Source organism: Ascidia mentula, chromosome 6 (genome assembly GCF_947561715.1).
Source record: "Ascidia mentula chromosome 6, kaAscMent1.1, whole genome shotgun sequence".
Classification (NCBI taxonomy): Eukaryota; Metazoa; Chordata; class Ascidiacea; order Phlebobranchia; family Ascidiidae; genus Ascidia; species Ascidia mentula.
Window position 1 is genome coordinate 4,507,546 of NC_138571.1, and position 61,262 is coordinate 4,568,807.

At 37.6% G+C, this 61,262-nt stretch overlaps 2 protein-coding genes and 2 pseudogenes across 2 annotated transcripts; all 4 read left to right on the top strand.

The window, feature by feature from the left end:
• The first annotated feature begins 2,944 nt into the window (after positions 1–2,944).
• Positions 2,945–7,817, top strand: LOC145906945 (atlastin-2-like). Its single transcript, XM_082994397.1, has 11 exons — positions 2,945–3,208; positions 3,574–3,711; positions 3,936–4,088; positions 4,203–4,259; positions 4,515–4,761; positions 4,819–4,997; positions 5,083–5,154; positions 5,493–5,687; positions 6,207–6,278; positions 7,555–7,617; positions 7,674–7,817. The coding sequence occupies exons 1-11, from the start codon at positions 2,945–2,947 to the stop codon at positions 7,815–7,817; spliced, it is 1,584 nt and encodes a 527-aa protein (XP_082850523.1).
• Positions 7,818–26,147: 18,330 nt separating this feature from the next.
• LOC145905751 (fibrinogen-like protein 1) lies at positions 26,148–29,373 on the top strand. Its single transcript, XM_082993033.1, has 10 exons — positions 26,148–26,278; positions 26,449–26,568; positions 27,053–27,208; positions 27,318–27,389; positions 27,488–27,604; positions 27,700–27,779; positions 27,837–27,933; positions 28,362–28,458; positions 28,525–28,704; positions 29,074–29,373. The coding sequence occupies exons 1-10, from the start codon at positions 26,170–26,172 to the stop codon at positions 29,240–29,242; spliced, it is 1,197 nt and encodes a 398-aa protein (XP_082849159.1). The 5' UTR covers positions 26,148–26,169; the 3' UTR covers positions 29,243–29,373.
• Positions 29,374–40,317: 10,944 nt separating this feature from the next.
• Positions 40,318–42,545, top strand: LOC145906947 (uncharacterized; annotated as a pseudogene).
• Positions 42,546–44,280: 1,735 nt separating this feature from the next.
• On the top strand, positions 44,281–60,068 carry LOC145906948 (protein NLRC5-like; annotated as a pseudogene).
• Positions 60,069–61,262: the final 1,194 nt, after the last annotated feature.

The window sequence follows — 61,262 nt, forward strand, 5'->3', positions numbered from 1 at the left end:
TTTGTGCTTGGGCAAAAAACCTAAACGTCTTGGTTAGATTAGATATTCATTTACGACAGTTGGAGAACAGATCCTTGTAATACTTTAAGAAGCGGGTTTTGAATTTAAATCAGCCGTGACGAGTGACATATCATGAAATGTATTTGCTACATATATACCAAAATTGGCGCAAGTTAGGTGTTGTGTCAGTTTGTACACCTTTCCAGTTATGGTTTCCAAAATTGAGGTTTAATTTACCATGGACTTGTGGTCACCATAACTGAAAAGGTGTACAAACCGACACAACACCTAACTTGCGCCAATTTTGGTATATATGTAGCAACGTGCCGCACATGCAAAGAACAAAATGTCGAATAGAAAAAAAAATATTTCCACCCGTTGGACGCAACACCGGTCCGACTAGAACAGGGCAACAAGCGATATTGAAAAAAATTACAAAACGGCCCTTCTTCACCATCACACTTCCAGACACGGTATACCAGCTCGGCGCCCACCTATCGAAACTTGTTTCCCAGTGACTTTTCTTCAACAAACGACGGCCAAGTCTTTAGATATTTGTGAGACACAATGGCTTCATGTCACACAAGCAACTATAAACACCCAGAAAATGATTTCACCGAGAATTAGATAATTTTTATTGCATTTCCATTTTGCCTTTTACTAATTACTTCCATTTTTAATCGCATTCATTGCTACTGGTTCACTCGTACACTCACACTCAAATTTTAAAGGTTTCGATAACAATTTCCTTTCTTGCACTTTTTATTTGTGATATTGTTTTGTGTAACCAGTAATTAGCAGCAAAATGAACACACCATTTTACATTTAAACCCCTAAAACGTAACGAAATACGAAAAAAGTTATTTACAATACGATACAATTGATTGAACTTCGAAAAGACTCGTGGATGGGTGGCTTCATGCATCATTTATATCAGTCATTCAACCGAGAAAGCGTATTCAAGTGCACAGTTTAAAGACGAAAATCACAATTAACAAACGCTTTTCAAAGATAGTGGAACAGATGAGTAATGCCCTCACTAAGATGTGGTTGGATGTGCCAAGACCTTGACAACAAAAGGCGATAACTCTCGTTGATAATAAATTTCACGTCACGAAAACAAATCCGAATAACGGTAGTACAGTGCAACTAGAAAATTTTAATTAATCATCAATTACAAAAAAATACGATATTAGTTATATTTCGCACACAAAAGTTGTGGGAAACCCTTTATTGTCAAATATTAGCTGTGTGAGGTCGATGATCAAGTTACGTTTGCTTTCATACAGGCTTCGTAAATTACAGAGAACGCTTCTTTGTGTTTGTGGGTTGCTTATGATTATCGTTGAGCATCTTCTTAAGATTTTAGAATTCAACATACAACACATTGAATATTAAAGAGTAACCTAAGGATCGTTACAAATTTTTGTTAAAACAAACGAAACTGTCATCCCTAATTAGTATTTGAATGTATACATCTGAATGTGACAACAAACATATGTCTTTGCTGTATTGTTGTAAGTTGCACTTCGTTAATGCGCTTTCAATTTAATGAAATTACGTGATAAACTGTTCTGGTTTGGCACTGTTTAAAACGACTGATTTTATATTTTCTGAAAACACAAGGTTTCGCGAGTACCTCTTGTAAATAAAGACTTGGTCATAATTTAGTAGGATGCATAACGCTGCATAGTGCAATGTAACTTTATATGTAGTGGAACGACAACATGTCTAACCAAGACATTCGTTCGCATGAAATTATCCGAGTTGCGCTAGCAAAACTTGCAAAACCCCGTTCATAGGATGACTACTTCGCGTCTATGCGCTTGCCGCTTGCCGGAAAGCTTGTCTAACCTTCAGCTGAGCGACAAAAAGGGTACGAAAAGATAGTTTACGCTTAACGAACTGCGACTTACCACGGATCCGCCAAGAAAAATCTGACCTATGTGAAGCGCTTTTCGCCAGTTGTGCTAAACATCAAAATGAGAGACCACTCGTGTACAGTATCACCGACCCACGATATTTACTGCGATTTCGCGACCATCGCCACACGGTCGAACCTATAAAGACATGTGACTGATTTTAGAAATTTCTCAAGCGCCTGATTTTAGAAAAGCATAAAATTAATTTAGCTTTCACAACACATTCATTGAAAGTAAAAAGCTTCACCGGGAAAACAATCCGCGCTTTTCAGTGAATTAATGAAAGTGGACGCATGCAGTAGTGTCGACTGAGTAATTTGCATTGGAATGGATGATAAATCCGTCGCGTTACATCAGCACACAAACCAAAGTTTGTTGTTAGTGTTGAAATGATGAAAATTTTATTCAGTGGGATAATTGGACGCCAATTGTGATTTTGTTTAGTTCCTAAGTGATTTTTCAGACTAACTTGTCACTGCTATTTTGAAACCTTACGTCGCGTGGAAAATATCTCAAGTTCATTCAACCATAACAGACACGAAACGGCAAACACGATGTGGCCAATTGAGGGAAGGTATTCTAAGACAATACAGCGTGCTGGGCATCAGGCAGTTACTTTTCAGATTTTCGGATGGCGGTAACTAACTAATTGTGGAAGTGGGGTTAGAACTTATTCAGTTGTGTTTGTACAATTTTGTGTAATGTGCACTTGTGCGTTAGTTGTGTAGACCAGCATTTTCTGAGTTAAAGGTTTACGTTTTAATTACGGGCACACTTAGCAGGTAAGATTCTGTAAAATACAACTTTTGATGTGAATAGAGCCATAATGTTCGTTGAGAGCTGCAGGCAGGTTTGCAACCTGTTCCTACCGTATGGTACACTGATAATTCCTCATCGGCCGCAACTTATATCTACCGGTTTTGATCATCAACGTCGTTTTGTTACATATATTTTTAACTCCAAGTTGCCTGTTTCATTTTGTTGAAGTTCCAGAAGTTGAATCTAAAGTTGTTGCAGAAAAAATGTCACTAAAAAAGTTGTTACAACTTATTGTCATATACTGTCTGTTGTTGTTTTCCGTCTGTTTGGCAACGGATCAATTTTGCAACAAAGATGATGATAATTGTAAAACGGAACAGGACTTAAACTTGACAAGTATCATCAACTTTCTTGAATATGATGATGTTGCAGACAAACCAGTATCAATAATATCAATAGCTGGTGCTCTCAAGGGAGGGAAATGTACTTTCCTGAGTTTGCTTGCAATGTATCTTGATGCCAAACAGGTTAGTGAACCAATCGATTTTAAAAAACATTTGGTACTTCGTTTGTGGAATTTAGATCTGGAACACATTAGTCCCCACACTGTAAATATAACTGTACCATATGTTTTGGCACTCTTTTTAATAAGCCAGTGAAATTTCAACATTTAGGGCTCATATTGTGATTTCAGCATGAAAAAAAACTGGATCAATTTAAACCAAAGGCCCCATGGCAGACTGTCGATCGCGCACCGCATCGCTTATATGTTAAACTTAAATTTAGTTTACAAATAACCTTGACTTCAGGACGACAGATTTAATTCTTGGATTATGGCAATTTATTTTTAAGTTTTGCTAAATTATATCAGCCTAAAATTTTTGACGCATAGTCTGCTTCCTGGTGTAACGACGGGGAAAAGAAAATAGTTCAAAGTTTTCCGATCGGACATGGATCACCTGACAGAATGACAACTGGTATTGATATTTATCAACGTCCAATGTTTGTCACAGATAAACAAAAACGAAAGGTAGATTTGCCTTTATTTATATTATTTATTTAGGAGGATATTAAAATGCATATCTATAAAGCATAATAATTAATAAGTTTACATAGGGAATGGATTTACTCTATAGCTATTGTGGATGTTTTGTGATTGTTCTCTTTACAACATTGTAAATCTATTCCTTTAACTAAAATGTGATTTTCTTAAAAACCGTCCTGTAGAAGGCCTATACACTATTTTTTGTGAAGGTAGCAGTAATGCTGTTGGACACACAAGGATCGTTTGACAAAGATGGAATTGTAAAATTTGCAGACATTTTTGCAATCAGTACTCTTATAAGTTCCATTCAAATATACAACATCAAGGGTGGAATAAATGAAAATCATCTAAACCCACTTCAGGTGCTTGAATAACGTCATGCAAACATTTGATAAACGTCACACAATGCATTTATAAACAACACACGAATATTTGAAATATGAATTTGGTTATTATTTGGTACAAACCATTTGCAGGTTTTCGTATCCTACTCAGCAAATTTCAAGATGACGAAAACCGAAAAACATTTCCAGGTAATTTTGTTTTCGATTTTTAAATTCATCACGTTCACGCTTTTCAATATAGTGTATGTGCATACATGTAAAAAGCATGTTGAATCAGGTCGATGCTTTAACGTTGCTGTGTGTTTGTTTTAAACTGTTTTAATTAATATAAGAATAAGTTTTTTGTTTTATAAAATAACGTAATTTGTGGATGGAAAGTGGTCACATTTCATCTATTTATACAGTGCCTTTACGTAAAACAAAATATAAAAATTTTCTTTGCAGAAGCTTTTGTTTTTCTCAAAAAGAATGCCAAGCTATAAAGCGTACCCGCATGGCCTGGCAGGTGGTAAGAAGTATTGCAATGAAAAAGTACTTGATTACAGACAGAACGACGTCGATGAAGTTAAAGCTGTCCGTGACGGGTTGAAAAAGAGTTTTGATTCAATTGAATGTGTTCTGTTTCCTACACCTGGTTATGTGGTAGCTGGTGATGAACCACTTGGAGAAGGAGAAGATTTAAAACTCAAACGTAAGGTCATCTTTACTGCAAACACAATTACGTTATGCTGTTTTTAACATTTTTCAGATTTTTTGGAATCTTACAAAAAAGTCATCACCGAAGTTTTTCGAATGTTATTGGATCCAGTAATTACCAAAACAGAAATGGGAACAGAGCAAACTGGTAAAACTTTGGCACAATTGGTTAAAGAATATTCCAAAACCATTCGGGAAGGCAATTTTAATAAGCCAGAAACTTTAATGAAGGTAAGCATTTGTTCTGCATGCATCCGGGGAAAATAATTTGATGTCTTGGCGAATTCGAATAACTGGACTTCACTTTATGTTTCAGGCAAACTATCAAGGAAATGCTCACAATCTTGTCCAAGCACTTGTTGTTGAGTACAAAAAAGCACTTGAAGAGGTAAGTTTATGTCGCATAACATTCTACTTCTGCAACTCGGGTCATTTCAATTATTTTTAACATTTTTATTTTACCACAGCCTGACCTCATTAATGCGTTTAAACATTCTTAGTTTTTTGTTTTTACTTAATGTCGGATAAGTGCGCTAACCCGAATATCGAAAGCGAAAAATTAATGATAAGCCCAATTCCACACAATGTGATTGACAGCAGTGGTTATACGAAATACTGCAATAGAACTTGTGCACGAACAATCATCGAACACATTCCTGGTTACAAACCATTCCATCCAAAATACCGTCATCACAAGTAATATATTTCCTCATATTAAATGTACAGGTTTCATACACTGCGGAAAGTGAAACAGTCCTGCGGAATAAAAACGATCAATTACAGGAAGAAATTATGAAGAAATACAGTGACAGACTGAATGAAACCAGTTTTCCAACATCTTTTCTGGAGTACAAAAAAATCCTGATAACTCAAATGCGTCAATCGTTTGAAAATACTTTAAAAGGCTTTATTATGCAGAAGGTGAATTATATATAACTGTTTTCAGTTTTTGTTAAAAATGCTATGAACATAACAAGACTTATAGCACACAAAATACAGAACTTTATACAATAGTGAAAAAAATATCTAACAAGTAATGTCAGTGGAGAAAAAGCATCATTGTGTTACACAACCTCACACCACACACAAGTCATTCTAGAATGGAATCTTATGTAAGTAGGCAACGAATGTAATCCACCTCATGCGCAGTTCGGAGTGCATAACGTTCGATAAAGTCTTATACATGGACCTATATATCAAATTAATAAGAATCGTTCTTCTGGCACTTACATTATGAAAGTGTTTATTGTAACCAACGTTACATCCACCATCCTGCGAAACTCCCTCAGGGTTATGTCGCAACGATGATGCATCAAGCGCATAAAACACCAAAAACACAAACAAGAAACGTAAAACTGTAATGAAGGTCTACATGCAACCGGGAAATATAATTTTTTGTTTTGGCGAATTTGAATAACTTGACCTTGCTTTATGTTTTAGGCAAACTATGAAGAAAAAGCTCACAATATTGTCGAAGCACTTGTTGTTGATTACAAAAATGCACTTGAAGAGGTGCGTAACATTCTTCTTTTGCATCGGGTCAATACAATTTTTTTTTTATTTTAATTTTACCACAGCAAACATTCTTTGTTTCTGTTGCTCAATGTCGGCTCATTGCGCTAACCCGAATACCGAACGCAAAAATTAATGATAAGCCCAATTCTACACAATGTGATCAACAGCAGTGGTAATACGAAATACTGCAATAGAACTTGTGCACGAACAATTATCGAACACACTCCTGGTTACAAACCATTCCATCCAAAACATCGTCATCACATGTAATGCATTTTCTCATATTAAATGTACAGGTTTCATACACTGCGGAAAGTGAAACAGTCCTTCGGAAAGAAAACGATCAATTAAAGGAAGAAATTATGAATAAATATAGTGACAAGTGGAACTTTATACAATAGTGAAAAAAATTAGTAATGTCAGTGGAGAAAAAGCCTCATTGTGTTACACAACCTCACACCACACACAAGTCATTCTAGAATTGAGTCTTATGTAAGTAGGAAACGAAGGCAATCCACTTCATGTGCAGTTCGGAGTGCATAATGTTCTATAAAGCCTTATATGGACCTATATATCAAATTAATAGGAATTGTTTTTCTGGTACTTAAATTATGAAAGTGTTTACTGTAACCAACGTTCCGTCCACCATTCTGCGAGACTTCCTCAGGGTTATGTCACAACGATAAAGCATCAAGCGCATAAAACACGAAAACCGCAAGAAAAGCGTAAGAAAAACACTAGAAAAAGGGAATCGAAAACATTGGCACCGCTTGTATCGTCACGTGATCAGGTGTGTAACGGGGCATAACACTTACAACAAGTTGTTGTAAATATCTGGAAAATTAATGCATTTCTCCTTGTCATTCACGCAATGGTCGTTGTTGTGAATGTGGAATGTTTCCAGGAATAGACGTTTTGTGTGGTCCTCCTCCATCTCTAGGACTCGGACCTCGTCAAAGTTAACACGGTGGCGAGTATGGCAGCGAGTTTCGCCAGTGCTGTCCTCAAACCATTCTTTGCTCAGTCGCCACCTATCTCACCTTAATAATACAAGCGTGTGCGTGTTGTAAATTTGCGTGTTGTGAATATTTTACCTGAATAGCAAGGACTTTTATTCTCATTCTTTCCCATCGTTGTGACCCCAGGTTATTGCTATGCTATGATTGCATTTATAAACTTTGGCCTGTTTTTCATATTTATGTTGGGTTTACCTTGTTGTGGATTTGTTGGTAACAGCTCAGTGAAATGTAGCAAAATTTTGTTTTGTTTTCAGGAGAAAACTGAAAGAATAATTCTTGATAAAATCGAAATGAGATACAATCAGCAGGTCGAAATGGTAAGTCTTGGTCGAACGTCTGAAAATAAAATAAAAATTAACCACATTTTTCACAGGTATATTCTAAAATTTCTTTTAAATATATGGAAAACCTACATAAAAATGCCGTAAAAGTTGAAATTGATTACAATCCTGGAGTACCCGACAGTAAAATCAAAAATGTGATGGATGAAGTGTTTCAACGGCATCTTATGAATTGAGCAGCAAACGAGGGCATTTTTGAAACTGTTGGAAAATTTGTGGAATCAACCTTTAGTTCAATTCGACAATATTTATCTAAACGGAAGTAATAAAGATATTTTTAACAACAATCAATAAGTTACAGCAATTTTGTGTAGCTTATGATTAGATGATACATATGTATACTTGATATAGAAATGTAATCCCGAAAACAATTGAAAGTAATTTTTTATCGCCAAAATAAAACTAATGCAAACTTATCATTGTGACTTTAAAAGTAATGAGATCCTTTCCTTTTGTCTGGAGTCAACGCCAATCTAATGTTGTGAACATATGCAAGCAAATTGATAAATCATGAAGCTCAATCCAAACCGAAAATTATGGATTATGTAATGAGTAACGGAGTAGGATTAACCTAACCCCCCAGTTCTAAGGTCCATGTTTCTCAAAATATTTCCAGTAGAAGGAACTTTTTGCACTTGTTGCAAAAGTTTACACTACATAACTTTGCTGCGGTTCAGCCTGGAAATAAATTACCTGTTTTTCCTTCAAAGGCCTAATTGTAACGAATACATTTTTGTTACAATATTTTTGTTGAAACGATTTTATTATTGTGTTTACTATAACTAAGGAACTGAAGATGCTCACTGGACGAAATATATTCCAAACAACAGTCAGACTGATTCTGTTGTCGAAAGCTAGTGCTTTGTGTGCATATTCATTTGAAGCAATAACGTTTTATTTACTGTCCAAGAAGGTGAATTAACATTGCGTTACATTCATTGATTAATTAGTTTATAACCGACGTGGAAGATTGCGTCGTCATAGTAAACAGTATATATACGCCATCATATGTTTATCTTGTTTTGTAATCATGCACAACTTTGCATCACACCAAGCGCCACACTGTAACTTCTCGCTCATACGATCGGAATGTAAAACTGCTCCTACTTTCTAAATCTACGGAGATAAAATACCGGAATATAACCTTTTGGTAATTAATTGCTCAGGAAAGTACAGACTAAGTCAGAAAGCGGCTTTAACCAACATTACAGACCCGTTTGTCCTCAAAAAACAACAAAATCTATATTATGGAGGCAAGAGAAACCGTTCGTGTAACATCTGGGATAAAACTTTTTCCATGTCAACGTACCTAAGAAACGCATCTTGGTACGCACAATGGAGAGAAACCTTACAAGTGTACATTTTGCTTGAAAAGATTTAGCAGAAAAACAATTCAAATGCGCATGTTCGATTTCACTCTGCTGGGGAGAAACATTTTTGTTACGAGATTTGCAAAAAAAAATGCTTTATAATGTCTGCAGTAACCTGTTAAGTTAAGTTTAAGTAATCGAACATGCGCATTTAAATTGTTTCTTAAGTAAAATGTATCAGAAACCTGCTAAGTTAAGTTTGGAAACATCGGATTAATATTGATGCTCAGTGAAGAACCACATCTATAGGCCTACACTGAAACGTAAAGAAAGCAACATGAAAGCACGAATACGGAAAAACGTGGAACAGAAAACTTTCAAGTGCTCAGTTTGTTTGAAATCATTTACTGGAAATAGCAGCTTGAGGACACACATTCGGACTCATACTGGAGAAAAACCTTTCAAGTGCATAATTTGTTTGAAATCATTCAACGTAAAGAGCAACTTAAAAACACACATTAGGACTCATACTGGAGAGAAACCTTTCAAGTGCGCATTTGGTTTTAAAAGGTTTAATCAGAGTGGTAATCTAAAAGCACACCCTCAAACTCGTACTGGATAGAAACCCTGTGCACATTTCGTTCAATAGGGTTCAAACGCAAAGGCAATATTTACAAACATACTCTTATTTATATTGGAGAAAAACACTCGCAGCGATATTGGGGAGAAATAATTTAGAACTACGTCGAAAGCCAAAATTCACAGACGAATTCATACTGGGAAGGAACCCAGCAAGCGCAATCTTACTTCCAACAGGTTTGAGTATGGAAGGAGTCGACCCCAAATTTTTCTAAATAAAAAAACATGAAATGAAATGCATATGCTTAGCACCAAGAGTTTTCAGTATTTTCGCATTTAACCCAAACATTTTTGGAAGTGTTTTATTTAGTGTTTGCATAATACACCTAGGTAAATGGAAGCGGGTGCAGCAGTATCTACAAGGGGTGCAGGGACGTTGCTGAACAAGTGCTGAACGCAAACACCACGTGGATTCTAACTCCAAAAGTGCCAAACAATTTACAAACTAACTTTGCGACCTTTCAATTACAACACAAAATGACAAATAAAATAACATTATAGTATTAGTTACAAAAAGATAGCGACGGAGAAACTTTGTGCGACGACTATTTCTTTTTTCACCTCTCCCCATCTATCTCTGGCCAATATGTCTTCACTTAAAGAACGATATTTTTAGCAAAAAATATGTGATATGCACTGGATTATTGAATTGGTTGATTCGATTATTAATCCCAAAGCCGATTTGCCCATATGTCATTGAAAAGCGAAACAATTAACCCTAATAAAACATATTTCAGTGCACACGGCATGATTATAATTTGTTACAAAATGTCATAACGGTAAATGCACAATATGAATTTGATGCAGGGGGAGCAATATGTGTAAAATAAGCAGTATATATAGCAACCTGACTATGACGTCAAATAAATTTCCAACAGTGCATTAAATGCAATCGAAAAAAACGACCAAATGGAGGGCTCCACAGTGGTTCGTCTCTGTTGTTTGGTACTCAGTATAGGGTACCCAACGAATCGAAGTTGACCGAAAGGTACCACAAGGTAGAAATTAGTGTGGCCGCTAGTGTAAAAGCTAGGACAGGGCCACAGTCAACAGCTGCACTGATGAAACCTTACAGGTCGAAGAGTGTACACCCTGTCTGCAGTTCTTCGGAGGGTGCTGTGATACTATTTTCTGGGGTTAATTTAGAATTCCTAACATTCCTCTGAATGTAAGGTTGGAACACAAGCCCAAAATCAACATGTTAGTTTTTCCAAAACTACGAAGCGAACGGGCTATCGTCCTACCAGTTCCAATATTACCAACAAAGTCTATCATTTATACGTGTCGTTTCGTGTGGAGGCAAAGACGGATTCGTTGTTGCAAGAACTTTTTGGTGCCGTTTCGCCAGCACCAATGATTTAGTTCATGTATATTGTGCAGTGCTTTTGGTGAATTGCATGATACTGGTAATTGTTAACATTTTACAAACTTTCTACAGAATTTGATGTCTTATCTAAACCTGTGCTTGGGGGCGTGTTAAAATGTAAGGACCGAAGGAACTGGGTTTATTTAAAACAGGGACGAATTAATCGAATGGAAATTCTCTAGCCAGCAATAAAGCTTTATTACAGATTGTGCGAGCATTACTCCCGCCAGACAAAACTTTCTGAGCATATTCTTATCCAGATACGCACAAAGTGGTTCCATCACTTCTGCTAAACAAAAAGCAAACACACAACAAATTAAAAACAAGTAGGTAATCTTACAATTGGCGTCCATCAGTAACCTCGAAATCCCTGGATTTCAAGTAGATTTTACTGTTTTCAAAGTTACGACAGAAAGAATTCAATTATATCCTGTGATTCGTTTGCCTTTGAGTTTGTTGCACAATCTGTACTTGATAATTGGGTGGATCTTTTCATGAACATAGCGGCGCTTGGTCATAGGTTTTCCCTGGATCAATAGCATAAAGCGTGAAGTGGTTGGCACTAACTATGTTAATGTTCAGAACGCATTTGTTTATTCATATGGGTAAAATATGCAAGTATTTTTTGAAAATTTCTGCAATAATAACTTTCATATTGCTACTGGACTGATCGATAAGCGTCTTATAATTTGATGCATCATAACCCACTAGTGGTGTGGCCATTACTTTCCCCCTATGAGAGGTGCTTCGTCTTGTTTGCGAAACATGGTTGCAACCCCCACTTTTTATCGCTAGATCTTTGTTGACACTTTTCTGTCGGGAAGGATAGTAGAACTTTTCTCGGTTGTAAACTTTATAGGTTGCTGACGTCAGTGCAGTAAAAGTTGTTGATTTCCTTCTCGTTGTGCTGCACATATGTGGATATGTATATAAGTAAGCATCTCTGCAAAACTGTTTCCAGTCACGTATACTTAAGAAGTAGATCGACACTGCGTTTATTAAAACAGGAACGGTTTAAACGAATGGAAATTATCTAGCCAGCAATAAAGTTTTATTACAGATTATGCGAGCATTATTTTCGCCAGACAAAACTTTCTGAGCATATCCTTGTCCAAGGTGCGCACAAAGTGGTTCCATCGCTTCTGCTAAACAAAACGCAAAAACACAACAAATTGAAAACCAGCATGTAATCTAAAAATTGACGTCCATCAGTATCCTCGAAATCCCTGGATTTCAAGTAGAATTTAATGTTTTCAAGGTTACGACAGAAAGAATTCAACTATATCCTGTGATTCATTTGCCGTTGAGTTTGATGCACAATCTGTACTTGATTATTGGGTGGATCTATTCCTGGACATATTGGCGTTTGGTCTTAGTTTTTTCTCTGGATAAATAACATAATGCGTGACGTTTTTATCGATTGTGCACATTTATCAAATCAACCTAATTGTTTTTTACCATGCTATGACATTTCTGTTTTATATGATGTGAATTTGTTGGTGTGTAGCGTAAAACTGTCAGTAAATATGGGAATGATGTTTCATCTGTAAACAAATTCTATTTGATGTTACGTGTCTGTAAAACAAGCACACCTGTCAAATGAATTTGTGCTATTCCGTGGAAGAGAAGTTCTGTTCATTTGATATGAAACGTGTGCTTAGCGGTTGCGCAGAAATGTCATCAGAAGAAGCCATGCTGTGTCGTTTGAACTAAACAGAAGTGGGAAAAAGAGTTTGGCGAACAATAAAAGGCATTGGGCAGAGCGTTATAAACTTTTACTGCTTACGTTACTCGCTCCACGAGTTTGGATTGTTTTCCTAAAGTAGTAAAAGATAGTAGTTTCACCGTGTTGAGTTTTTTCTGTAATTAAGAGTAGATGGTTGGCACTTGATACGTTAATGTTCAGAACGCATTTGTTTATTCATATGGGTAAAATATGCAAGTATTTTTTGAAAATTTCCACATTGATAACTTTCATATTGCCACTGTGACTGATCGATAAGCGTCTTCTAATTTGATGCATCATAACCCACTAGTAGTGTGGCCATCACTTACACCCTATGAGAAGTGCTTCGTCTTGTTTGCGAAACATGGTTGCAACCCCCACTTTTTATCGCTAGATCTTTGTTGACACTTTTCTGTCGGGAAGGATAGTAGAACTTTTCTCGGTTGTAAACGTTATTGGTTGCTGACGTCAGTGCAGTAAAAGTTGTTGATTTCCTTCTCGTTGTGCTGCACATATGTGGATATGTATATAAGTAAGCATCTCTGCAAAACTGTTTCCAGTCACGTATACTTAAGAAGTAGATCGACACTGCGTTTATTAAAACAGGAACGGTTTAAACGAATGGAAATTATCTAGCCAGCAATAAAGTTTTATTACAGATTATGCGAGCATTATTTTCGCCTGACAAAACTTTCTCAGCATATTCTTGTCCAAAGTACGCACAAAGTGGTTCCATCGCTTCTGCTAAACAAAACGCAAAAACACAACAAATTAAAAACCAGCATGTAATCAAAAAATTGACGTCCATCAGTATCCTCGAAATCTCTGGATTTCAAGTAGAATTTAATGTTTTCAAGGTTACGACAGAAAGAATTCAACTATATCCTGTGATTCATTTGCCCTTGAGTTTGATGCACAATCTGTACTTGATGGTTGGGTGGATCTATTCCTGAACATATTGGCGTTTGCTCTTATTTCTTCTCTGGATCAATAACATAATGCGTGACGATTTTATCGATTGTGCACATTTATCAAATCAACCTAATTGTTTTTTACCATGCTATGATATTTCTGTTATATTTGACGTGAATTTGTTGGTGTGTAGTGTAAAATTATCAGTAAATATGGGAATGCTGTTTCATCTGTGAACAAATACCATTTGATGTTACGTTTCTGTACAACAAGCACACTTGTCAAATGAATTTGTGCTATTCCGTGGAAAAGAAGTTCTGTTCATTCGATGTGAAACCTGTGCTTCGCGGCCACGCAGAAATGTCATCAGAAGAAGCCATGCTGTGTCGTTTCAACTGAACAGAAGTGGGGAAAAGAGTTTGGCGAACAATAAAAGGCATTTGGCTGAGCGTTATAAAATTTTACTGCTTACGTTACTCGCTCCACGAGTTTACATTGTTTTCTCAAAGTAATAAAAGATAGTAGTTTCTCCATATTGAGCGACCCTTGCTGAAACTGAATTCATTGCGTTGTCTCTTGCGTACTTTTTTTAAAGTTTAATGGTTGGCACTTGATATGTTAATGTTCACAACGCATTACTTTATTGATCTTTTCTGGGTAAAATACGCAAGTAATTTTTTGAAAATTTCTACTTTAATAACTTTCATATTTCCACTGTGACTGATCGATAAGCGTCTTATAATTTGATGCATCATAACCCACTAGTGGTGTGGCCATCACTTACCCCCTATGAGAAGTGCTTCGTCTTGTTTGCGAAACATGGTTGCAACCCCCACTTTTTATCGCTCGATCTTTGTTGACACTTTTCTGTCGGGAAGGATAGTAAAACTTTCCTCGGTTGTAAACTTTATTGGTTGCTGACGTCAGTGCAGTAAAAGTTGTTGATTTCCTTTTCTTTGTGCTACACCTATGTGGATATGTATAAATGAGCGTCCTGCAAATCTGTTTCCAGTCACGTATACTTAAGAAGTAGATTGGCTTCAATTTGGTGCATAGAAGTGTCATTCACAATGTTTGATGTGTGTCTGCCTGGTCTACTAAGAAAATATTCCGCGTCTTTCTTTCAGGATATTTTCGTCACATTCATTTAAATCAAATTGGCAGACAAACATCAGGTTACATGGCATCCAACAGCAAGAGCATGGATAGTGTTGATCAGATTGAAAGTGAGAAACCATCGAGTTCTGAAGGTAAACCATTGGACAGGAGTTTATGTTTAAAGCAAGAAATTTCACTGGTTCTGGATCTTACTAAGGTTAGGAAAAACATCACAGACAGATGATTTCAACCTAACTTTTTCAGGACCATCTGTAAAGGTCGTTTTAATTGAAGCAAATATTGTAAACAGCAATGTTGGTGTAATGGGCAATATCCAACAATTTTTTGGGGATCAAGGTGAGAATATTGTGTGCGAATGAAAATTTTCACTGGCCAACTATTGTGTGTAAAATAGGTTCTAAAACGAGAAATTTATATATCATTAAAAAACCATTGTTTAAAGATTTGTGTGTGCGGCATCTTACTGAGAACTAATATGCAAATCACATTTTAGTTGGGTGCAAAGTATCTGGAGTTAAATGGTCTAAATAAAAAAGCTAGAATGCTGTTCATCATAATGCTGGTAAACGTTTCGAACTCATACAGTGTTCATCATTTTAGTACAGTTAAACATTAGGTAAAGGAAATATAATGTGAAAACAGAGTTTACGTTCAGCCTATAATCAACGTCTCGAACAGTTAATTCAGATTTGCGAAAGATAACGTTCCAGAACATTGTGGAGGCTCTTGAGCAATTATGCACAGTTGATTGACAATGTATATTATTTGACGTTAGTCACTACGTAACAGTGACAAAGTTCGCAGTGTGTGAAGTGCCAAGGATTTCTACTTTGTATAAAACCTTGACTTGTTTTTTGCAAAGCACATTATAATAATTACTGTTTGTCAACAGTAACGAAATATGTGCGCTGTGCAAGTGTGGATGATCCACAAGTAAGTCACGACATCTCGATATCCATGAAAGTTACATTTAAAAACAAAATGATGTGTATTTTGCGCAAAAAAACAACTGCGCAAATAAACAATACACAAAAGAAATAAAATTAAATGGGCACCGATAAAACAATAAAGATTCAGGCACCCATGTTGCACCTGCTTGCAGATAGCGATGCTTTCATTGGTAGTGGCGCAAGTGTATGGCTGACGGTGTGACACAATTTATTTTTCGTTACCGTCGTCCACGCTGCTTTGATCATGCAACTCACAGTATAGGCTAAAAGCAATATCGCCACAAATGTTTTGTAACAACTGAGATTATCCAACACCCAACAAGCACAGTTGGACAATATGCTAAGTGCAACCAACGTCTATATAGAACAACTTAAATCATTGCCGCGCAACAGGATTAGTAAACACTATTGTACCTCCCGTTGTAAGCAGATCTAAGATGCACGACAAATTTTAATTTTTTGATCTCTCTACTTAACAAATTAAAAACCTAACACTTTACATCAATTGGCAAAACATAACACTTACGATTTACATTGTTGCGCGCTCGCCACAATAACACAGATCACTCGGCAGAAAAGAACGTTTCGAATTAAATGACACTCCTACGCAAATATACCCAACCCTGTAAAGAAAACATTCCTGGCTTTATTTTTATGCGATGTATAATGCTATTATGTGTACATTTTGTACTAGCCCTTGCTTTAACTAGAACCACTTTTAGTGTTATGAGTTCTAAGAGTTATAGTTATATTGAAAGTGGTACATAGAAATGTCGCACTTGTTAAAAAAAATATATATTTCGTGCGTATTTTTCCAGGTGAATCGAGAAAAGAATGTCTTGATGCAGGTAATATTCTTTCATATACTTTTTGCACAAAGACTTTTGTGATGAAGTTATAATAAGCCATACTTTACATTGTTGCTGAGTGTCCTGTTTTCAGATTGTATCAAGAAAAAGTTACGACAAAGGGCAAACCAATTTGCTGGAACCATGGACCACATAATCGAATTAAACAATAGAGTTGAATTTGGACTTCCACTATTGACAACAAAATCGCACACAAAGGAAAATGTTCAAATCGCAAACCTATTTAAAGAAGCAAACAAACTTTCGACATCCAAAGCTCCCATAAAAACCTCTAATGATGAGGCAAACCAAATATACAGAGAAAACCATGGAAACGTAGTTGGTGTTATAGGTCAGCCTGGTATCGGAAAAACAACTTTTACAAAAATATTTCTTAAAGAAGTTCTGAACAAAACGATTCTACCAGAAACCACATTTATATTTTACATTCCCATTAGATTTATTGACTTAAAAGAAAAGTGTGATCTAATCACACTTTTATTTCGGTACTACCCAAATATCAACATCACAAAACCACAAAAAGCAAACATTGTACAAAAAATTAATGAAGATTGCAATACATTGATAATTTTGGATGGTGTTAATAACATTAATTCAATTTTATACAAACAACATCCATTAATAGATTTGTGTCAAAAAGCGCAACCAATTTCTATAATTATAAATTTATTAAATGGCAACCTACTTTCTAATGCCAAAAAAATAGTTACTTCTACACAAGAGGATTTATTTCAAATACAACACTTCACACACAATCATTTAATTGTCGAAATTTGTGGATTTAGTAAAGAAACTCAAGAGGAAATTGGCAAACAGGTTTGCGGAGACAAATATGCAGAAGTTCAAAACAAAATTCAGCAAAGTGCAGAAATTGGTCGTTTTTGTTACATGCCCCTTTTTTGCATTTTAAGTCACAATTATTTTCTGCAAAATTTAAATGCTGGGTCTGTTTCTGTGACTGATATCTTGTCACATTACTTATATCGCCCAGAAAACAGTGAAACAAAAGCAATAGCTACATTGGCATGGAATGGAATTACCACACGAAAACATCTATTTACTCAAGAGGATCTAGAAAAAGCAGGGGTTGCCATGTTATCACAAGATATTAGTGTACAAGTCTTACATTGTCAAACGCTTTGCTACTTTTGTCACTTTATGTGGCAAGATTATTTTGCAGCTCTTCATTTGGTCTTTTTTCAGTCAACTAAGGAATTTAGAGAATCTGTTTCCAAATTGATGAAACACTTTTCACAAAACCAAATGATGTTTACGTTTTTTTTGGGCCTGTGCAAAAGAAGCGATGAAAATAATATAAGGAATCGTGGAATAGTGGAAAAGAAAGAAATTTTGTTTTCTCACATTCCAAGTATATTTGTTGCGTGCAGATGGGCAAGTCAAGCCCAAACGGAAGAAGAAATTAAGATCATATTTATGAAGTTTCCCAAATACATAAATGTACAAAGTGCCACTGTATATCCTCATGATGTTACCAACTTCTTCTATCACATTAAAAAAAACGAAATGGTTATTGACAGAGTGTCAGGATATTTTGTTGGAAACGCTTTGAAATTGTTCATAGATAAAGTAAAAGAAAATAAATTGGAGGTAGATATTGGTCAGAACCTTTTGAAAATGATCACAAATGTTTACTTGGCCATTCATGATTGTAATATAATGCATTGTGTCAGGACATAAGTAACCTAAATGAGGAAAACAATCATCAATTATATCGAATCTTTGTCGCTATTAGATTTGTAAGCATCGTATGATTTTTGTAGATTGTAAGTATTGAACTCCCACAAGACAGGTCCATTTTTGAATTTTGGAGTACAAGGAAAATTGAGGAGGCTGGGTTGCCACGCTACAATTTGCCGTCAAAGGAGTTAAATTCTTTTCCTAAAATTTTCATGGAAGCTAAACAAATTACACAAAGGGTAAACACATTTTCTGGTCATTCTTGTTTCTTCATCGTTTCAACACCATACACTGCAACGGCAATGTTTATTTATGTGTTTGCACTAATCACCTAGTTGCAGGTTTAAAAGCATTTAATTCAAATCTGGCGAAAAGAACCCTACTGGGTGATCAAATATAAACCTGTCAATATGAATTGTTTACAGGCCGAAGCACGTCTACCGATGGAAAGCATGACCAACGCTATTGATGCCATTCGATACACATGGTCTACTATGGAGTCGTATTATCCAATAAAAGTTTACAATTTGACAGATGTTGATGTTGTTTTAAAAGCTGTCAAGAACGCCACAGAACGCCACAAACTTTGGGTGTGTAATAAAGTATATATTATTTAGAATTTTTGTGCTTTTCAAAAGCTTAACATAATTATTTTACCTGTAAGAACACAAATGGAAGTACAGATCAATCATTGAAAATGTGCATATCTTAACGCAACAAACAATCAAGAAGTAGTTTTTTTCGAACAAGCTACAGAGTTTTGCAAAATGCTTTCGGTTATTGTACATTTGTCAGACATAAAAAACACATGTTTTGTAATTTTATAGGCGCTTGTTGTTTTATGTTAATATGAACACAAAAGTTAACATAAAGTTTTAATTTTTTGCAAGTAAAGCAGACGATTCGCTAAAATGTGGTCAGATTGTGGACTCATTACTATAGTTTGTAATATAGTTTGGTTTGCTCAAAACTTTGTTAATGGTTTATAAATGTTGCGTTTCGAAAAAATGTGAACGCCATTACAAGTCCCTTGTGGGTATATATCCACATTTTTCAAATCACCAGGGTAAAGTTTTGGTTGCGTAGATTCCTCTCATTGTCTCTAATTGCAAAATTGGTAACCATGGACTCAAGCAAATTGCTAACTCCTCTGTAACAATCAAAGAATTGGAAATGGTTGATTGTGGAATTACAAAAATATGCGATGACGTGGTGGATGCTGTGAAACGGTGGAAACCATGGGTAAGGGCATAACATTTGGATTTTTTTTGACTGAGAGCTGTTTTATTCTAGTAAAACTGATATCAAAAAAATCATTGACATATAAGCCAGCTACACTTCTCCGAAGCAACAAAATCAAGCGATAAAAAACAATTAAATCTCTGTTATTTTAAACTGTTTTTATTTAGTTGCTATTGTTTTTTACAGCTGATTGATTTAAGCTACAATATGATCGGTGACGATGGTGCACGACAAATTAAAAAAATGATGCGAGGTGATCTTGTCATTAAATACGATCACTGTGGAATATCTGATGAATGGATTAAAAAATTAAAAGCTCAACAAAAGAAACAAAAGTAAGTGACTTAGAGTTGTCACTAAATACTAAAAATATTCAGGAACATTACAATTCTGTTGCAGTAATTGCTGTGTGATGTAAGTTTTCAAGAGCAAGTTAGACATCAACATCCAAACATCATCAATCGAACATTATTTTTTAGTGCTACGTTGTACAAAAAAATATTTTATTTTTTCTTGATAGTCACTACGCTAACAGTTATTGTATGCTTTTTGTACCGATTTTCTTGTGTTGTTGTGAATTCTTCTGTTTTTAATTGTACGCATTTCTAGGCGTTTAGTGGGTAAATCAAACCACAAGCTTATGTACAAACATAAAGAAATACATACTCTGTAATCAGCCAACACTCATCAAAATCAATCGTTTTCCGCTGTGGTTCCGCACAGTTTTGTTGACATTACGCTCCTAGGTCTCACATCTCAAAGATCGCGCTGGAGGTGCGCTAGATGCCAGAGGTGTGATATACCGCATCTCCTGTGGAGAATGCGAGAAGGTGTATATTGGCGAGACGGGTCGCGCCCTACAAACACGGTTATAGGAATATCAACGATATGTCGTCAAGCTCAAGAAGATTACAGGGACGACACTGTCGCAACACGTGGCAGAAACAGGAAGTAGAGTTAATTTTGAAGATACAATAATTTTTGGACGGGGAAGATGGCAGGTATAAGAGAATGTTTATGACACCGTTCTGTGGTCCCTGGTAACTCGTTCCTTGTTGGAGCATTAATTTTTTGTGTTCACCTCCCCGATTTTTTAGCTTTTTCGCCCTTTATTCGCTCTTTTTTCGCCCTTTTCCCGCGTGACTATTTATCGCCGTGTTAGTGTTTCAATTCATTTGTTCTGATGAAGGTCTGTTGAATAACGACCGAAACGTCATACATACAAGTTTTTTTGCCAGACGAGCTTTAAATTATTGAACAAGAAAGTCTTTCAGTGAAGACTTGTTCCGTTCCTTCCACACGCGTAAACAACCGTCGTTGACTTCTTGAGAAATGCCTTTAGCTTGCTGAAAAACGCCTCTTTCGGTGGTAAACAACGCAAGTTTAACTTGGCGACTTTGTCGAGAAAATCTCACGGGAAACACTTTTGAATTCGAATGATTTCAAAAACTTGGCGTAGTTCACATTCGGCGCAGTTTAATTTCTCGCATCGAGAAGAATAAATCGCTTGGTTTAAACACGCAGGAAGTTGTTGGCTTTCTTTGCAACGAAAGTGATATTATATCTTCTTGTAACGATCGTATGAACCTTTTTCGCGACCTTGGAATATCGTAGCGAGCCGAATTGTATCCAATCACGAGAATGTTTTGCAGATAATATAGAAAATCGTTTCGCAACCATTAATATGGATGTTCGCCCAACCAATGCAAACGCATATCAGTATTCGACCCAGGTAATCATTAAACCTGTCTACCAACTTTGTTCGTTTCAAAGCCTTCAAATAACTCGAGTAAATCAAACAAATCAAGCTCCTCGAGCAGCTGCGATGTTTTATTTGAGCGCGCCTCAGAATATGCGGTTGGCCGGCGTTGCACGGAATGCAGTACTGTGTGCAGCTCGCAAGCATATTTAGTAATGTAATCGGTGATTTTGGAGTGTTGCGACAAATGCAATGAAATCATTCAAATGTAGTAATTATGGGAAACGCGTACTACCTGAAGTCGCTCAGTGTAACGTTTCCGCGGACACGGGTTTGCTTTTTTGATGATAAGGCTTTGGACAGCCAAGAATGTTTAAAGCGTCATTGTATTGCCCATATATGCGGAAAACATATTGTCATATTACAATGTCGACATAATCTGAAATAAAGCGACAAAATATTGCAGCTGCAGAGAAAACGCGCGCCGATGGGTTTACAGAACACATTGCCTCAATAAGCTTGTGCATCAAACGTCGGAAATACCACAGTATTCTGGTAAAAAAAATGTCAAAATCTTTGACTTGAGGGACGACGCGGAGCGGGGCATAATTAACGCCCATCTGCGATTGCGTATTACGAGTGAAAGGATAATCAAGCGTGGTACTTAGTGAAACATACATTTAGCACGAGGAAAAAAAAGACTCGCAGAAACCATCTGCACAGCTCTCGACAAAACATCATGACGCATTTATTTTGAGCCATCGTGATGTCATTAAAATCATGACGCGATTTAGACTTCGTCTGAATCATGCAGGAAGCAATTTCACTGCCATTAAAAAAGAATTGGGTTTGCAATAGCCGAGATCAAACAAGCGCAGGTACGCCGAGAGAAAAAAAAACAATAGGACAAGGGCCAGGCCAGGGAAATGGCTAAAAATAGTGTCTCACTCTTTCTCCGCTCTCTTTCCGGTTGAGTGAGAACTGTATCGTACACGCAATCAAGACCGGAAAACAGAGAGTATCTGTGGGTTTCTCCCTAAGACATTTCGCCAAATTAACTCAACGGTAGGTCCACTTTCGGGTCTGCCACGACAAAAAAAGCGAAGCGATTAAAACGAAAAAAACTATAAAATCTGTGCTCTGCGACACGCCGCTGTGGCAGCAAGAGAAGCGACGAGTGACTGCACTAATGGTGTTAGTGGCCAAAACGCAAAAGGTGGAGGGAGCAAGGGCAGTGACGTAGAACTGCGTAAAGGCGACAACGCACACAGAATACAGAAACAGTGACGGAAAAAAGAGAACAAAAAGGGTTAAAAACCCCAAAAATGGTCATTTTAAGCGGGGCAAAATCATAGGCTGAATGTTTATTGACGCCTTGAGGTCGTTAAGCCATTTATTTTCACAAATATTAAAAAAGGACCATGGAAGGTTCTTGGAGGAAAATTACCGCAAAACAATGTGCAATGTCTGGTTTCTTTTTAAATATGATGGGGTGTTTATTCTGATAGTGTTTTGCTGATAGTGTTTTGCAAAGGCTGATTCCTGCAGTTAAATTTCTGCCTTTTTTCTATTTAAGATGCATACATAGGGAAGGAAAGAGTACACCGTCCTGTCTCATAATCCGAATGAGAATCTCAGACATACAGAAAGAAAGTCTCTGAGATTCTCTCATCTGTCACCGTTATACTACTGAGGTTGTAATACAATAGTGCTTGGCTATTTATGGTAAGTCAAGATCGTTGCAAGTCAAACCAAACCTGCATTAGAGAGACCTATGTCGAAAACCTGTCTGCATTTTACTCTGAAATGACTTCCATTTTTGTTTATTAAGCATTTTGTAATTAGTACAGCAACCACTGCTAACTTGTACCAATATATTTCCTCTAAACTTGTCGGTAAATTCCTGCTTAATCTTTACTACAATCACGTGGTTTATGAACTGCTAGTGACGTACACGCACGCGATAAGAGGTAAAGAATATATTTTGCTGTTGTACTTCTGTGGTATTAAAGTTTTGCTGTTGTTGTTTCAGGTTTCTAGACTGCAGGTAATCATGCATCTTATAATTGCAAACAATGTGCAAATACTATTTGAAAAGTCCTCGTTATTAAAAGTGATGAAATTTGTTACAATTCACCCAATTTAATAATATATAATGGTATATTCGACCTTACGGGAGTTTTGTAAATTAAGCTCCTGTTTGAATTGTCTATTTCGTCTTACCTTAACTTGCATATACGTATTCTGCAATAATGGCTTTATAATTACGACAGAAAGAATTATGAAAGATAATAAGGAAACAAAGGAGGAAGGAGTAATTACTATGACGAAATTGCAACGGTTGGGTTGCGAAATTTCTGTTGGCGTTTAAACCTGACAAACAAAGAAGTTGAGTAAATCTTAACCACCTGAATGATTGTTTTGAAATTTGTGAGTGATTATACTTAAACTATGTAGAACTGCAGATGTTTTGTTCTAACACCTACGCAACGTTAAGCTCTCAGTACCAGGTGAAGTTGATTTTCAATGCATTCAGATTTAGGACAATCAGATACGACACCCAACAAAGTTTTTGAGATAAGGGTTTGTTGAAAAATGTGAATTGACATGCAAAAGATGTTACCTTATCAAAACTTCGAGATTTGTTTGTAAAAATTACTTTCATTGATGTGGACATCAGTCACAATAATCTGTCTCGTCCTACAAGTACTCATCAGTGTGGTAGTGAACAGTCGCCCTGATGAGACTTTATAGGTCAAACAGTGAGTACACCTGCCCGTATCTCTCAATGATGTTCATAGTTTGTACATGTTTAAAAACCGCCGTAACAACACGTTTAGTCTGTGTATTTCGCGTGTCATAAACCGTGGTATCAGATTGCTTATTACCGCGTACCTTGCGTTGCGTGTTTCAATTTCTGCGGAAAGTATAAAGAAGGCTTGCCGCATGGTAGGCTTAACGTCAAATATTAATGACTTTTTAATGGCTTTAGAATTAGACACGCAACGCAAGGTACGCGGAAATGAGCAAGCTGATACCACGGTTTATGACACGCGAAATACACATATCATTGAGAGCTAAGGGCAGGTGCACTCACTGTTTGACCTATAAAGTCTCATCAGGGCGACTGTTCACTACCGCGCTGATGAGTACTTGTAGGACGAAACAGATTATTATGACTGATGTGCACCTGAATGAAAGTAATTTTTACAAACAAATCACAAAGGCTTTCAGAATAAGTTAGAGGAAGTTATGAAAGATAACAAACAAGCAATGGAGAGAGCAGCAATTGATCTGGTGAAATTACAACCGCTGAGTTGCATCAGGATTTGTTGTCGAAAGTTCTTAACCTTTTAACAGTTTGTTGCTGATGCTGCCAGGCATATTACTTGGTAATGTAAGGCTCTTCTGGCAAAAAAGAAAAACTAGTTCGGACGACGTTTCGGTCGTTATTCAACTGACCTTCATCAGGACAAATGAAGTACAGCGCATAACACGGCGATAAATAGTACAAAAAATAAGGGCGAAAGAAGCACGAAAAAGCGAAAAGAGCGCGAAAAATCGATACCGGGGTCTAACATATCCCTGAGGTCCTGACATGAGGTTTAATCAGGGGGCGTGTCGCGCAGACCGTTTATCAAATTACGATAAACAGGAGGAAAAATTTTTTCCTCTTATCATTCAGGGCAGATTCATGTGAATTTATATACAAAGACTCGATAAACATATCTTATATCTGTCATTCTCCCTGTCCAGAAATTTGGTATCTTTGAAATTAACTGCGTGTCCTGTTTCTGCCACATGTTGGGACAGTGCCGTCCCTGCAACCTTCTTGGGTTTTCTGACATCCCGTTGATGCTCCTTTAACCGTGTTCGTAAGGCGCGACCCGTCTCACCAATGTACACCATCTCATACTCTCCATATGGAATGCGGTATATTACCCCTCTAGCAACTAGCGTACCACCAGCGCGATCTTTGGGATGCGATACCAAAGAGCGTATAGTGTAACAGCTGGACGCTCGTCCAGCAGTCTCTTCAATGTCTCTGGAAGTCCTGGAAAATATGGCAAAACAACCACACCCACGGTGGGAATTTTGTTGCACTTAGGCAGGGATGCAGGATTTCGGCGCAGAAAGGAGCTTGGGTTTGATAAACGGTCTGCGCGACACGCCCCCTGATTAAACCTCATGTTAGTACCTCAGGTCGCTGTGCGTTAGACCTCGGTATCGTTCCCTGTTGATGCGCGTTGTCAAATTCTTTATGCCCGCATCCACGTTTTTTCGCGCTCTTTTAGCTTTTCGTGCTTCTTTCACCCTTTTTTGCTTTTTTACTCCTGACTATTTATCGTCGTGTTATGCGCTGTACATCATTTGTCCTGATGAAGGTCAGTTGAATAACGACCGAAACGTCTTTTGAACTCGTTTTTCTTTTTTGCCAGAAGAGCCTTACATTACCAAGTTCTTTACTTATTTCAACATTAAGATTTGTTCGTAAAACATTACGTTCATTCGTGTGCTAAGAGCTATAATAATCATTGATAGCTCCAGACAGGTGTACACACGGTTTCTATTAATAGATCTTACCAGTAAGGATGTTAACTGTGGGTCAATACGTTAGATTTCGCACTACCAGGGTCACAGATTTCCACTTGGTGGAACCCTTCGGTCAACTTCGATCCGTTGTGTGGCAAACAGGGCATCTAACAACAGAAACGAACGAAGTTAACACACAATTTTTTTCCAGGAAAACTTGTTGGAGAAATGCAGTTTTCACTTGTTTCAATTGCTGTCTTGTTTCTTTTCTTCATTCAAACCATATCTGTTAAAGGTGAGTGTAACATGGCAACGAAGACCCCAGAGGTCGTTTACAGTAAACGAAAATTGAAATTTGCGACAATCTGTGCAGTCATTCGCGCAGCATATTTATAACAAAAGAGTGACGTATTTTCAGTTACATGCGATACCAAGTTCTCAGATCTGAAACATTCAATAACTAGGATGATTTGTCCATCAAATTGTTTGGGGAAGGATCAGGAGTTGTGTGGAAGCAGGGTTTACTCCAAGGGGCCAATTTGTCTGGCTGCTATACAAGATCAACATATTGACAGTAAGTCAACTATTTAACTAAAAATATTAACACATTTTGGATTGGTTCTGGCCACTTTTCAATAAAACCTTAAATTAAATCAGTTGTTCTAATTAATTGTACGATGATTCTATTGCTTTCCGCAAAGAAACACGATCAAATGAAGTACGTCAAATAATGAATCTTTGCAGACTCCGGTGGTGTTGTTACCGTTTACAAAGCAAACGGAAAGAAGAAATACAACAGTGGTGAGAGAAATGGTGTGTCCAGTAACTCGTGTGGACCAAGCAATGTTTCTTATTCCTTTAAAAGTAAGTTATTACAGTAGTGATGACGAAACGAAAACCTATAGCGTTAAAAAAAGGATTTTGTGAATGTGCATCGCAATATGGGCCAGTTCATTTACGGAAAAACAGATAATTTAATAGCAAACAGTTTATTATTAATGAACAGTTCACTTAAATGATAAACAGTACATATATTGATTAACAGTTCATTTAATGATAAACAGTTCATTTAACAATAAACAGTTCATTTAACAATAAACAGTTCATTTGACATGATAAGCAAAGTTGAGCCAATAATATAAATTGCGTAAGCTGCAGGCAGATGGCCACTGTTTCGACCTAAAAAGTCTCATCATTGCAGTTGGTGTGACTAACAGACGACTTTTCTGACCAAACGGCCACTGATGAGAGATTTTAGGTCGAAATAGTGGCCATCTGTCTGCAGCTTGCACAGTACATTTTATAATAATAAAGATAAACTTGAACTTCTCCAACCGCGACATTTTAGTGACTTGCACAACTACTGGAAAGGCGGAAACGGAAGTGACGCAAGTTGCTTGCCCTCCTAAATGCAAAACGTCACCAGTTTATCCATACGGGAAGGATTTCTATCACAACAACTCATCTGTCTGTGGAGCTGCATTAAGAGTCGGAATTATCACAGGTAAGAAATTAAGCTATGTAGGCTATTATATTGTGATGTAATTAAATATTTGTTTTGAAAGAAAACTAAATAAAACCAGGTGAATAAACCTGGATTAATTTTGCTTCAGATGGAAATGTTGATGTAACATTTTACCAGAAATCTAATGATGAAAATCTGATACAAGCTTTTACTTCTCTCGGTGAGTTTTTCTTTAATGCTTAAGTTGGAAACGCATCAAAATGCAATCAACATTTGGAAGTAACTGGTGTGTATTTTCCCCAATTTTCAAATTTTTAGATGACATAAACGAATGTGAATTGGGACATCGATGTGAGAATAATGCAACGTGTGTTGATGGAATCATGCAATATTTCTGTGTTTGTTCCGACGGATACATGGGAAAATTCTGCCAAGGTAAAAAACACACTAATTTGTACAATCTGTACACTTAAGTGGACTATAAGAAATAAATTTAATGAGATGTATACAAAAATTATGCTGTCATTCAGAAAAAGTATATTGCTGGTCACAAAAACTTTCAGAAGGCCGTATCGTAGGAACAGATACAATTTGCGAGGACGGATGGCTGGTAAGTCTCATAATAGATGGAAAATGTCAGTTTGTTCATATGTCAGTGAAATACCAGGTTTTCCAGAGAAGAATTGATTCCACAGAAAGTTTTAATCGTACTTGGATCGAATACAAAAGCGGGTTCGGAAGTTTGTCGTCTAGTTTCTGGTGGGGTGAGTGCATATTAATTATGGGTGTTTATGAAATCATGTTAAAATAAACAGGTAAAAAGGTACTGGTTTTATTTTGTTTACCACATTTTTCCCCATCGAGGTCATGTTGGTAACTCTTATTTATTTATATGGCATTCAACATTGTTTCAAAATGTCCTTCCTTAGTGTTCAGCGCAAATCACGAGTATTTCGAATATTTTTATTTTTTGCGAGCGAAGGCTGTTGTGAGGCCTGTCGCGATGTGTAACGTATCAAATTCTGACAGGCTGACGAATCGTTTCAAACTAATCCACACCTCAAGCCAATCAATAAGATTGGTTGCACGCGTGTGATAATATTTCAATAGTTTTGTGCTTCGTGTTTAGGAAAGGGCATTGCGTGGGAAATATTGCAATTATTAATATATTAAACAACTCTGCATCTGATAGGTTTGGAAAATATTCACCAGGTGACTTACAACAACAATTGTTCACTTCGAGTAGATTTGTGGGATTTTAATGAAATTCATAAATTTGCTGAATACAAGTAAGAAATTAATGAGAGAACAATTATATCAACAAAATATTAACAAACTTTTTTTTATGTTTAAAGATCATTTTCGGTTGGTCCAGAAGCTGATAATTATCGTTTACACGTTGCCGAATATGAAAAAGTTTCCACTGCTGTTGATTCCCTCACAAACATCACAGTCTGGGCAAATGGTCGTCGTCCACCAGGAAACCATAACTCCGTCGAATTTTCGACATTTGATTCCGACCACGATTTATTGGAGTAAGAAAAATTTTTTGGCGTTAAAATTCGTCGACAAATTGAAATAAAGTGGGAAGATTGGTTTGGATCGGATTGGTTTAAGTAACAAAAACTGTCGTCGATCAATATTATTTTACCAAAAAGCAAAAGGAGCTTTAAACGTGTCCTTTAATTTAAATTAAAACTGATCATGTCTCGTTTACTGCAACATTTGATTCAAATCATGGTTGGAGCATTGTTTGATCATGTCTCGTTTACTGCAACATTTGATTCAAATCATGGTTGGAGCATTGTTTGATCATGTCTCGTTTACTCCAACATTTGATTCAAATCATGGTTGGAGCATTGTTTGATCATGTCTCGTTTAAAGCAAAGCATTGTTTTCTCCAGGCAAAATTGTGCAGCAGACAGAGGTGGTGGTTGGTGGTTTCAGGTTTGTGGTCTCTCAAATTTAAACGGACCCATTGTACGAAAAACTCCTGGACTCGTTTATCTTCGGTGGGGAATGAAGCTTTTCAGTACTCCATGGAAAAGATCCACCATGAAACTTAAATGCTGATAAAGTTAATGAAATATTTCTCCTGATTAAACATGTAACACGATGAGTGCGATGAATTGACTTCCTTGAGAAACGTTGTTTATTTTAAGTTTTACCTGTACATAATTTTATTACGATAATCGAATAGGGTTGCGGTTAAATTTGACGCCTTTCTGTATTTCTTTCTGCATATTGATCATGCAAATATATCAAGTACAACAATTTTCTATCGGTTTGTCCAAGTATTTACTAAACAAAAATATCAGCAAAACATTTTCAAGTTAGCCCCTATCTGAAACATTTTAATTTATTTGCATTCACCAAGAACGACTGCTATGTGGTACCGAACGCATTGGTACGCCAGATAATAAGAACATGGGGATGTGATCGAAACCAATCTGCAAATCTCTACTGATTGGTGCCTAGATTGACCGAAAGGTACCACAAAGTGGAAATCTGTGCGCCTGCTAATCTACCAGCTATCCCTGTGCCACCGCCACCAACTACACTGATGAGACCATGCAGGTCGAATCCGTGTGTACACCTATCTGCCATTGTTACTTACTTTCGCATTATATTAAATCGACGTATATTTTCGTAAAGTGCATGCCCTTGTTTCGGAATAGCTTATTAAAGTGCATGTGACACGGAAAAATAAAACATAATCATTAATAAATTAAAAGATGGTCATAACTTTAAAACATTCTTGTCGAAAAAAGTAGCTTGATACGGCGAATTGTTTCTGAGATACAGCTGATCAAAGTCGCATTTTCACCGTTGTGAACGAAATAGTGCAAAAGCGAGATTATTGTTACGTGACTTCATAGAAGGTGCTTTGGTTGTGCGAGTGCTGGCAGCAAGCCATATGCCTAGGAATGGAAAACATTGTGAAACTGGCTTAGTATAGAAACAGGAATCACGGATTTCCTCATCATTTTGAGTATAAAAAACTGGCCCATATTGTGCCAGAAGAGCAATTCCGATTAATATAATATATTGACTCGCAAAGACAAATCTGCCGGTCAACGATCTGCCCAGGCTGATTTTTGAAGACGTTTTTAACATTTTGTCTATTAACCACGCTTTCGTAGTAGTACGCACTGACCCAACAAATGTCAGGTAAGTTTAATGTTAATCTACTGTCATTTCCCATCAGATCAAAACTTGATAAAACTCCAAGTGTTGCAAATAGCGGAAGAAGTAAAATTGTGTAAGTTTAACAAATTAATACAAATACCATCGCCACTACAAGAAAGTAAAAGATTACCCTAACAAATTTGCGCTTTCCTTTACCTTGGAATAGTTTGTTCACAGTTTTTTATTGATGTTGGATAACCCAATGCTTTCAGGTACCTGTTGTGGAAATCATGATTTGACCTAAACACAAATCCAATACTTTGTAACCAAATGGAATGAAAAGAAATTTGTGTAACAGAACATAATATTTAAAATCTAGTCGTAGGCTCGGCTTCAAGATGATTATGATAATGTCAACTCTAATAGCAACAAATTGTTTCACAAAACCAAAATCGTTTATTTGAAAATAAACTTTTCGTGCGTGTATCTATGCATAAAAACAAAGGCATTGGTCTGCGTCTGCAAAGAGCCTGTGCGGCTGTTTAAATTTAATTGCAACAATTTACAACAACGCCTCATTTAGTGATCCAATAGCGCTTTCACGACGTCGCGTAAAACGCAAGGGTATCGGTCGTGTGTTTCTGAGCACCAATGACGACCAGTTGTTATTAGTTACGGAGACCAGGAGGTTATAGCATTCCTGATCCATTGCGTCATGGATGACGTCTTCAGACCTACTATCATTTCGTGTAGGAAAAAAGGCGATGATGGTGTGGAGGTATGACGGACGTTGCAAAAGAACAACCAGATACAAGCACAGATAAGCGGACTACCGACTGCACTAGTAAATTGTAAATGTATGTGCTACTGTAGTATACAAACCAGTATTTGTCAAAATAATATTTCTTACTGTTGGAGAAAACTTCAAACAAAGTAAATTCAAGCATGTGTAAAGTACAATGTTACAAGCAACAAAAGTTTTGTTGTCTATTCTCTCATTTTGTAGAACTCCTTTCGTCCACAACCATTTCAGCAGTAATTTTCTATATTCTTGATGAATACACCGTTGTATGCAAGAAATGTCCAATTATTTGTCACATATGAGTGACCTTGTCATGTTTGATGGTGGTAATATAATCAATATTATCCATGGACATTTTACAATGCAGCGAACCGTATGTCACTTCTTCACAGCAATGCGAACCGTATGTCACCTCTTCACAGCAATACGAACCGTATGTCACTTCTTCACAGCAATGCGAACCGTATGTCACCTCTTCACAGCAATGCGAACCGTATGTCACCTCTTCACAGCAATGCGAACCGTATGTCACCTCTTCACAGCAATGCGAACCGTATGTCACCTCTTCACAGCAATGCGAACCGTATGTCACCTCTTCACAGCAATGCGAACCGTATACGTCACCTCTTCACAGCAATGCGAACCGTATGTCACCTCTTCACAGCAATGCGAACCGTATGTCACCTCTTCACAGCAATGCGAACCGTATGTCACTTCTTCACAGCAATGAGAACCGTATGTCACCTCTTCACAGCAATGCGAACCGTATGTCACCTCTTCACAGCGATGCGAACCGTATACGTCACCTCTTCACAGCAATGCGAACCGTATGTCACCTCTTCACAGCAATGCGAACCGTATGTCACCTCTTCACAGCGATGCGAACCGTATACGTCACCTCTTCACAGCAATGCGAACCGTATACGTCACCTCTTCACAGCAATGCGAACCGTATGTCACCTCTTCACAGCAATGCGAACCGTATGTCACCTCTTCACAGCAATGCGAACCGTATGTCACCTCTTCACAGCAATGCGAACCGTATGTCACCTCTTCACAGCAATGCGAACCGTATGTCACCTCTTCACAGCAATGTGAACCGTATACGTTACCTCTTCACAGCAATGTGAACCGTATGTCACCTCTTCACAGCAATGTGAACCGTATACGTCACGTCTTCACAGCAATGTGAACCGTAAAAACCTTTTCAGTGCAATGAATGCCAGAAGAGGTTCGTGGGAAGTGGTTTAGAAATGTCTTCAGAACCTAGCTGCACCTGCGATCTTTAAACAGTCCTTAAACTACACGATAGTATTCACACTGGGGAAATAACCATCAAATGCTATGTTTCACATGAAAGCCCACACGGGAGAGAAACCGTTTCAATGCAAACGTTAAGATTTTGTTCGAAACATGATTCAAAACAGACACTGGGGAAAACCCAATCAATGTGTCACGTGCGAGACGCGGTTTTTACAAAATAAAATATATTTAAACAAATGCATAAATGTCCGCATAATCAGAAACGCTCTGAAAGGAACCTGACTTGGTTTCATTTAACTTCAGGCTACATGTTTATAAGTATCAAGCAAATAAGTGTTAGCTACAATAACATTCATTATCGATTCAACACTGGTTGTATATTTTGTTAACACTTAAATTAGTAAAAAGTATTTTTGTTTTCTGGTTCCACAGCCTTATGAACATTTGTGGATGTTACGATAATTCCACTGAATTTTGTGATAACCGCGCATGACGTATAATGTGTTTGTAAATCCGTTTAATGCAGAGGAAAAGACAGATCACTGGTATAACAACATACAATTTTCTGACGTCATTAGCATGATAAATAAACATGACTGAAGCAAATGCGCAAGGTAGAGACAAAATCAACAGAGTGGTAAATGAGTATAGTCATATTTTTAGTGCAGAGTTCAACCTAAAGATTTAGCGCCAACAGTTAAACTTACAGCCAACCGTTAAACTTACAGCCAAACCAACATTATACGAATGCTATTTCTCATTTGTATGTAAATATGTTCAAAAGAGTCTATGAATTAAACTTCGACTGTTTTATTCTCATAGGCCAATGCGTTTAAGGACGCACCCCGAAATACTAATTCTCACCAACTATCGCCACTTTGAACGCCTCTTTTACGTTTATTAAAACACATAAATGACAGTGGACTTGTTTGTTTCATTAGCAAACTTCACAGTTGTAACAACATTTCTGTGAAAGTAATTTATTGCACTGGATTATATCACACAAGTTTTAGTATGACCAAAGTGCCTGCTTTTTGGATTTCACTGCGCGCATGGAAATGTTATGTTAAAACGCTACCATGCATGTTAAATAATAACGCAGACGAATTTAAACAGTTGGTAGAACACTCATTTTTAATCTAAAAACATGAACGAGTATTGGTAGGAAAAAATATAATTTCTTTTTAGTATACCAGCTTTTTGCAAACGTTGCAAAGGGGAAATGTTAAAAAAACACAAACTATTCGTGGGCGCATATATTCTAACAGAAGGTTTCCGTTTCAAATATACAAAAAATAATATATGTTTATCAAGCTTTAAATTCAAAGTTAACAAAACTTTTTTTCCAGGAATATTTTTGGAGAAATGCAGTTTTCACTTGTTTCAATTGCTGTCTTGTTTGCTTTCTTCATTCAAACCATATCTGTTAACGGTGAGTGTAACTTGCAAATATCGCCCCAGAGGTGGTGTAAATGAACAATTTTTAATAATTGCGACAATCTGTGCTGTCAATCGCACAACATATCTGTAGTAAAAGAGTGACGTATTTTTAGTTACATGCGATACGAAGTTCTCAGATCTGAAACATTCAATAACTAGGATGATTTGTCCATCAAATTGTCTGGGGAAGGATCAGGAGTTGTGTGGAAGCAGAGTTTACTCCAAGGGTCCAATTTGTCTGGCTGCTATACAAGATCAACAGATTGACAGTAAGTCAACTATTTAACTAAAAATATTACCATATTTTAGATTGGTCTTGGCCATTTGTCAATAAAAATCTTGAATTAAATTAGTTGTTCTAAATAATTTTGCGATGATTCTATTTATTTCCGCAAGGAAGCACGATCAAATGAAGTACATCAAATTATGTATCTTTGCAGACTCCGGTGGTGTTGTTACTGTTTACAAAGCAAACGGCAAGAAAAAATACAACAGTGGTGAGAGGAATGGCGTGTCCAGTAACTCGTGTGGACCAAGCAATGTTTCTTATTCCTTTAAAAGTAAATTATTACAATACGGATGACGAAAACGAAAGCCTTCGGCTTTAAAAACAGATTTTGTGAATGTACATCGCAATATTGGCCTTTTCGTTTATCGATAAACAGGTTATTTTTTAATGATAAATAGTTCATTTAACAATAGAAAGTCCATTAACAAACTTGAACTTCACGATCCGCCATATTTTAGTGACTTACACAACTACTGGAAATGCGGAAACGGAAGTGACGCAAGTTGCTTGCCCTCCTAAATGCAAAACGTCACCAGTTTATCCATACGGGAAGGATTTGTACCACAACAACTCATCAGTCTGTGGAGCTGCATTAAGAGTCGGAATTATCAGAGGTATGATTCAAAAAATCCAGCAATACATTGAAATTCAATTGAACATTTATTTTGGAATAAAACTAAATAAAACCAGGTGAATAAACCAGGATTCATTTTGCTTCAGATGGAAATGTTGATGTAACATTTTACCAGAAATCTGATGATGAAAAACTGGTCCAAGCTTTTACTTTTTTCGGTGAGTATTTTTTTAGTGCTTAAAGTTGGAAACGCTTTAAAATGCAATCAACATTTGGAAGTAACTGGTTTGTATTTTTCCCATTTTCCAAATTTTTAGATGACATAAACGAATGTGAATTGGGACATCGATGTGAGAATAATGCAACGTGTGTTGATGGAATCATGGAATATTTCTGTGTTTGTTCCGACGGATACATGGGAAAATTCTGTCAAGGTAAAAAACTCATTCATTTGTACAATATAAAAAATTATGTTTATGTTGTGATTCAGAAAAAGTATATTGCTGGTCACAAAGACTTTCAGAAAGCCGTATCGTAGGAACAGATACAATTTGTGAGGACGGATGGCTGGTAAGTCTTATAATAGATGAAAAATGTCAGTTTGAACATATGTTAGTGAAATATCAGGTTTTCCAGAGAAGAGTTGATTCCACTGAAAGTTTTAATCGTACTTGGATCGAATTCAAAAGCGGTTTCGGAAGTTTGTTGTCTAGTTTCTGGTGGGGTAAGTGCATATTTATTATGGGTGTTTGTGAAATAATGTTTATATAAACAGGTAATATGGTATTGGTTTTATTTTGTTTACCACATTTTTTCCCATCGAGGTCATGTTGGTAACTTTTATTTATTTATATCGCATTCTCATTGCTTCAAAAATGTCCTTCCTTCATTGGTGTTTAGCGCAAATCACGAGTATTTCGTATATTTTTATTGCGAGTCACTGTTGTTGCGACGCCTGTCGCGATGTGTAACGTAACAAATTTTGAAAGCCTGACGAATCGTTTTAAAATGGTCCACACCTGAAGCCAATCAATAAGATTCTTCGCATGTGTGTGATAATGATATAAACATCGTGTTTACGAGAAGGCCTTGCGTGGGCAATTGATGCAATTTAACTCGAAAGCAAATTAATACTGGAATTTGGATTAAGAAAATTTAGCATTCGAATCCCACGGATTCGTTATTCTTAATTACCTACACCCAATCGTCATTATCGCTGTAATAGAATAAAAACGCAATAATTTTTCATGTTGCTAACTACAAATCGAACCTTCTTCACGAAAATATCAAATAAATCCTTTTAAGTTTCCTTGTGTTTTGAAGACAGATTTTGAACATAAAACAATTTTTAAACAATTCTGCATCAGGTTTGGAAAATATTCACCAGGTGACTTACAACAACAATTGTTCACTTCGAGTGGATTTGTGGGATTTTAATGAAACTCACAAATTTGCTGAATACAAGTAAGAAATTAATGAGAGAACAATTATATCAACAAAATATTTTGTTTTATTTTTCAAGATCATTTTCGGTTGGTCCAGAAGCTGATAATTATCGTTTACATGTTGCCGAATATGAGAATGTTTCCACTGCTGTTGATTCTCTCACAAACAGACTCTTGATAAAGGGTCGTCAAGGAGGAAATCATTACTCAGCCCAATTTTCAACATTTGATTCCGACCACGAGTTGAAGGAGTAAGAAAAAAATTGGCGTTAAACTATGTCGAAAAATTTAAATAATTCTGAGAATAAAAAGACTGATCCATGCTGTTATCAACATTGTCATGTTTGAAAAACGTAGCTAAATCATTATATGGAGTTGACCTGACCGACGTCACAGATAAGGCTCGCGCGCGGGTGGTCTGTGACGTCGGTCAGGTCAGCTCCTTATAATGATGGAGCTACACCAACAGCGTCATTCAAACCGATGATGGCATGAGTTCTTGCCGAAACGTTTTTCAAACATGAATATGTTAATAACAGTATGGGCCAGTCATTTCATTCTCAGAATTATGAATAAATCCGTGAGTTGTGTTCCTAAATTGAAACAAAATGTGTGGATTGGTATATGATCGGATTGGTAACAAGTAAATAACTTTGTTCGTCAATATAATTTTACCAAAATGCAAAAGGAGCTATAAATGTGTCGTTTCATTTAAATTGAGCATGTCTCGTTTGCATCAACATTTGATTTAAATCATGTTTTTTGCAAAACAAACAAAGCATTGTTTCCTCCAGGCAAAATTGTGCTGCAGAAAGAGGCGGTGGTTGGTGGTTTCACTTTTGTGGTCGCTCAAATTTAAACGGACCCATTGTACGAAATCCTCCTGAACTCGCTTATCTTCGGTGGGGAATGGAGGTTTTCAGTACCCCCATGAAAAGATCAACCATGAAACTTAAATGCTGATAAAGTAAATGAGACATTTCTCCTTAAACATGTAACACGAAGAATTCGATAAATTGACTTTCTTAAGAAAGGTTGTAGAGTTTTTTTTGAATAGTTTTCCAATTTGCAAATTGTGACCGACTCAACAACTGTGATTGTGTGAGAAAACATTTGTAACGGAAGAAATCTGGAACTGATATACGTGTACAGAAACGATAATTGAATAGGGTTGCAGTTAAATTTGACGCTTTTCTGTATTTCTTTCTGCATCTTGATCATGTGAAAATGATAAAGTTAATGAAATATTACTCCTGAACAAACATGTAACGCGATGAGTGCGATGAATTGACTTACTTGAGAAACGTTGTATATGTTTTTTTAAGTTTTTTCTGTATTTCTTTCTGCATCATGATCATGTAAAAATGTCAAATATACAAAGTAAATATGGAGTGTTTGTATTCTATAATTTATCCACAACCCATTCACGTTCAAGTTTTCGTTTTTATTCCTTATCTACTTTATTTTGGCCACCTCCGTGCTTCGAGACTGACAACTACTCAGCACACTTACATAATTATAATTACAGAGAAGATCATTCTGTACAAATGACTTAATTACAAATTGTGGTGGAAGGAAGCCGGTCTCTTCCTGCCCGATTCATCATTTATAGCTTGGTGTTGCTTAAATTGTAAAACACGGATTAGCGGGGTGTCGCAGTTGGAAAGTGACAAATTACTAATACAATCCAATCCAATTAGGCATCGCAAATACCACAAATCATTCCAAAAGTTTAAGAACGACTGCTATGTGGAATCGGGCGTATTGGTACGTAAGATAACAAGAACATGGGGATGTGATCGTAAAGTGCATTTCTTACCCGTTTCAAAACCAATCTGCCATTATTTTCTGCCTTACTTTCGCGTATCGACGTACATTTTCCTGTATTGCACGCCGTTTGTTTCTGAGGAGATTACTAACTGGGCATATGAAGAAAGCACTTATATATGATTTATTAGAAACCTTGGACAGAAAACATATTAGTTGTTGCTAATTTTAAAATTTGCGTCAATAAAAGAAATACTGTTAAAAATTACACGGTAAACTAAATTGATATTGTTCATGTGGCGGGTTTAGTTTATTCATCTTCCGAATAATAGTAGCTGTACGCAAAACTTACAAAATTCCACAATCCAACTACAACTGCACCATAATTACTGTATGCTTCCACGGCGCACATACCACAATTCAGAGCACAAGACACAACTGATCTGAAAAGGTTATAAACAAGGTTGAGGGTCTGGCAAAACTGTAGTGGGTTCAAAAATTATGCAAAAGCATTTCGAAACCTTGCAAGTACGAACAACAGGATACTTTTTGTTGCAAGCTTACTTTTTAAGACAAGTCGAACATTTTCCCAAACAGTCTTGTCCCTTTCTTCCATGTTGTTTCGAAAAACCTGCAAGATACACTGATTATTATAGGTTTACTGATACAGTGAATACTACTAACAATACTAAGACTCTCTGGACTAAACAACACAAAATTTTGGGCTTCTGGTGCTTAACTTTATATAAATTTACCTGTGGAAAAAAGGCCAAGGAATAAAAACAGGATCATAAGCACACTTGGTTGCATGTTCTAATGTTCCGAAACACTCGGTAAAAAACTTTCACAAATAACCTAATGGCCTGTCGGAATGTACAACGAACGTCCTAAGTTCCTCTTTTACCTCCAGCCAAAAAACACTTCCCCATTATATCTCACGGATGGGTGCGCATAAGGGAATACTCCCAATCGAAACAACTATCTCCTCATTGTGAGGTGATGACGCGTTTGTTTGCGAAAAAATGCTGACTCATCAGGGTCACTTTTAAACTTGTTACGATCCGAGTCTGAAACAATAGGGGGATTAATAAAAAAAGTCGCAAAACGAATTTGAAGACTTTCCTGCTGCGAATTTATGGTCCAGCTTTGTCCATTTCCTGATTACGTTTTGATATCTGGCAAGTTTAGTCCAACTCACATATATTAACCTGTTGAGATTGACAAGTTCCGTTGTAAGGAAGCATTTCAAAATTATCTTTTTGTCCAACAACAAAAACACATAACGTGGAGATAAAAAAAACTTGAACAGACGGAACACAAACAACGAATGCATTTATCACCTTACTTTGCTTCCTTTAACTCATTTTGAAACAAACATTGTGTGTACCAATGTTGTTTTAACAGTTACAGCCAACAGTTAAACTTACAGCCAACAGTTAAACTTACATCCAACAGTTAATCTTACAGCCAACAGTTAAACTTACAGCCAACAGTTAAAATTACAGCCAACAGTTAAACCTACATCCAACAGTTAAGCTTAGAGCCAACAGTTAAACTTACAGCCAACAGTTAAACTTACAGCCAACAGTTAAACTTACAGCCAACAGTTAAACCTACATCCAACAGTTAAACCTTCAGCCAACAGTTAAACTTACAGCCAACAGTTAAACTTACAGCCAACAGTTAAACTTACATCTAACAGTTAAACTTACATCCAACAGTTAAACTTACAGCCAACAGTTAAACTTACATCCAACAGTTAAACTTACATCCAACAGTTAAACTTACATCCAACAGTTAAACTTACAGCCAACAGTTAAACCTACATCCAACAGTTAAACTTATAGCCAAAAGTTAAACTTACAGCCAACGGTTAAACTTACAGCCAACAGTTAAACTTACGCCCAACAGTTAAACTTACAGCCAACAGTTAAACTTACATCCAACAGTTAAACTTACAGCCAACAGTTAAACTTATTAAAACATATATATGACAGTGGATTTGCTTGTTTCATTAAGCTGCAAACTTTACAGTTGTAACAACATTCCTGTGAAAGTAATTTATTGTACTACATTATATCATATACGTTTTAGTATTACTTATGTGCCTGCTCTTTGGATTCCACTGCGGGCATGGGAATGTTATGTTATGTTGTAGCGCTACCATGCCTATACGATAATAACGCAGAAGAATTTAAACAGTTGGTAAAACTGTCATTTTGAATCTATAAACATAAACGAGCACTGGTAAAAAAAATATAATTTCCGTTATTAGTTTGCCAGCTTTTTGCAAACGTTGCAAAGGAGTAAGGTTAAAAAAAGACAAACTATTCGTGAACGCATATATTCCAACGGAAGGTTTCGGTTTCAAATACACAAAAAATAATATTTGTTATAAGTTAACACATAGAATTTTTCCCCAGGAATATTTTTGGAGAAATGCAGTTTTCACTTGTTTCAATTGCTGTCTTGTTTGCTTTATTCATTCAAACCACATCTGTTAAAGGTGAGTGAAACTTGCAAATATGGCTCCAGAGGTAGTGTAACGCGAACAAATAATAATAATTGCGACAACCTTTGCAGTCAATCGCACAACATATTTGTAGTAAAAGAGTGACGTATTTTCAGTTACATGCGATACGAAGTTCTCAGATCTGAAACATTCAATAACTAGGATGATTTGTCCATCAAATTGTTTGGGGAACTCTGTGGAAGCAGGGTTTACTCCAAGGGTCCAATTTGTCTGGCTGCTACACAAGATCAACATATTGACAGTAAGTCAACTATTTTACTAAAAATATTACTCTATTTTAGATTGGTCTTTAAATTAGTTGTTCCAATTACTTTTTTTTGTTCCAATTATTTGTACGATGATTCTTTTGCTTTCCGCAAAGAATCAAGATCAAATGAAGTACGTCAAAGAATGTATCTTCGCAGATTCCGGTGGTGTTGTTACTGTTTACAAAGCAAACGGCAAAAAGAAATACAACGGTGGTGAGAGGAATGGCGTGTCCAGTAACTCGTGTGGACCAAGCAATATTTCTTATTCCTTTAAAAGTAAGTTGTTACAGTACTGAAGACAGAAAACGAAAAACCATGACGATCAAAAATGTGAACGTGCATCGCAATATTGGCCGGTTCATTCAATAATAAACAGTTTGTTCAATAATAATACCAATATACTTGAACTTCACGAACCACGACATTTTAGTGACTTGCACAACTACTGGAAATGCGGAAACGGAAGTGACGCAAGTTGCTTGCCCTCCTAAATGCAAAAAGTCGCCAGTTTATCCATACGGGAAGGATTTCTATCACAACAATTCATCTGTCTGTGGAGCTGCATTAAGAGTCGGAATTATTAGTGGTAAGAAATCAAGCTATGTGGTCTATTCTATTGAGATTCAATTAAACATTTGTTTTGGAATAAAACTAAATAAAACCAGGTGAATAAACCAAGATTAATTTTGCTTCAGATGGAAATGTTGATGTAACATTTTACCCGAAATCTGATGATGAAAAACTGATCCAAGCTTTAACTTTTCTTGGTGAGTTTTTCTTTGCTGCTGAAGTGGGAAACGCATTGAAAATGCAATCAACATTTGGAAGTAATTGGTTTGTATTTTTCCCATTTTCCAAATTTTTAGATGACATAAACGAATGTGATTTGGGACATCGATGTGAGAATAATGCAACGTGTTTTGATGGAATCATGGAATATTTCTGTGTTTGTTCCGACGGATACATGGGAAAATTCCGCCAAGGTAAAAAACACATTAATTTGTACAACTTGCACATTTAAATTCACTATAAAGGAATAAATTCAATGAAATTAATATAAAATATTATGTTCATGCATTCAGAAAAAGTATATTGCTGGTCACAAAAACTTTCAGAAAGCCGTATCGCAGGAACAGATGCAGTTTGTGAGGACGGGTGGCCGGTAAGTTTCATAATAGATGGAAAATGTCAGTTTGATCATATGTTAGTGAAATACCAGGTTTTCCAGAGAAGAATTGATTCCACAGAAAGTTTTAATCGTCCTTGGATCGAATACAAAAGCGGTTTCGGAAGTTGGTCCTCTAGTTTCTGGTGGGGTGAGTGCATATTTATTATGGGTGTTTATGGAATAATGTTTATGTAAACAGACAATATGGTATTGGTATTATTTTGTTTATCACATTTTTTCCCATCGAGGTTATGTTGGTAACTTTTATTTATTTTTATGGCATTCCACATTGTTTCAAAAATGTCCTTCCTTGGTGTTCAGCGCAAATCACGAGTATTTCGTATATTTTTATTGTTTGCGAGCCACGGCTATTCGTGTGATAATATTTTAATGGTTGTGCGATATAATATCAAATAAATGCTAAAAATATCTTTGTTTTTGAAGAATTTTAATGAAAATCACAAATTTGCTGAATACAAGTAAGAAACTAATGAGAGAACAATTAAATCAACAAAAAATTGACAAACATTTTTTTTCAAGATCATTTTCAGTTGGTCCAGAAGCTGATAATTATCGTTTACATGTTGCCGAATATGAGAAAGTTTCCACTGCTGTTGATTCCCTCACTAACACAGTCTGGATCGAAGGTCGCCATAGAGGAAACCATAACTCCGTCCAATTTTCGACATTTGATTCCGACCACAATTTATTGGAGTAAGAAAAACTTGTTGTCGTTAAAATTTGTCGACAAATTGAAATAAAGTGCGTAGATTCGTTTAGGATCGGATTGGTTTAAATAACAAAAAATATGATTTGTTGTGATTTTAACAAAACATATGACAGATATGAAGCAGTTGATTGAGGAACAATTGTTATCGTAGAAGTCGTGCGTCACAAAAATATGATTTTTCCAAAATACAAAAGGAGCTATAAATGTGTCCTTTCATTTAAATTGAAATTGAACATGTCTCGTTTGCACCAACATTTGATTTAAATCATGGTCTATGCAAAACAAACAAAGCATTGTTTTCTCCAGGCAGAATTGTGCAGCAGACAGAGATGGTGGTTGGTGGTTTCACTTTTGTGGTCGCTCAAATTTACACGGAACCATTGTACGAAATCCTCCTGGACTCGTTTATCTTCGGTGGGGAATGAAGCTTTTCAGTACTCCATGGAAAAGATCCACCATGAAACTTAAATGCTGATAAAGTTAATGAGATATTTCTCCTGATTAAACATGTAACACGATGAGTGCTATGAATTGACTTACTTGAGAAACGTTGTATATGTTTTTTTGAGTTTTTCGTGTACAGAATTTTTATTACGATAATTGAATAGGGTTGCGGTTAAATTGGACGCTTTTCTGTATTTGTTTCTGCATCTTGATCATGTAAAAATACCAAATATACAAAGTAAGTATGGAGTGTTTGTATTCTATAATTTATCCACAACCAATTGACATTAACGTTATCGTTTTTATGCTTTATTCACTTTGCTTTGGCCACCTCAGTGCTTGCAGACAGACAACTACTCAGCACACTTACATAATGATAATTACAGAGAACACACAACATTCTGTCCAAATGACGTAATTACAAAATGTGGTTGAAGGCTACTCGACGTAAGACCTTGGTATGGGGTACAACAATTCTAATATCATTCATACAAAAATATAAATGGATTTTTTACTTTAACATTGCCTATCGGTTTGTCCAAGTTTTTACTAATCCAAAATTTCAACAAAACATTTTCGAGTTCGCCCCTTTTTGAAAACATTTGAATTTATTTGCATTCACCATGAAACCATTGAGATCATCTCAATTAATTTAGTATGACTTACCCAGCTCCTGTCGAGCAGAACAATGGGCGCGCTTTTTAATGAAGCCTCTCTCTTCTTGACTGATTTATCATTTATAGCTTATGTTGCTTTAATTTGTAAAACACGGATTCGCGGGGTGTCACAGTTGGAAAGTTACAAATTACTGATACAATCCAATCCAATTAAGCAAATACCGTAAATCATTCCAAAAATTTAAGAACGACTGATATGTGGAATCGGGCGTGTTGGTACGTAAGATAACAAGAACATGGGGATGTGATCGTAAAGTGCATTTCTTACCCGTTTCAAAACCAATCTGCCATTGTTACTCACTTTCGCGTATCGACGTACATTCTCCTGCATTGCATGCCTTCCGTTTCTGAAGAGCTTACTAACTGTTTTGCTCTTATGTGTGTTTGTGACAAGACAAGTTAAAAGAAATCGATTTGTGGCAATTAATTATTTCAAAATCGATTTGTGGCAATTAATACAATTAATAATTATGTATTTTTTTTTATTTTAACAAAAGGTTGTTGCACACTAAGAGCATCTTGTTTGTTTGTTGGATTTGTTTAAAGCCGTGAATTTCGACACTGTAGAACGTGTGTAGCATTGCCAAATCGAAACAAACCGCATGAATCTGATCAAATCAAATTTTGCTCTGGAATCAAATGACAAAACTCTTCTAATGCTTGGTCTAAATTTTGTACCTACGCCGAAGTGGAACGAAACCACAAAACGTCCTGGATGGGTAAATGTCATCAGACATATCCGGCGACTGGAGTGGCAATGTTTGTACGATGATGATCGGGTAATGGAAGAAACAATTCCTGAAAAGCTTAAGATACCCAAGTTGAACCGACCTGACAAAAGTGAACTAAGTGAAGAGGTTGAAACGTATGCAAGTTCGGTATTCGCAAAGGTTCGCAACATGGACAGAGCTGCCAGGAGTCTATTTGTTAAACATAACAACCTACCTGAACACCTCAGGGAGAGCTTGCACAAATTAGTCAAACTGACCAGGGAAAATCAAATAACTATATGCAGAGCAGATAAAGATGGCAAAAATATCGTACTTAATTTCCAAGACTACATCACTGTAATGTCGAATCATTTTTCTTCTTTCCACAAGTTGACGCTGACACCTGCTACTGTATTCGAGCGAATGAAGGCTATAAAACACACCTGCGATGACCTACTCATCAAGCTACATAAGCTTGGGGCACTGAGCGATAAAATGCTTTTCAATACGGCTTGAATTAAACACCACGGGGCGGTCTATCGACATATTTCTGGCCCCACAGCAAAGTTCTTTTCGTGTAGCGACCCTGGATACGCCTATCCCCTTTTCAAGACACAAAAACTTGTGGAGCGCGTTTCATCAGAACTGGATCGAGAAATACATGATATATCATTAATGACGCAAGGCCGGCCAAGGAAAAGGTGCAGTTGTACAGGCAAGCCTTCTCGCACTATCGATTCCTTAGCGAGGAGCAGGCGAATAAACCTGACGATCGTCCAGCGCAACCACCACGATACGACCGACCAAAAAGAGTCGCACAGCGTGTTGTCCGAGCTATGCTGTAAACACTAAAAGTTAAAGCTGAATCACTGACTTCGTTTATTGGCGAAGCACCCGGAATCGATTATTTTACCGTCGGGCGAACATGTTTTGAAGGGTGAAAGCGTCGCTAATAGTAATATCGAATATTTGATACATGGCGTGTTGCGCAAAAAATCCCCTTGAGACTTGAAACCAATTGGCGAAGCTAAATTCATCGCGCACTGAATGACGCGAACTCGCCAAAACTATTTTGGCTAAAAAGCGCCGTCCATTTCACATAATCCGTCGGAGCGTTGTTCGTGAGTCGTTGTCGCGATGGCAAGAGATTTAAGCGGAGCTTTACTAAGATCCCGCGCACCCCGGCAGTCTTGGTGGTGTTGTGAACCGGTTACGGACTGCTGTGGGCGCAAGCCATAAAACGGCGAAGCGGTAGCTGGGCAGTCAAGGTACATACACGTTTCTTAGCCCGCGTCGTAAACATTTTACGCGTTCACGTGTCGTTGTGTCTGGAATCGATTCTTTGTGAGCAAATACATCTTGTCTAAGTACAGAAATTTGCTCGTAAATATCGTGATGTGCAATACATAGTAGCAATTCGAAATATAACAAATCGATATATTCTCTAAATACGCTTGGGTGGTTTTCATTAGACGAAAAACCGGTTCCAGTATAGTGTGTGCCGTCGATCGTGTGATTCGTGCAAGCAGGCGACGGCCGGATCAACTGCAAACAAACGCGGTCGCAAGTCGTGAAGCGCTTTAACCACACATCGAAAGAACGCTTGTGGCGCCATTTCATGCACACGGGCAGTGATAATTTCATTGGAGCACCGTCGCGCATATTGAAGAGTTACAATCGCAGTTATCACAGTAGCATCGACATGAGTCCCGGTGCACCCGCCCGCCAACTTACAAAGTGCGCGATTACATCAGTGAAGTTATCCGGGGGACTTTATACAAATAGGATTCACAACGAGTGAACAAACATAACTTTGAGGTGGAGAAAGTCTAGAGAACCAGGAAAAAGCGCGATATCAAAGGAGTATCGACTATCCTTCCAGCACGGCGAATAGAAGCGAGTGGAGCTTTTTCGGCGAAGTCGTCCCACAGTCTGAAGGGGTCTTCGTATTCCAGATCATCAAGATTTATTCAGTGATTGTGACGAACTTGCTTAACTTAACGGTTGGAAGTCCCAGTGAAAGCCTGTGGACTACGCTGTTAGCAAGCTCCGTCGGTTACGTATTGCCTGCACGTAAACTGTAAAAACGTCGCGATGTACGTGACCCTGCCATCGAAAAACTCCGTGGACCTCTTCCCGAACAACCGTCCATCTGATTTTACAACATAGCTACCCACCGCTATTTCCCTGAAGACGGGCGAGTGGGAGCATTCGTGAAATAATATTGGAGAATTGGAAGGTTGGTTTGACATCACGCAAGGTGGCAGCACGCAGCTACACGCTTAATGCGTGCTATTACGAAAAGGGGTGAATTTTAGTGAAACGAATGCGAAAATTAGAGGATTTTAAAATAAAACTCTTGACCGGTCTATTTACCTTCAACAAAACAACGCAACGCATCCGTTTCGCGATGACCCTCTTACCGAAACAGTCCCACTTGCTGGGTTTCAAACGCGAACATCTTTCAACCTCGCGTGGTCAGACATACGATGGCACCATTACTAGAAATAGTTCCGACGGTCGATGGAATTGTCAAAATACACGCGCTAGATGGAATTGGCGTGTCACGCGTTTTGCGTGTCACACAGTTCGCATTCGACATTTCGGCACCATCAAAACGGCATTATATGACGGGTTTGGCAAACTAATATAATTTTATAGAGGTAACGTGATTGTGACGTTACATTTCAGCAAGAAGCCGCTACGCCTTTGAGCCTGACTCATCAAATATCGTCAGCGTCGAGCCGACTTCATGGATTTCGAGCTCTATCACTGCCAGGACGACGGCGGCTTATCTCATTTCGCTGGCTCGCTCCTGATGCGCGGACATGGGGTCGATAACTTATCACCCATTTTTGGGCGCGCTGTGTTACCGGTCGAAATCCGTTTGAGTTCGAAATCCATTTGAGAAAAAATGGGCATCACATACCTAGCTTTGTATGTAGATGGACAGATCTATCCGCGCCCGGGGCGATAATCGTGCATGGACGAATTGCAAATCGAAGTCATACTCTCACGTGACCCGACAACAGTGCGTGTGTTTTGTGGTGTGTACGCACGAGACGAACTTGCATCGTTACATCATCGACCCCATGCGTTGTATATTGTAAACAGCGATCTATCAAATCAACCTAGAATACATTGGCTTGTTTTTTTATTTCGATGCTCGCGGGTACGGTGAAATGTTTAACACTTTTGCCAGACCGCCGTTCTTTCAGGAAATCAGCGCTTTTTTAGAAGCCGACACGACTGTAAGACCGTTTCGTTGGTAAATCGGGCGGGTAGTAAAAGACACCAACCTACAAAGAAAATACAAAATTAGTACATTTGGGAGTCAAGCATCTGGAAGGGCCTGCATATTTAAGGAGTCAGGCGAATCCGGTATCTGTCGGATTCGTCATTCTCACGAATCGCACCAAACTGAGAAGTGTCGTTGTGGTTAATCACAGGTGAAATACAGCCTGAATGCGAGTGTTTCAGCTTGTCATCTGAGTGTCAGTCACTCGTTAGTTGTATCTGCTGGTAAAAAGATTAGCATGCCGAGTTTTAAGATTTATGGAAACAATTCGAGAAAAGCACATGCATACAAAGACTTTGGTACTTACTTACGTCTCCCGCCAGAATCGGCGTTTCGGTTAGTAGTGCGTTCTTGTTGCCCATCGCTTGACCCTTGCTTGTACGATGGATTTGTAATGTTGGGTGTATTCAGGGTCAAGGTCTTCGGTGACCCAGGTTGCGTGTGGATTGTTTTCGAGCATGGAGAACTGTCGGTTGATTTTCTATCTGCGTCACACGGCCGATAGGGTATATCGCGGCGGGATACTGTATGAATGGATTTATAATTGTTATGACATCACGCTGGTCATGTCTTGTTTAAGTTGTCTGGGCCGATTTCCCGTCAATCGCCGTGTTTTGTTGGCCACTTGTTTACTTTTTGCGACTTTCGGGCCATATACTCTTGTAACGATATGTACCAGGGTTGGTCATCATGTCAGCGAATACGATCGATAAGAAAACATTCGGTTTGGGTCGAGTTTAGCAAAGTAGTTTGCGTATAGTTGTCTTACGATACTAAAAAAATATTAAAAAAAACAAAAACACTACAAAATCAGACGAGATCGTCCAGTTAAACGATCAGGTGAACAATCCTGATCGACATATTGGCCGCCCGTAATGTGTAACGTGCATTCGTTTCAGATTTGATGTGTGCAAACGTAACTGGAAATAGCAGTGTGTTGTCCTATACATCCACATCCCAAGATGACGTGCTGATGTTAGATATTTCATTCAAGTTACCATGGTTGGGAAACTGCCTTCAAACTACTTTCATTGTTTCGCTGAATGTACCTGATCGAACGCTCATGTAGCGACAAACAAAACGCTTGCTATCATTCATTCCATTACATGTTGTTGAGTTACATTATAACCCGCCTAAGTTGCACAAGCAGCGGTGTTCTGTTGACAAAAGATAAGAATTGACTTTTGTCCCGTTACAAAGCCGACTTGTTGTTTGTTCTGTTACCAGGTTAGTTTAACGAGTAAGAAATGTTCTCCATCTGGTAGAACATCAAACCTTCGGCATCCTGATGTTAAACACGTGCCACATATTTTAACTTTTGTCTTTTTCGACTGAATTCAAATACCAGCTAATGCTTTCCCAAACAAAACCCTATGTTGGCAGTGTACGATATAATCAGGTTTATACCGAACAAAGTGTGTTTTACAATGATTATAAAATCCTGCACCTGCATAAAATTATTTCCACACAACTGTGTGATGCTCCATTGCGTGAATGTAACATAATTGACAGGTTTGACCTCAGGTTTGTTGCATTGATGATTCTGATCACTGCTTGCTTTGTCACAATTTGTACTCCTAAAGTCTCCAAGATGTGTTGTAGTTTAAATAGGTAAAGAGAGAAGTCGTGTGTGAAGTTTCATTGACGTTTAACGAAGCAAGCGGTTGGTCAACGTTGATGTTAGTCGTCAATCTGACAAGATTAAAACAAACTTAAATCAAGGACAAATGTTCAGAAACAAATATTTCCATTCCAATTTTAAACATTTTTATGGGCTGGACAAATAGTGGAAGATTATTTTTGTTGAAGGTTTGAGTGTCTTGAGCGAGGCAAACACGAATTGTTCAAATTATCTAAGCATTTAAATTTGTCACAGTCGATGTCAGTGTTTACTGAGAACCAACTTTCTCATTCCTCCGAGCAAGGTATTCACTAAAGCGTGACGTTGTTACGTGTTTGGGTGATTGTTGTTGAAGGGCGGTTTGATGTTGTGAATGCAAGGAATTGGTATTTATTATCATAAATGTGTGCGTCCCAAATTACTTGGGGTTTGATTTAAGATGTCAGTAAATGTTGTAATTATTGAAGAAAACCTTTGTTATGTGCAAAAAAAGCCATAATAATATTGGTAAGCTGCAGACAGGGTGTGTACACGCACTGTTTCGACCAGTGAGGTCTCATCAGTGCAGCTGTTGCAGTGGCACTGTGCTAGCTTTTACACTAGCAGGCACAATATATTCCACTTTGTGGTACCTGTCCGGTCAACGTCGATCTGTTGAGTACCCTATACTGAGTAACAAACAACAGAGACGAACCACTGTGGAGCGCACTGTGGCCGAACAGATCTGCTTGGTAACCGATAGCGCTAAAGGCAAAACACCAATGCAATATATGTGCAAAAAAAGCCATAATAATATTGGTAAGCTGCAGACAGGTTGTGTACACGCACTGCTTCGACCTGTGAGGTCTCATCAGTGCAGCTGCTGCAGTGGCACTGTGCTAGCTTTTCCACTAGCAGACACAATATATTCCACTTTGTGGTACCTGTCCGGTCAACGTCGATCTGTTGGGTACCCTATACTGAGTCAGCTGCACTGATGAGACCTCACAAGTCGAAACAGTGCGTGTACACACCCTGTCTGCAGCTTATCAAACCTTTGTTGTTTTTAAAAAATTAGGTTTTGTTATTGAAATAATCAAGTCAGCAGTTAAATGCCGTGTGTTTGACGTGCAATTAAATATAACCTGCAGGTTTGGGAAGTAGGTTTTACTGTAGTGAAATAAATTATTTCTAGTTTGCTCGAAAGTGAATTAAACCAGGATCAAGCGTTATTAAAAAATTTGACCAAGCACAAATACAAGGTAAGTTATGCATTGAGTTTAAATAAGCGAATATTGGTCATTGCGACCATTTATAGGGTTAACAAATATTTTAATTTCGGAAAGGGTAATTGTAATAATTCTATTTCACTTTTTACTGTCGTCAAAATGAAAACATTAATTTTCCTCATGACAAATTGTTGATGTTCCATTGGGAAGTAAAAATTTCAAACGTTTCTTATTACAGTTGTCCGAAAGTCTTGCATGGTTGCAAACATTTATTCTATTTTGTTTCAGAAACAATCAAAATCGAATCAAATCTTTGTACATAAATATGTCTTTTTCTTCACCTCAACGACAAGGTAGCGTTAAAATCAAATCTTTAGATTTAAAAGCTTACTAAAGATGTGTATCAGTAAATGCTAACGTCTAATGTGGTCTGTCGCAACCCATTACTCCCATAAAGTGTAACCGGGTGCGATCCTACGACCGGAGAATTACCATCATACGGACCCTTGAGGTTTTATCGGTGGCCATTGAATTTTGCCTTTTGCAAAATACACGTGGTTTAAATGTATTTCCTTCGCAAACTTCACATCTGTAGCATGACCTTTAGACACGTTCACAAACCAGTTAAATTTGATTAAAAATCTCTGAAACACTCATATACCAATGAAGTGAGTTCAAGAGATGTGGATGATATCTCACTTAACCTGGTTAATGTTCCAGTATCACATGGAGAACATGAAATTGTAAGACGGTTTTATAATCAGCAATGTGGAGCCAATAATATGAATTGTGTATAAGCGACTGCTCGAAAAGGTTGATCTAACTTTCAGACCTAAAAGGTCTCATCAGTGCAGCTGCTGTAACTATAAGACGACTTTGCTGACCAAACGGCCAAGCAAAGACTTCCACTTTGTGGTGACTATACAATCACCGTCATCCGTTGGGCACCAAACTAGGTTTTATAATCGTGTTGTACCCGTAAGCTCCACAACCACAATGTTGATGCAATCAAAATTAATTCACCTTTTCAAAACACATGATCTACAACATGAAACAGTTGTAAATAGTTTACTGCTATTATTTACAAAAAAAGATAATATGTTGGTTTTTGAATGTTGGTTCTTATAAAATTAAGAGATATGACATAAGCTCTCTCATACAGAACATACATTATGTGAAAAACAACCCAATTTCAATCTATTTCGCTACGATGGATTTAAAACAATCCTAAAACACTTGTGAACAGCACAGCGAATCATATTTTCAACTCTACAACACGCTATTTCGCTACGATGCGCTTACGACGTACGACGGAGTAGAACTCAATTCTACTCTATCGTAGCGTCGTTAGAGTGACTTCTTTAGTCGTAAGGGACGCCGCCGAATGCTTATCCGACGGCGCTCCGACGCAGTGGGCGTACAACTGCTCCGGCGGTCGTAACCGTCGCATCGTAAAATGCCCTTGCGACGCGCATACGACGGCAGTGGGCCTTTTCTTGTCGATAAAAATGCTTTGTAATATCAGCAACGCAACTTACAACGTCCATTTTGGAAAGAAACAAGTTGTCAGCTTTTCTTTTGTTAACTTTAATGCAGAAAATCTTTGCAGAATTGTCCATCAAACACACATAACGATTTTCTTACATTAAACTCAAATACGTGCAGAATATCCAAGGAGAAGGATCTGTTCTTGGCGACCAAAACATTCACACAACTGGACCAGTCTTCAACGCACCAGTTATGATGATGAAACAACAGGTCAACATTGTTCAACATACAACACCACAACAGGTCAACGTTGTTCAACCTACAACACCTCAACAGGTCAACGTTGTTCAACCTACACCACCACAACAACCCAGCTTTCAATCACAAATACAGGAAAAATGTAAGATTGGAAGATTAAAGTGTTGTCAGCGACCAAATTTTAGGAATTGCATCTACCAGCATAAAACATCTAAAAAATATCTCAAAATTACCAAGGATTTGATTTGGTTCTGGGAAACTTAATTAATCGACTGCTCGAAAAGGTTGATCTAACTTTCAGTTAACTTTCATAAAATTTGTTTATGTGAGGTCAGTTAGATAAACCTTGTCCATTTTAAGCTTCCGATAAAGGCTTTGAGTCGGAATCGACTCTTCATTGATTCGTAGAGAACAAATTTATTTTGATGTTATAAGTTAACTTGGAAACAACGCAAGAATAAAATTATTTCTGCCAGAAGAAAATGTGCCTGGAAGCATCAATATTGAACCACAGTAAAAGTTAGTAAAAGTCTGAAAAGTTTAGTATCCTGCTTTTCTAACTAACAACGCAATATCAAAAAAATGCTGAGTACAAATCGCTTTGTTTGCAATTCTAGAGTTTAACGTTGCTCGTCGGACAGCGAATAAATGTACTTTGGTGTGGAAGAAATGCTTTTTGTACATCATATATTACAAGTTGTACACAGCCAACACCATTTCAAAGTGTGCAAACAAGGTTACTCATGTACACATTACACCAGTCAACAAGTACGCAGCTTCAGTTTGAAATCACGTTGCCAACACTTCATTCAGAGGTTACTGAAAACTCACACATACACCGGTGGTGGAATGATTACTTGTGTGGCCGAAATGTTTTTGGCGACCCTAAAATTCGTCCCATCGCTTGAGGAGGGAGATATTAAAGGTTTACCCTAACCATACAGCTTACAAAACCCCAAATGCGATTTTTGAATGGGTCGCAAACGTTTTAAAACGTAAAAACATAAAAATACACGATAAAAACAACGTTTTTCGTTGTGAAAATATAATGAATAAAAAGTAAATTGATGAATTTGGTAAGTTTGATCATTTACAAAGCATTTTACTGGTTTGGGTATTACTGAAATGAATAGATTCAGTAGTTAATGGGAATTGCTCTTCTGGCACTTCTCATCAATTACTATGCCTGGCAGCAAAAATAGCAGTATATTTAGTAGTGTTTTCTTTTGCAAGATGGAACAAAGACACAAAGTAGAAAACAGAACGTGTCATGCCCAAAATCGTCCTAAACTACAGCTATTACTGGGAGGTGTCAATTAGTTGGACTTTTAAATTGGACAAAGCAGAATAAGATAGTCGCTGCACAAAACAAGTATATAAAAAAGCCCCTAAAACGTGACGTCCTACAAAGCGGCATGGGAAAAAACGATGAAAACAGTTATATTTTGGGTTTAGGCCAAGGCCTGATCAAAAACTTGCATAGCTGGTGGAAGACCCAGTGGAGGCAGTGAAATTACAGCCATAAAGACAACCAAACCAATCAAACTTTCGCAAATAAGGACAATTCAACATAATCAAACTTACGTCTAAAAAAACAACATAATAACTTTACCATTTCCTCCACACCATTTAAACTACGTAAAAATCTTACAAAGATTTGATTGGTTTTCGTACATTTCGTACATTTCGTACATTGCGTTTCGACTTCAAGTCGTTTCGGGACTTGGGTTTGGTCTGATCCCAACACGATGAACCATATCGCCATAGTTTTATCGGCACATGTGAATTTGTTACGTTTAATATTTCTGTTTGGTTACGTGGGAACAAAGTGCTTTATGTTAAAGTAAACGGATTGAAGGTTAAATCTGCCTACTATGTAAAATCACAAACCAACCTGAGGCCATCCATTATTCTGTTTGATCAAAACACCTGACACATTGTACGAGCAAGGTTTGCATCAAATAAAAAAACTTGTTGTAGGCGAAGAACTGAAATCAACTTTAGAAAATAAAGTGGAGAACATCGCCAGTGAAGAATCATCACTTGCAGAAATTACCCAACGAAACATAACACCAGTCAACCTATCCATAGTCAGCAAACCACAACAAATTGATGACGAGTTTCAAGCAGAAGGACATTACCACCGTAGAGAGGACTTGGCAAAAGTTTACGATCGACCATCCGGTGACATCAGCCCTGAAGAAATGTTTACTCGTGCTATGCAAACAGCACAAGAAGAAGCAGAACAGAAATTCAAACCCGAACAAGAGGAAGCTAAACTCGAATACGTGGAAAAGCATGGAAATATTGTTGGTGTTTTCGGTCAAGCGGGTATCGGCAAGACAACTTCATGCAAAAAGTGGGCTTTGCAAGCTTTACATAGAGAGTTGTTTGGGAACATATCCTTTATTTTCTACATTGTAATCCGAAACGTTAATTTCAAAACAAGCATGACTTTCCTACGGTTTCTCTTTCACACCATGCTACTTAGCTGGGAATACTCCCCAGAGGTAGCTCAAGGCATAATGCAAGCAATCAATGGTGATCCAGATGTTCTTTTGGTTTTTGACGGAGTCGATGAAGCAGCTTTTAAACCATTCTCAAGTACAGTTCCACCTCCTCTGTTGGATAAAGAAAACAAAGCAGAAGTTTATCTCAAGCATTTGTTGAGTGGAAATTTGCTTCCACGTTCTCGGAAGATATTCACGTCACGAGCAGCTCCATTCTACAAACTCCATCCTACACATCGACCAAGGTTTATTGTTCAAATACTCGGTTTAACTCCGAATTCACAGAGAGAACTTGGACAACAAATATGCGGTGCAAGATATGACTCTGTACAGGAAAAACTTAAACAAAACACCAATATGTTCTCTTACTGTTACGTTCCAGTTAATTTCATACTAACCGTCAACTATCTGCTGAGTCATGATGATGACAGTCAGCTTGTTTCGCTTACTCGTGTTCTGGTATCCACTTGTATCCAATACTCACAGACTGAACATCTGAAGCATGGCAATCCACAGTTGAACAAACTGTCAAAACTGGCCTGGAGCGGATTTCGGAACAAGAAAGTTGTATTCAAGTTACAGGATTTTAGAACCGCAAAACTGAATGACACAACAGTTCATGCTTATCTGAATACCTCAATTACAAAGCAGGGAAACTTAAAGTTGACAATACTGGACGGACATAAACGAAGATATTTTTCTCGCTGCGGTTTACCTGATGACGATCATGCCTTTAAAAGAATTCAAGAAACAATACACCCGCTTTATCAAGGACAGATGGGAGGTTGTTGCCAAGTTCGCGTTCGGAATTTGTAATTTTTCAGTTTTCAACGATATTGAAGCCGTAGTTCCGGGATGTTCAAGCAAAGACTGGAACGCTAAGAAAAAGCTGCTGGAAAATCTCGCATCGTGGGTTATGGATGAACTAACCAGGAAAGGTACGCTCCAATGTTGCAGCTGGGCGCATGAAGCGAACGATGAGGAGATAACTTCAATCGTGTCCTCCTTACTCCCTGATGAGATCGACCTCAATTACTCATCGATCTTCCCGGCTGACGTCGAAAATCTCACCTTCGTGATTCAAAGGAGAAGCAAACCGGTAAGTTGTTGTTAATGCCTTTCTGTACCCATGGCGAAAATCCGGGGAAGGGGGCGCAGGGGACTCCCCCCACCCGCAATTTTTCAGTTTAATTTCCTCCAATACAAAGTCTTCTTCAACGAATAAAAGAATTATTTGAAAAAAAAACCGCATCCGTAGCGGGAAATCTGTATTATTTCGATGTTTCGTCATTTTGTGGTAGCGGAAAGTACGGCAGCTAAACCCAGGTTGCAAAGTCGCTTGAGGTTATACGTATTTGAGACACAACAAACTTTCCGATATATCTTTATGTCGTATAAAAATAGATTGATGTCCTTTTGTGGCGGCGGGATTATTTTCCGAAGTCAGTTTTCTTATTATTATAGATGCTTTAGAGAGCTGCAGACAGGGTGTGTTCACGCACTGTTTCGACCTGTAAAGTCTCACCTGTGCAGCTGTTGACAGTGGCACTGTGCTAGCTTTTACACAATATAGGGTACCCAACAGATTGACGTTCACCGAAAGGTACCACAAAGAGGAAATTAGTGTGCCCGTTAGTGTAAAAGCTAGCACAGTACCACTGTCACAATATTTTGTGTTTATTGCTAACAACGTGAAATGGTCTGCCAAAAGTGGAGCTGATGCCCATTTTGTGAACAAATACGTGTTCACGAGTGATTTTGCACTGATGGTGCGACATGGGTAAATGTATGGTAAACGCAATAACGGTCTGGATTTGTGTCTAGGATATCTTGGGGTTAAAAATACCAAAAATAAATTGTCTGCTACATCACGTAAATGGAGTTTTAAAAACGTATTTTTGAGTTTAAATACAAGGGTGTCTACAAGTGCACTAGGTGAAAGTTCTTGCTTCACCAAAGGAAAATTGGGTTTGTTTAAATTTGTAATTTTATTAAAATACGCAATTATATCTGCATGAACCAAACTTTGAACAAAAAATCTCCGACTTCCATATATGTTATTACACAGCATTGCTCGATCATGTTTGTTATTTATATTCACACTTTGTTTGACATGGATATTATTTCATTCAAATGAAGATGCTTGATCTCTGCCTCTGGGGCAACAACATAGAAGACCGTGGTGCGGTTTACTTAGCAGATTGCATCCAAAACATTAAACACGTGGAACTGAGTGGATGCGGCCTGACAAGTGTTGGTGTCAAACATCTTTCCGAGAAGATTAAACTGTTGAAGAAATCGGTAAGTTATTTCATTTTCGTTTTGGTCGGAATTCGTCCAACGCACACGAACGTCTGTGTCGAGTGTCGAAGCAAACATCCAAAGCACGAAAACAAAAGTTACAGGCTTAGATATTTAAACCCTGACTGTCGCCATGTCGCTATGTACTGCTTTACCGTTATATTTCCACTATACCCCCAACTACAATAAAGCATCTCTGCTGAAGATGTCTGCAAATCATATTTTTGGGTAGTACCTCATTCAATAATACCTAAGGTAAATTTCTGCTTGTTTTAGTGAAAGGGGGTCGCTGATGAAATTAAATGGAAAAAAATGTCGAGAGCGAAAGTTGTTTCTTAACCGTTTACCTGTTTGTTTCTTACCGTATCGGTACTGTAGCACCACGCATGGTTCCCTGGACTAATGCTTTCCATACGCATGTTTTTCAACTTAATTCTTTGCATTTGGAGCACAGACAGATCGAAGACTGCAGACGGAGTTAGGTTTTCCTGCTTAACTCGCAGCACAGTCTTTTGGCATTCGGCTCGACGACAGACCTTTTTTCCATTGTACTTTGTTAAATACCCGTTTGCACTTGACTCTGTCAAATCGTTGTCATTCTGTGTCATTTTACTTTGACACCCAACTAGTCTTCGACACTTGATTGAGCAACTGGCCCGCGGTAGAAGTTACTCGCGCAGTCACTAACGCGCTTGGAACAGATTAAACCCAACGCCGCCTGATCTGGCAAACGTGTGTTTTCCTAAATAAATAAGTCTGCTCTCGGAGTCGAATTTAAAGTCCTATTGGCTGGATGATCGTTCGTTTGTAGAAGAAGAAATGTCTGAAACAGTACTCAGCAGTGGAGTCAAATCAAATCATTTCTTTAGTGGGCAGCTTCACGGCATTTAGGCTAAAAGGCGCTGTCTGTGTATATCTATTAACAAGTAGTGAGAAGGTAAAAAAATATGCACCAATAAACGGGAAAAGTCTACTAAAATAAATTTCTAGGTGATAGTCCCTTGTGCAATGCGGAGCGTTACGGTCTCATGGCACAGATTTCTCTTTAAACACTATTTGTTGGAATGTAGGGTCGCCAGTTAAAATGGTTGCAACTTTCATTTATAGCGCTTTGAAATTAATCAGTTAAAATGCATGCGAACAGCAGTTTAAATGTGCGAAAATACACAATGTAAAATTTCGCATGCCGAGTCTCATCAGCAAACTAGTTCTACACGGGTGGTCGTAAGATGTTTTCACATCGGAAATCGTTTTTCCTCCGTCATTCATTCTGGTACAAAACCTTTATTTCGTCTGTCCCAATTTCTGTCCCATTTTAATAAACTAAAAAAAGGAATTGGTTTAAATCTGGTTAACAAATGTTCACGCTTGACTAAAAATAACTACTACTTGTTTGATTCGACATCATAATTATGTTTTTTGACATCACTTATCTGTCTTGTTGTTTTCACTTTGTTTATCTTGGATATTACTTCGTCCAGCTCAAGATGCTCAACCTCACTCGCAACAATATAGAAGACCTCGGGGCGACTTACGTAGCATACTGCATCCAAAACATTCAACAAGTGGATCTGCGTGAATGCGGCCTGACAAGCGTTGGGGCCAAATATCTATCCGAGAGGATTCAACTGTTGAGGAAACCGGTGAGTGATTTCATGTCTGTCCGAAGCAACGATGTTTATTCATGTCATTGTCGAAATTCGCCCGACACACACGAAGCAACATCAAACGCAAGAAAAAAAGGAAAGTTACAGTTGGCAAAGTGTATTTAGTACACCACACCTTACAAATTATGCAATGCAAGTTAAATTACAGTGCATTGTGAAAGCGTTTGTGACGTCATTGTCGAATTTTGAAATTGTACTGCGTGAATTACCGCACAGTGAAACTGAGTCAATGTTAAAAAGTGATCCCCACGTGGCGTTGACGACAGCAGTGACCTATTTTCTATGTTATGTTAAAACGTTTAGCAAATCACATGTAATAAAAATTGTAAAGACATGGACAAGTTTGCACCAGAATTCACAATTATTTTCCCCTTATTAAATGTGAGATCATTTACCACATAAAATTATGCACTTAATATCATAGGTAAAAGTAGCGCCCATCTTGCCAAACGATTTCCTGTAAGCATTGCAACAACTTTTATGTAAGTAAATCCTAAGGTATTTGTTGTGCCTTATTTATTTTACTAACTGGCAACTTATATCGTTTTCATCAAGAATTTAAGCAAGCGTCGCAAATTTCGCAACTGTCCTTCCTTGGAAGAATCCTCTGACAAAAATATTATCCAAAAATATCGCTACACCCGGTGAAATCGAACGTTATATTAACTTTTTCCTGTAATCAGGTAAAATTAAAAAGACAGACTTCGATGAGTGCTAGCGCTAACCTCGGCTTTCGGGACAAAGTATGATCATGTTGTACTCGAGTACCAGGTCTATCTTGGCAAAACCGTAACCTACTTTCAGTTGCAGCATCCAATCGCTTGGTAACGGTAGTGCTGACAATGTGTGTTTAGTTGAGGATTAACCGTCACCGACTATTCTATCTTGGTTGTGAAAATGTTACAAGTTGCCGCTGAAACCAGCTCGACTTTGAACCGTTTTGACCATAACCACTCCTTATCCAAGTATATGCAGAACGACGTCACATCGATAACGCAAAACAATTACAGCAAAATAAGAATACAAATATTGACGTAATAATCGGACGAGAAGAAAGTTGATGTGTTTATCTAATACATTTTAGTTTATATTCTTACAAAACGAATCTGGCCATATTTAGATAATTTCGACCATAACATGACCTAAAGTTCTTTTGTTGTTTAGATGGAGTTACTTGATCTGTCCTGGAACCATTTGACTGATGAAAGTGCTGAGTCATTGGCTGCATGTGTTCACAACATTAAGAGGTTTCGTGCTTTGCGTTGTGGCTTCACGCAAACAGGGAAGGATCTCATCAGATCAAAGTCGCGAGGAATAGTGGACTTGTAACTTTCCATTCTAGCTTGCAGTTCCTCAAGCTATTTCCGATGAAATGTGCATTCAACTACATATAACCACGCTACGCTGATTCAATGACGTAATTCGTGATGCAAAATAATTTGGATTAACTGTGTATTACTCGTATCATTTGCAAATTTGTCTTTTCCGTTTTGTTTTAAATTTGTCTGTGACTTTGTCAGTTCAACTTTGTCAAGTTTTGGATAAATTTCTTATTTCAAAAAACTTATTTACATGACTCTGGTACGCCACCACGTTTGAAATTCTTGCATCATTTTCATTTCCCAAGTTTCCTTCCATGCCCTATCCTCATTACATAATCTGGTCTTAATCTTAAAAACATGCAATTATTCTTTCGGTAAGTTGTGCGCTTGAACATCAATGTGTCTTAACCGCAAAATAACCGCTGCGTTTAAGTAGATAGCAGGGCCTGGTTAACCCTGGGATAGCAAGTTCGAACCTCACCGAGAGCTTGATTGTAAAGATCTCGCTCCGGCTATCGAGAAAAAGTAATAGGCTACAATCCCAGTGAACCGATTACCCACATTACAACAAAATTTGTTTAAACCATCAGAACTTGCATAATAAATGTAGATATTTCGGTTACCCTGTCCAGTTTTAACTTGCGCGCGATTGAAGTTAAGATTTGTTTTTAATGGTTTGTAAATTATTCCTGGATTGCTGACACGATGTTCTTACTTTACTGTTTTTAGCAGGGTTGTAAGCCTGCAACCTTGAAGGCCGTATCTCGCAATTAAATCTTGAAAATTAAGCTTAGGAGGTCGTTCTCCTTGCAACTGGTGACAGTTTCTCTTGTTTGCCAAAAACAATTTCCGGGTCTAATGACTCACGAAAAGGGACTACTGTGGCAACACGTATGTTTTTCCTGGCCTAGTTCTGACCACTCCGCATGTTTTCTGAAACTCAACACTGGCACACCAGACGGAAAGGATGCTGGGGGAGTTTAGCTTTCCTGCAGAGCTCAAACAAGTAGCTGATACCCTGACATTTCGTTATAAAACTCCCTCGTAGTAATCGTTCGCTCTCTCTCTCTCGGTCTGCTATTATTCTCGCCATCGCGCTCTTGCGTTCGCACGCTCTTTTGATAGTTAATTCGCTGCATTTCAGTCACGTGTTAAACTGCAGTGTGTAAAGGAGGGTTGGTGACTTCACTTTGTTGCAAAT

Excerpts from the sequence above, each read along its gene's own strand:
- LOC145906945 (XM_082994397.1), top strand. The coding sequence starts at position 2,945 with ATGTCACTAAAAAAGTTGTTACAACTTATTGTCATATACTGTCTGTTG. Across the intron at positions 3,209-3,573 it reads TGTATCTTGATGCCAAACAG|TCTGCTTCCTGGTGTAACGA; the intron begins GTTAGTGAACCA and ends TTTGACGCATAG. Across the intron at positions 4,260-4,514 it reads AAACCGAAAAACATTTCCAG|AAGCTTTTGTTTTTCTCAAA; the intron begins GTAATTTTGTTT and ends TTTTCTTTGCAG.
- LOC145905751 (XM_082993033.1), top strand. The coding sequence starts at position 26,170 with ATGATTTGTCCATCAAATTGTTTGGGGAAGGATCAGGAGTTGTGTGGA. Across the intron at positions 27,605-27,699 it reads CATGGGAAAATTCTGCCAAG|AAAAAGTATATTGCTGGTCA; the intron begins GTAAAAAACACA and ends GCTGTCATTCAG. Across the intron at positions 28,705-29,073 it reads TCCGACCACGATTTATTGGA|GCAAAATTGTGCAGCAGACA; the intron begins GTAAGAAAAATT and ends TGTTTTCTCCAG.